Source organism: Filicampus tigris, chromosome 4 (genome assembly GCF_054856515.1).
Source record: "Filicampus tigris isolate MCC_2025a chromosome 4, RoL_Ftig_1.0, whole genome shotgun sequence".
Lineage (NCBI taxonomy): Eukaryota > Metazoa > Chordata > Actinopteri > Syngnathiformes > Syngnathidae > Filicampus > Filicampus tigris.
This window is the reverse complement of record NC_141220.1, coordinates 327,025-384,920: the sequence shown is the minus strand read 5'-3', so window position 1 is coordinate 384,920 and position 57,896 is coordinate 327,025. Positions and strand designations below refer to the sequence as shown.

The 57,896-nt window shown below is 43.6% G+C and overlaps 1 protein-coding gene across 2 annotated transcripts; it reads right to left on the bottom strand.

Moving 5' to 3' along the window:
• Nucleotides 1-2,064: 2,064 nt before the first annotated feature.
• Nucleotides 2,065-50,679, bottom strand: chst6 (carbohydrate sulfotransferase 6). 2 transcript variants are annotated; one of them, XM_086029585.1, is made up of 2 exons: nt 50,561-50,679; nt 2,065-4,819 (listed from the first exon to the last, which is right to left on the bottom strand). In XM_086029585.1, the coding sequence occupies exon 2, from the start codon at nt 4,746-4,748 to the stop codon at nt 3,552-3,554; it is 1,197 nt and encodes a 398-aa protein (XP_085885711.1). In that variant the 5' UTR covers nt 4,749-4,819; nt 50,561-50,679; the 3' UTR covers nt 2,065-3,551. The 2 variants fall into 2 exon arrangements, with proteins under 2 accessions (XP_085885711.1, XP_085885712.1); XM_086029586.1 differs by lacking the exon at nt 50,561-50,679 and adding an exon at nt 13,698-14,195.
• Between the last annotated feature and the right edge of the window lie 7,217 nt (nt 50,680-57,896).

Here is a 57,896-nt window from a genome sequence, read left to right as displayed (position 1 = left end):
TTCTCTAGGTCAGCGGTGTCAAAGTCAAACGGACAGAGGGCCAAATACAAATTTTTGGGACAAGCCGAGGGCCGGACTGATAGAATGTTCATTGAAATGTTTTTAAATGTCCAGATTGGATTGGGTCTTTCGCGCCCGCTGATGATGTCACGCTTTATATTTCTGTAATATATTTCTTTGCCTCTATGTTTGTCAACCCCCTGGCTGCTGTGTTTTTACGTTCGGAGTTACTAAATAAAAAATAAAATAAAGTACATTACTGCTACTTTTGCGAGGCAGCTCATACGTCACTTCCGCTTATGACCCGAGAAGAAGCCGCTGCCGTCTTGTGAAACAATATCAGTGGAACCTTTGCGTTTCTCCTGCCAAACTGGAAACAATTTTCTGGTTGACTCGGGCTGCAAGATTGTATGAACTGTACATAATGTGAAGTAAACGGATAGGATCATACGATTGGTATGATGTCTCCAGCTGACTCTGTTTTAGAGTGGCAAGGTTATGGCGTGCTCCTGTCAGAGAACACAGGCCCGTATTCCACTTGACACGTCTATTTACTGTGGTCTGCAACAGCACGGACAAAGAATAACCTAGCAACATCATCCAATGCATATCCATTAGTTAACAATATGCCTAAACATTAAAATTCTCTGTATTGAGCAATTATACAGCCAAACAATGCATACAATACACATTCACACGTTTCATCATTAGAATAGTAAGCATACTAACCGAAGTAACTAACTAGTAACTAGTGATCATCAACGTGACATCACTCACGAGAACATATCCAGGCTATTATGTTCAGCAGTTACCTGACACGAACCTAACTTATTAAACTTACCTTTTAATATTTACACACTACAACAAACGTGGTGAACCACGGGAAATCTGCAACTACTGAGTTTGCTGGCACGAACAAACTACTAGCTAGCTGTGTCGAAGGAGGAGAAAGAAAAGAAAGCACGTCTCTCGCTGTCAACACTTAGCGCTCGAGGAGCGTTCAATGCCTGCTCACAGTGTGGGACATCTCAGCCCTACATCGAAACTCAATGAATTTATCAAATGCCAACAATTACTAATAATAAAACAAGGTGAGATTTCTAACATAAAGTATTTCTTAATAAAGTGTTTTACTCCGAATAACTTTTCACCACAATCCGATTCTGAAAGCCATGAAAAGTGAGGTGAAGTCTTGAGTCGACATGTAGACGACCGAAGGACGATCCTCGCAAAAGTAGCAGTAATGTTTGTTATAACAACAGCCAGGGGGTGGCAAACATAGATGGAAAGAAATATGTTACAGAATACTGTAACGAATTGGGTTATCTGTGTTGTGGTCGAATTTGTGTCTTGCCAAGTTGTGTTGTTTCCGAGGTTAATGAATGCATCGTACGGCTTTGCTTGAGGGGAGGGCATGCGAGCGAGAGTAGTGGAGGAAGAAGAGGAGAGCTTGACTGAACGGTTGTCGTTCTGTATTGGCGTCGGCTGCGGCCCACAGTAGCCGGTTGGACTAATAAAATGTGATAATTAAACTACATCTGTGTTCTTGACAAAATATTTTAAAGCGTGACGTCTTCAGCAGGCCCGAAGGACCTGATCACTCCTGCTACCCACACCGGCTTGATGCGAGCTGCGGGCCGGATCTAATAATAAAGCAATATCATCCTAGGGCCCGTAGAAAACCTTCTCGCGGGCCGGGTGTGGCCCGCGGGCCTTGACTTTGACATTAGTGCGTCTAGGCCATGTTATTTTCTTCACTATGGGTTTATTCTCCTCTTCAACGTACTGGTTATGCTCGAATCAAAAGCATAGTTGCCATCTGCTGCGATTGAACCTCATTACAATCCTTACCAAGCTTAGTACTTTCATGAGGTGTTTTTGCATCCAATGCATAAAAAATGCAATTAACAATTCAACATGGATGGAGCTAAATGGTTGGATTATAAAAAACAAGTTAAAATGTGGATGGCAATGGATGACGTAAGCATTGAGCGGTCAAAAAATGTCAATGTAATCCCATCAAAATAGCCATCCATAGTTCTACATACAAAACAAACAGCCAAGTTTACTCCAAAGAACCACTGCCTTCACAATTTGAGACGGTCAAAAAATTATAAATATAACCAAAAGAAGAGTGCAGAAAACAAATATTTTAAATGACAGTATGACATCCTACTTTCAGTATGTCAAAATCCACCAATGAATTACATAGGAAACAGACCCTTGAATCGGAATGTCCCCATGTTATTAGGGAAGAAGACCTCCATTGGAGAGGCTTTAGTCCTCCTCCCCCTTTTACCCTCATTAGTTAAAGATAATACGCATTAAATATGTATCTTTTTAAGTGGTTTATTTCTTTATCATAGAGTGTATTCACATATATCACCTATTCACCTATTCATATGTGTATTCACATATATCACCTATATTGCAGTACATTTATTTTCAACCTCACACTGGTTAAAAAAAGAGCAGACGGTGGTTGACTGGTTAGCGTGTCCGCCTCACAGTGCAGAGGTTGTGGGTTAGACTCATCTTCTCCCTGTGCCTGCGTGTTTTTTTCCCCAGGTAGTCCGTTTTCCTCCCACATCCCAAAACCATGCATGGTAGGTTAATTGGACACTCTAAATTGCCCCTAGGTGTAATTGTGAGTGTGTATGTTTGTCTCTGTGTGCCCTGGGATTGGCTGGCAACCAGTTCAGGGTGTACCCTGCCTACTGCCCGAAGACAGCTAGGATAGGCTCCAGCACACCCGTGACCCTTGTGAGGATAAGTGTATTGGATAATGGATGGATGGATGAATGGTTTAAAAAAAGTAAGTTTAACTTACTTTTGGGTCTGAAACGGATTAACTGCATTTCCATTCATTTCAATAAGATTACCTTGATTTATGAATGTTTCAGGATACGAAAGGGCTCATTGAACCAATTAAGTGTGTAACTTCCACTGTTGGAAATCATATTACTTATCGCCTACATTTTTTACATGCTTCCTTTCTGTGGGTCATCACTGATCAATTTGATCGATGTCCACTGTTCAAGCGCTGGCACGATTACAGTGCAATTTTATTTCATTTCACTGTAGATCTCCGATAGACATCAAAAAACAAAAAAAAGTAACTCCAGTTTAGGGGTCACACTACAACACAAACTGTCCTTTTGGAATTAAATAATAGAGTTGCACCAACGAATGAAACCCCTTGGTTTCACATACGAATAAAAAAAATCGAATCATGACAGCTTTTATGCAGCTCGGAACATTAAGAAATCCAACCATTCTCCGAAACACTTATTCTCACTCTTTTGGAAATATTAAAAATAAATAAAATGTACAGTTGTAAAATGCAGTTAATCAGTATTTCTTATGATACAGTAATTATAATTTACAGTAATTATCTCACCACTGACAACCTGTGACCATGTCACAGGTGTCACAATTACTTTGCCCTTCGATCTCATAGCAGTGTTGCCTCACTCATATTAACACAACTTGTAAAGACTGCATGGAAAAATAACTTCAGTCTAGAAGAGTCTCTGTTACTATCCACTGTTTTAATCTTTACCGAGGCGCTCTGTTTTTTGTGGTAACCAGCTGAACTGGTATGGTTTACGTGGTACCAGTAAATCAATATCAAGTCTCTTCTGTTCTTTATCACTGTTTACGGTTGTGTACCCAAGCAGTGACATGGCCTCCTTACACACTTCCTGGATACGCTTGACCTTATTGTGTGGTAGCGTGGTGCGCCAAGCCTGGGAAACATCTGCAGCATTTCTTGAAGTGATTTCAAAGGCCTCTTTCAATGAACCTTTGCCTTTTCCATGAGTCAGCTTATAAATCCATTCCTCTAACTGATTTGACATGTCCAGATCTACAAAGTCATACATAGCACTTATTTCTTCTAGTGGATTGCGGGCCACATCCTCATAGCGGACCATTTTGTACCGGCCTTTTAGAAATGGTGGTGGCTCCTGTAGAGCCCTTTCGCTAATGCGCACATGGCTACGGCAGATCTCCTGCACGACTTGGTATTGTACCTCAGCTAGAGGTATGTTTTTCTGCTCCAACACAACAGCATTATCACCAACAAAAGCTTTGGCAGACTGTTCTCTTGACCGTACCACAGCCCGGGGATCCCGAACCAGATGAATGATCCGAATGTCAAGGCTAGGATCCTCAAAGAGTGGGTAGAGGGATTCCAGTTCAAAAATACGCACTGATTTTAATACTACATGACTATAAGTACCGCAGGCTTCCTGCACACCCTGTAGGCCCACTGCATCACACGTTTGTAAGCATTGCGTTTGATTGCTGAAATAGCCACGTGGTGTGAGAGAACAAGCCGGTGGTGAGCACAATGCTCGACTGTGACTCCACATGAACAAAGAGGACATGTTGTGTCGCTCTGGCAGGTAGGCATTTGTCACGGAGAAATCACAATGGAACAGACTACGCATTAGATCCCTTACGGCCATTCGTAGTGCCTGTGCACCAGAGTTCTCAAGTTTGGTCCAAACATGCCAGGCAGGCTCCATAAGATAAAAGACAGATGGGTGTTGACTGAACACCTGACCAACAAAGGATGATCCCGATCGCCATGATGACAGCAGCATAACATGGATTTTCCTATTGGAAGGGGTGCAGTCGCAAGGGTTTAGTCTGATGTACCAGCCGCAGAAGAGGACCACTGCTGCTCCCTGCAGGATCAACAGGAAAACCATAGTGCTGAGGTTCACTCTGTAACGGGGCATGATTGATTGTGGCTTAGTATCTTGAGCTTGACGTTGATGCTTTTCCTCTGTGGGGTTGCACACTGCCCGTGCTGCAAAAGAGGTGGCAGAAGAGGAATGACACATTTGAGGAAAGGGACAGACAAGAAAAATGAATATACAGTACTTAATTCTAACGTCTAGACCAGGGGTCACCAAGTCCGGTCCTCAAGGGCACCAATCCTGCATGTTTTCCATCTCTCCCTGCTGCAACACACCTGTTTCAAATGATCTGTATCGTTATCAGGCTTCTGAAAAGCTTGCTGATGAGCTGATCATTTCAATCAGGTGTGTTGCAGGATAGGTGCCCTTGAGGACCTTGGTGACCCCTGGTCTAGACAGTGTTATACAGTTTACATAATTACTCTCGTGGGATAAATAAATTATATCTATCTATTAGTTTCTGAACTTTCTGAGGAATGTTGTAGAAGTGATCATCTGAAAATGTAACAACTTGCAGAGATTTCTAGAAATTAAGTGTTACATACTGATATTTGTTCTGTTTGTTAAATCATTGTTGAGCATTAATGTGGGAAATCACCAAGATGATCAATGTCTTCATTTAGTTGAATATCATTAATTATTAATAATAACATATAATTAAAGATAAGATAAGATAAGATAAGAATGCCTTCATTGATCCCACAGTGGGGAAATTTTCATTGTTACAGCAGCAAAGATATAGGTCACACAGGGGCGGCGGCATAATGTGGCCATTAATGTATAACATTGACGGCAAACATTTAGGATCAAACCTATGTAAATATACGCAGTAACGTGTATATACACATGTATATGCACACCAACCTACATCTACATAAAAAATATGAGGAACACTCATTTCGGCTTGTACATAGTACAGAGGAAAAAATACTCTAAGTAAGTGACAGTGCTGCAGTGCTGTAGTGATATGTAAGGAACAGCATTGGATAAAAATAAAACTAGACCAACAGTAGTGGGGAATGTTGAGTATTGCACGGTATTACAGTAGTGGGGAATATTGGGTATTGCACGATATGAGCTCAGGTGCAGGACTGCACAATTGCACTAATGTCCGCCAGTTTGTAGAGACTACACAATGTTCTTGTTAAAGAGTCTGACAGCAGCAGGCAAGAAGGAACGGCGGAATCTCTCCTTTGCACAGCGAGGGTGTAACAGTCTGTCACTGAAGGTGCTGTGGAGTGCTGTTAGGGTGCCCTGGAGGGGGTGGTCCAGGTTGCCCAGCATTGATGACAGCTTGGCCAACAGCTTCCTGTCCCCCACCGAATCCACAGAGTCCAGGGAGCAGCCCAGGACAGAGCCGGCCCTCCTGACCAGTTTGTCCAGCCGCTTCTTGTCCCGGGCCGAGACGCCGCCTGCCCAGGTGACCACTCCCTGGAAGATGACCGATGCAACCACCGAGTCATAAAAGTTCCTGAGGAGTGTCCCCTGAACCCCAAAAGACCTCAGTCTCCTGAGTAGGAAGAGTCTGCTCTGACTCTTCCTATAGAGGGCGTCTGTGTTGTCGTTCCAGTCCAGTTTATTGTTCAGATGAACACCCAGGTACTTGTAAGTTGAGACTCTCTCAACATCTGTTCCCCGGATATTCACTGGTGCAGGTGAAGAGTGCTGGCGCCTACCGAAATCCATCACCATTTCTTTGGATTTCCCCGCATTGATCAGGAGGCGGTTCTGCTGGCACCAGTCCACAAAACCCTGAGTAAGTTCTCTGTACTCCTGATCATCTCCGCCTGTGATGAGGCGACAATCGCAGAGTCGTCAGAGAACTTCTGCAGGTGACAGGTAGGGGTGTTGTAGTTGAAGTCCGAGGTGTAGAGGGTGAACAGGAAGGGAGCCAAGACAGTTCCCTGTGGGGCCCCCGTGCTGCAGAGGAGCACATCAGACACACAGACCTGTGTCCTCACATACTGTGGCCGGTTTGTGAGGTAGTCCTGGATCCATGTGGTGAGGTGGTGGGCCACCCCCGCCCGCTCCAGCTTGTCTCCCAGTAGGGTGGGCTGGATGGTGTTGAAAGCACTGGAGAAATCAAAGAACATGATCCTCACAGTGCTCCCGCCTTCTCCAGGTGGGAGAGTGAAGTGTGGAGGAGGTAGATGATGGCATCATCCACACTGATGCCAGGCTGATATGCGAACTGGAGTGGGTCCATTGAGGAGCTCACCAGGGGGCGCAGGTGGACAAGGACCAGTCTCTCCAGGGTCTTCATCAGGTGAGACGTCAGCGCCACTGGTCTGAAGCTGTTGAGCTCCTTCGGGTGGGTGGTCTTTGGCACCGGGACCAGGCAGGATGTTTTCCATAGCTGGGGGACCCTGCCCAGCTTCAGGCTCAGGGGGAACATGTGCTGGACAATTCCACACAGCTGGTCCGCGCAGGATTTGAGGAGCTGGGGGCTGATGCCATCTGGACCCGCTGCCTTCCTCGCCTTCACCTTCTTCAGCTGGTTCCTCACCTGAGATGTTGTGAAGGCCAAGGCTGGGCAGGAGGGAGTGGTGGCTATCTGGTGAAGCTGGGAGCTGGAGGCTGTGGAGAAAAGGGGGGAGGGGGTGACACGCCCAGCAGGAGGAGTAGGTGGAGGCTGCAGCAGGAGAGACTGAGTGGAGGCAGGCATCTGATCGAACCTATTGAAAAAGAGATTCAGCTCATTTGCCCACTGCAGGTCCCCCCCAGTCCGGGTCTTGGGTTGTCCGTGGCCTGAGATGGTCTTCAGGCCCCTCCAGACTCCCCTGGCGTTATTCTGCAGCAGCTGCTCCTCCATCCTCTTCCTGTAGGACCTTTTCCCCTCTCTGATCCTCCTCCTCAGCTGGCGCTGCACAGTCCTCCGCTCCTCTATGTTGCCTGACGCAAAAGCCCTCCTCTTCTCCTTCAGGAGAGCTTTTATGTCTGGTGTGATACAGGGTTTGTTGTTGGAGAAACACCTTACTGTCCTGGTGGGTATGGTGTTCTCCATGCAGAAATTTATATAGTCTGTAACAGTGTCCGTTAGACTACTAATGTCTTCCCCGTGAGCATCGCTGAATACTTCCCACACAGTTGTGCTGAAGCAGTCCTTTAAGGCCTCCTCGGCCTCTCCAGCCCATATCTGAACCGTGCGGGTCACAGCTGGCTGCCTGCGGACCAGAGGTTTGGACACAGACTGGAGAGCCACCAGGTTGTGATCAGATTTGCCCAGCGGGGGGAAGGACAGTGATGTGTATGCCTCCTTGGTGTTGGCATAGAAAAGGTCCAGTGTTTTATTGTCTCTGGTGTGGCAGGTGACATACTGTGTGAATGAAGGCAGAGAGGAGGAAGGGGAGGCATGATTGAAGTCACCAGAGATGAGTACCAGGGCATTTGGGTGCTGTGTTTGTAGCCTGCTCACTGCTGCAGTCAAGACATCACAGGCTGTGTCGCTGCTGGCAGCTGGTGGGACGTAGACGGTCACCGCGATCACATGACTAAACTCTCGCGGGATGTAGAATGGCCTCATGCCAACAGCTAGCAGCTCAATATCCCTGCTGCAAAGCTGCTCCTTAATCGTGATGTGCCCAGGATTACACCATCTATCGTTCACAAACACAGCCAGCCCTCCTCCTTTCCTCTTTCCACTCTTCAGCGTCCTGTCCGCGCATATGATTTGGAAGCCGTCCAATTCTATGACCGCGTTCGGCGTTAGCGCTGTTAGCCACGACTCCGTGAATAGCATCAGGCTAGCCTCCCGGAAGTCCCTCTCGTGCCGGGTAAGCGGTGCTAGCTCGTCCATCTTGTTGGGGAGCGATCTAACATTCCCCATGATAACAGACGGGAGGACGGGATGGTATCGTCTCCTCCTTTCCCGGCGTTTAACCCCCGCACGAGATCCCCGTCTCTTCCTCCTCAGCTCACGGGGGATATCGGGTCTCGCCCCGGGAGCCGGCGCATGGTTAGCACGGAGTGCTAACAGCTGATTCCGGCTGTAAACAATGGGGGCTCGGCTCCGAGCCAAGTCGCTGGACACGATCGCGCAAAAAATAGCCATCAGCAGCAGCAAGAATACCGCAGTTTGGGTGTCCATTGCTACGCAAGTTACGACTATCAACTATATGAAAAAGGTATGAGGTAGAGTAATATTAAAGAACAAAAACACACGAAAAGGCTCACCGATGAGCCGGAGCTACTGTAGCGGGCTGCCACTCGCGCGGCGCCGGAAACGGTTAAAAAAAAGGTGTGTATCAATCTTGTTGCCCTTCCCATTAATCAGTCAATACGGAAAAAATAACAGTTTCAAACAGGCTGGTGACCCCTGCGATTAGACTATTAATCCATATTGAACTCAGGTACTGACAGATGAATTTGCATGAATTATACGACTCATGTCGGGTTCGACCGGGAAACTTAAAGAAAATGATGGCGCAGTCAAGAAACTTCAGTTGAGTGTTTTTTTTAATCACCCCAAAATTGCACCAACAGGTGAAAAAGATATTTACAGTGATGACTCAAATAAAAAAATAAAAATAAAACAAGCCAAAACAAAAAAAAATTTACAATGAAATTATCAGGAAAAAAAATGATTTCAAAACTTTGACACGTGCAACTTAACTTTCACTCCAGCAGCCAGTCACCTACGAGGATCCACTAGGATCAGCGCTCTCCACAAATGAATTTGGATCCCTTTAAATACCCTTAACCCCTCTTTCCGGGCAAACCATTTAACGGATAGTAGGGTAGTTATACATCAGTTACTCAAAAGTTGCTAATAACTAAAATAAATCCATGTTATCTGCACTATATACAATTACTCTTCTCTGTGACATATGTCCAACTGAGGCGGCAGCATGCAAAGTGCCACGATGGACGTAAAAATAGACAAAGCTAACCGTTAGCTTGAGTGTTATGTTCTCAAGTCGCAGCTTCGCCAAGCTTTTACTGTATTTGTTGGTGCAACCCGACATAAGCTCACTAGTAACCAGCCCCGCTAGATGTAAAAATAGACGGAGCTAATCGTTAGCTTCAGTGATATTTTCTCAAGTAGCGTTTAGTGCCAACATCGCCAAGCAGTTATTTGTTGGTGCAACCCGTCGCCAACGATGTTTTGGCGCATGACGGCCATACCCCCAACCAGCCAACACAAAAGCAGTTCAGCCGAGCTTCACACTTTCAACATCCTGGTCAAGACAGCCAACCAGCGGGACATATGTGGTTGTTGTCAGGTGTGGCATGCGTCGAACATGGCGAAGGCAACAAACAAAAAGGCCAGGCAGAGCTTCACCGCACTTTTAACATCCCAGACAAGGTAGCTGGCCTATCGGGTCTGATAGGTGGCAAAGGCGATGTAAATAAAAACAGGGCAGCTGTGCCGAGCTATATTGCTCATCTTAAATGCTCATAGTGAAGACAAGTGGTTCAGAAAATGAATGGATCGCAAACACTATGACACTGCACTGTACTGTACTTGCTGGAATACATACGGCCATGGCTCGATGTGCAGCTACGGAGAGTGTTATTTTTAATATATTTTTTTTTATTTTGGTTGCTGAAACATAGGCCTGTCATTATATTAACTTATCATTCGATGAGAAAAAATGGGCACAAGTAACAAATATATTTGTAGTATACAAAAAAAAATAATACTGGTTTACAAAAAACAATTGCTCTGCGGCAAAGATGTGAATGGGTGTGTTTTACTAATTTTGAAGTGGTGAATTCTAATTTTTGAACAGTTTTGCTCCATCACCTCTAGTTTTTTTTGCTTTCACATATCTTTTTTCAAGTATACCGCATATTAATTGTGTTTATTGCATCTGTTACCAAGGCATATTACAACAAAAAACAACAACATCATTGATGGAACTAAATGCAATATACAGAAATCATAGTAGTAGATGGTTAGACGTGGTTTTTTTTTGGATGATCCTATGTACCTTGCCTCCAGGATGTCACACAGGAGCATCCAGCAGAAGTCCCCCACTTGATTTGGCAATTGCTCTCCATTTTAGTAATATCTTGGTGGAACCTTTCTCCATGCTCGTCACTCACTGTCCCGAGGTTCGGAGGGAAGAAGTTGAGGTGGGAATGGAGAAAGTGAATTTTGAGTGGCATTCCCAATCCTCAGAAGATTGCTACAATTACTCAATATACTCTTGGTAATCTGGCACCCGTGTGTTACCAAGGAAGCCATTCCAGACTGTGTTAAAGGCTTCCCGATTCCCATGCGCTCAGTTCCTTTGAGGTAAGAAGCTCCACAAACTTCATATCTTTCATCACCTTTCAAATCTGAGGTGCGACAAAGATGCCCTCCTTGACCTTAACAGAACCCAGAGCTGCGGACAAAGTGCACAAGTGTTGGAAGGCAGTGCCATTTTTGTCCATGGCCTTCACAAAATTCTTCATTAAATCTAGCTTGACATAAAGAGGAGGAAGAAGCACGTTGTTCATGTCTACCAGAGAATTTTCTTTGACACCGTGTTCACCAGGCACGAAAATACTCCTAGATCCCCAGTCCTTCTGCGTGTAGTGCTTGGATACAGCCCAGTGACAGAGTAAGTAACAGTAGTTTGTAAATCCCCCTTTATACCCATAATGAGACCAATGACCTTCAGGTCACCACAGAGAGCCGAAAAGAGAGGCACTGGTGGTACTTAACAGCTTCTAAAAGGAGCTCCATATTATCATGTCTACTTCAGATGTACCGAGTGGGCAATAGGAATTCTGGGGTGTGCTGGAGCTGAGAGGAATTTCACTTTAGGGGTTTGGCGGATGCTGTATTGTTTGTACATTACACACCGAAGTCACTAGTCAATACGTCTTTTATTTCCTCATTCCTGAACTTTCACCTCCGGACACTCAACTCAATACCCTAGGCACTACTGACCTCTAGGGGTAGTCACAAGAACACAACATATCCTTTTATTTTTTTCCAAGTATAACTTCGTTGCTTAATCAATTGTTCACCATCAACTTAAAATCACTGCTTTGAAGGAAACATAGGCTGTATTCAACTCAAACATTTCTACTTATTTTAAACATAGTTTAACATTTCTTTCACACAACCAAAAATTGTTTTTACATCTCCTCTATCAATCTCCTTGGTTTTACAATTTGTCTTTTGGGTCTTTCTGTTTGTGTTACACATTCACCCATTTCTTTTGGTGTAACAAACAGGTCAGGTGTAACATTCATTTGCATTTCAGCAGCATGACTTGGAACACTGCTGTCCATCAATTTGATATTTTTGTCTTGATGTACTTTCAACAGGTGCCTTCTGTTGCGCCTCATGGTTCCATATTCTGTGATGACCTCATCTTACCTCGGCGTCGTCTCCTTGAGAACTCTGGCAAGAGGTCCCCACTGTCCATCACATCTTACCCTACTTCCTCGGGTGCGAGTGAACTTAAAGGTTTAGTCCCTCTGTCATATGTCTCTGTTCGCTTCACCTGCGAAACTGGTGGTAACTTCAGCTCCCTTTGATAAACCACCAATGGAAGTCTTGTCTGGAGCTTTCTTCCCATGAGAAGCTCTGCTGGTGCATTGTCCAGTTGTGTTGCCCTATAGTTGAGTATAGTCAAATAAGGGGGGTCCTCTTTTGCATCCATGGCTTTGGTCAGAATTTGCACTCCCTTTTCTGCCAACCCATTGGATTGAGGGTAGTGAGGGCTCGCAGTAATATGGTCAAATCCATAATTTACAGAAAAACTCTTGAAGCACTGACTGCTAAATTGTGGACCATTGTCACTTATAGCAGTCATGGGAATACGATGTCGTGCAAAAATTGATTTTGTGTGCCACAACATGCTCTGGCCGTCGTTCCTGTCAACAGTGCATACTCTGGGTAGTTGGAATGATAGTCAATAATCAGCAAATAGTCTTTGCACTTATGCTGAAATAAATCCATTCCCACTTTCCTCCATGGCTCCTGCGGTTTGCTGTGTGACATCATTGGCTCCTTCCTTTGGTTGTATTGGTAACGTTGGCAAATCTTACAGCGTTTCACCATGGCCTCAATGTCACTGTGCATACTTGGCCAATAGAGTGTCTCTCTTGCACGTATCTTGCACTTTTCAATACCTAAGTGTCCTTCATGTACTAGGTTCAACATTTCATATCTCATGGACTTGTACCTTTCAATAACACTCCATCGAACACTGAAAGTTCCCCTTTAAAGTGTTGATATGGCTTCTCCAACTTGACATCTCCTGTCAAGTGTATCTGAGTCATAACTCTGTTTAATTTAACATCTTTGAATGTTTCTCTGGTCATTTGCTCCCATTTTCCTTCTGACACAGGCTCTAATAGAGTCTATGTGAGTCTGCACTTCATTTTCTGTGGTACCTTTTGTATTTTGTAGACTGGCCCTGCTCAGTACATTAGCCACAACTAAATGTTTGCCTGGCTTTAACTCAAACTTCAGGTCATATTTCTGTAAATGCAGCATTAACCTCTGAATACGTGTTGGAGCATCACCTAAAGCTTTCTTTGATATAGCAATTAGTGGTTTGTGATCTGTCTCCAATATCACAGGCCTACCGTAGACATATTGAAAATTTCCCCACTGTGGGATCAATAAAGACATTCTTATCTTATTCATGAACTTTTTTTTTTTTTTTTTTTTTTTTTTTTCACGAAGTCAGTACGTCTTTTATTTCCTCATTCCTGAACCTTCACCTCCGGACACTCAACTCAATACCCTAGGCACTACTGGAATCTAGGGGTAGTAACAAGAACACAACATATCGATACAGATGCCTTAACTACTTAATTACTTGTAAACCAAATAAACCAAATTTAACTGAGGTGTAGAAAGAGCGAGAGGGAACCAAATGAACATTAGAATTTATTAACAATTGATTATTAATGACAAACAATTTAGATGGGCGCCCAAATTAATACTAATAATAAAATGTTCTGGCCAACGTTGTCGCGGTTACAGAAGGGCAGAGGCGGGGACACTTTTCTCCGCCGGCGAGTGAGCGAGTGCACCTGCTGCCAAACGTCGGGGAGGAGCTCCGCTGTCGAGGGCGGCCAGCCGCTCTGGCGACGGTGGACTCTGAAGACGCTTCCCAGTCCAGCTGATGCTCACAGCCTGCCCCTGCAGACTGTGATGCACCACCAACGGCTGTGGATGTCTTCTTGTGTCTGTGATGTGAGCTAGCTGCTTGCTAGCTCGCAATCGTATTTGGTGGCCGCCGGGCTGAGAACGTGCTTCGAACGGCGAATGTGCGTTCTCTCCGCTGTGGTAGACAGCTCAAGTCTTTCGCGAAAGGTGGAGACATTCGACAGCTAGTAACCTCGCTGACCGTTACTTCTCTTTGGTCTCACTCGGCTTCTCGAACGGAAGAAAAAATGTCCAACCTTTACCGCACTTTCGCCGCAGGCGTACTAATACTGTACACTGTTAACAGTCACAACACTGTAAACACAATCACGTAAACCACCGCTGAACAAACTAGAACCTAGTATTACAGGCAGAATTTAACAAACTAGAACCTATTTATATGAACAGAATATGAAATATGGGAAATTATAATAAATCCCACATAAATTGCAGACCCTTCAGTACATGGGGTATTTATTCTCATTGTGCAGAAGCACAGCCTAGAGACTGCTTGAAAGAGTCTATGAAACGAAGCCAGTCTGAGGGATTGTGTGGGGAACTAAGTAAGGTGATCAAGCCAGAGACGTTTGTGCAGTAGCACAACCTATTTTTTCCTTGTCGAACAATGAGGCAAATTCCTTGTTCCGTGTCCTGAAACTGGTGATCCTTATATCTGCCTTGAGGGGAAGTCAACCCAAACATATTTTTTTCAAGAATATGTTCTATGCAGGCCCACTAGTCGAAAGAAGGCATTCTGATTAATATTATGTTTGTGGAATAGGAGGTTAGCCGCAAAATCCACCCGTTTTTATCCATCTCAGGGGGCTGCCATTTTGTCACTTCTGTTGTCTGAAAATGACAGCACAAATGCTCAGGGCTCAGGTAGCGACCAATCACAGATCACCTGTTTTCTGAAGCTGAGCCATAATTGGTCGTTATCTGAGCCCTGAGCATTTGTGATGTAATTTTCAGTCGACAGAAGTGACAAAAGGGCTGCCCCCAGAGATTGCTAAAAACGGGTGGATTAACTCATATTCCACAGACGCAAAGTTTATCAGAAAGTCTTATTTCAACTAGTGGGCCTGGTAGAATTTATTGTTGAAAAAAATATGTTTGGGTTGACTTACACTTTAAGCCGAAATGCCAGGAACTTTGGCTGCTGCTTAGATAGATACAAATCACGGGTAAGGTCGTTCAGGTCTCTATGTGACTAGTTCATTGCTTCTTGCTCCTAAATGAACAGAAACATTGTCTTCAGAAGATATTGACTTGGCATATTCTTCCCCTGAAGGCATTTCTTAATCTGATGAGCAAAGATCTTTATTTGATGAAAGTGTAGGGACAGGGAGCTCATCTGGATCCAATTTGGATCCAATTCCCACACTTCTTTTTAAGACATTTTATGGATTTTTTGAGGAGCAAATTTTGAACATAGTCAATTGCTCTCTTCAGACGGGCGTCTTCCCTGCTGCCTTTAAAAAGGCGGTGGTGAAGCCCCTTCTGAAGAAGAGCAATTCTGACCCGAGCGTTTTTAATAATTACAGACCTGTATCCAATTTACCATTTTTAAGTAAGATTTTAGAAAAAATGGTTTTCATCCAGTTGAATCATTTTTTTTAAGTACAAATAATATTTTGGAGAAATATCAATCTGGTTTTAGGATGAACCACAGTACGGAGACTGTTCTTTTAAGGATTTTAAATGATATTAGGTGCACTGCAGCTGTGAGAAAACTCACAGTCTTGGTGCTACTGGATCTAAGCGCTGCTTTTGATACAGTAGATCACCAAATTTTATTAAATAGACTTAAAAATCTAGTGGGCATCTCCGGTATTGTTTTTAACTGGTTTTATTCCTATCTCACAGACCGATATTTCTTTGTAAGTATGGATACTTGTTCCTCCAAAACCCATGAAATTAAATGTGGGGTTCCCCAAGGTTCGATTTTAGGCCCCCTACTTTTTAATCTTTATATGCACATTACGCCAGTTTTGAAATTGCTGCATTGGCTCCCCGTGTGTTTCAGGATCGATTTTAAGGTACTTTTATTAGTTTATAAATGTATTAATGGTCTTGGGCCATCTTATTTATCTGATTTGCTTTTATCATACCAGCCCTCGCGGATCCTGAGGTCCTCTGGCGCCGGCCTTTTATTTATTCCAAGGGTGAGGACCAAAATGCATGGCGAGGCTGCATTCAGCCATTTTGGTCCTCACCTTTGGAATAGCCTGCCAGAGGACGTCAGCTCTGCAGAGACTGTTGATATTTTTAAGAGGAAGCTCAAGACACACCTTTTTAGTTTGGCTTTTAACAACTTTTAAATAATTTATCTTTTCTTTTGATTGAAGATTATTTTTATCTTATTCTACTGATTTTAGTTCTTTGACTATACTACTGTTCTGTCTTTTAGTTTTGTTGCTCTCTGCCGTTGTCAGCTTTTGGCTCCAGTGTTTCCTCATGGTAGGCCTCCGCGTTGAGGGAGGGGTGGCTGCCCTTACCGCGGGGGCTGTCATCGCAGGGACTCCTTGGGTCTGGGTGGTCGACGGCCTCGACACTTTGTGTGGGGTCCGCCTGTCTAATCCGGGCTGGGGTCTCTATGGTGGTGGCGCCCCTGTGGCCGTGGGCTGTCATTCCCCTCGGCGCGGAGAGCTCCCCTTGGGTACCCTTTCCTCACATGGTTTCTCTGTGCCTTGTCATGTCTTTTTAACACATTTTATCAGGTTGTGCACTTTGTGTGGGTGTGTGTGAATGAGTGCTGGTGTACTAATGGATATCTGTCTTGGGTTTGTTGGGAGGGAGGGCGTGAACGGATTTTTTTTTTTTTATGTTTTGCTTTGGATGTTTTACAGCACTTTGAGTTGCGTTTTTATGTATGAAAAGTGCTATATAAATAAAATGTGATTGATTGATGTGATTGATCTGCGTGAGGAACAGGTCTCAATGCTGAGGGAAGGTTGGGACATTTCATCTTTTTTCTAAACGAAGTATTGAAACCATTTGTATTTGTTAGACAAAAATAACAATTATCTGCATGGCTTTGTAGCTCTCTCCAGACCACCAGGACAGCAAATTTAAAGGCTGCCTTCTTGCTGTTAAACCATGCAGTTAGTCCATTGTAGCAGGGTTTACAACAGATGTGTGGGGCCCAGGATTTGTCCTCTCCAATTTTACAGTTTAAATAATGAATGCATGAATCTTACACATTCATGTACATGTATGTCTTAAAAAGTATAGGTGATGGTTGAAAATTGGCTTTGAAACTGAAATCAGCACCTCAAAATTAGGCTAGAACAACATTTTTTATGCATGTCTATCTGTAAACCTGTGAATCAGTTATCTGCATCGGCCATACAGAGTAGGAAATTATCGGTTATATTAGCGGTTGAAAATGTTCATATCGTGCATCACTAAATTATGGGTTTCATGTCCAAATATGAATAGCTTGGTCTGTTTTTTTTCCTTTTGAAAACAAAACAAAAAAAGATTAACGCAACAACTTTTGGGCATAATTTATGCTCATTAGGTCCTTTAAATTATGTTTGTAAGTTGTAAGTTTGTATGTAATAAGTTTCAAATGGAATTCAGCATCGCCATTTCAATAAATGTGTAAAGCTTTGTAGAAATATATTGAGAAATAATTAAATTGTACTGTATTACTCAAATTTGGAGGTTCTTTTTCGACCAGATTTTCAATAGGCAATATAACACAAACGCATTTCGCAAAAAACACCCCCCAACCCACCTCCCCACAAAATGACACATTTCTCTGGATCGCTTCATCTGATTTTCAAAATTCTTTAATTAAAATTAATTTAATTAAGAATTAATAAAATTACAAAGCTCAAGTTGTTTTGTCATATTATTAGCAGATTATTACTTCTGTCACTTTGTGCATTCCTTTTGTGTGCCTTATATTGGAGAGTATGCTGTTCCTGCTGTGCACATCCAGAAGTGGGTAGAGTAGCCAAAAATTGTACTCAAGTAAAAGTAGTCATCCAAATAATTACTTGAGTAAAAGTAAAAAAGTATTGGTGAAAAAAATACTCAAGTACTAAGTAACTGTGGCATCTCATTTATTATTATTATTTTTTTTTAAAAACAACCAATTAGACGAAAATACAAAATAATAATCTTCAGGCATCCATCCATCCATTATCGATACCGCTTATCCTCACAAGGGTCGCGGGGCGTGCTGGAGCCTATCCCAGCTGTCTTTGGGCAGTAGGCGGGGGACACCCTGAATTGGTTGCCAGCCAATCGCAGGGCACACGGAGACAAACATCCGCACTCACAATCACACCTAGGGGCAATTTAGAGAGACCAATCAACTTACCATGCATGTTTTTGGAATGTGGGAGGAAACCGCAGTACCCGGAGAAAACCCACGCAGGCACGGGGAGAACATGCAAACTCCACACAGGGAGGCCGGAGCTGGGATCGAAACCAACAACCTCTGAACTGTGAGGCGGACGTGCTAACCAGTCGACCACCGTGCCGCCCATCTTCAGGCAATTTAAAGTCAATCCAATCAATACAATGAATTACCTTTAAGAATAACTTAAAATAATTAAATTCAAGTACTTTAACAAACAAAATAATAATAGTATAAATAAAAGAATTAAATTAAGCACAAAGTAGCACAAAAGTTCAGGCCCTGTACTTTTTTAAAAATTGTTTTTTAAACAGGCTCCACAGGCGGGCGGCACGGTGGTCGACTGGTTAGCAGGTCTGCCTCACAGTTCAGAGGTTGGGGGTTCGATCCCAGCTCTGGCCTCCCTGTGTGGAGTTTGCATGTTCTCCCCGTGCCTGCGTGGGTTTTCTCTGGGTACTCCAGTTTCCTCCCACATTCCAAAAACATGCATGGCAGGTTAATTGATGGCTCTAAATTGCCCCTAGGTGTGATTGTGAGTGCGTATGTTTGTTTGTTTGTTTGTCAATTGGTTGGTAACCGATTCGGGGTGTCCCCCGCCTACTGCCTGAAGACGGCTGGGATAGGCTTCAGCACGGCCGCGACCTTTGTGAGGATAAGCGGTATGGATAATGGAGGCATTGCAGGCAGAACAACATAGTAGCCCATGAACTCGTATAAACTGTGTGTGTGTGTGTCTCTGTGTCTGTGTCTGCATAGTCGGCATTGCTGCATGACATTTCCGTTTCTCCCGAAAACAACTTTCCCGCAGCTGAAGTTGAATATGATCAAGTGACGAGACTGCAGGGCTATAGGCCATGCGGCTACGTTTGATTGGTGAAACACAGTCACATGGTAGAGCCTGGCGCAGGTCTCTGACAAAGTAAGAGTGTAAGAGAGAGAGAGAGTGTCCCTCCAGAACATCTATGGGTGCATCAAGTGGGATGTAAAATTCCTGCCCCTTGGATAGACCCCGGAGAGCGACCAAGAGAAGCAAGAAAACCTGAGGCGGATGTCCCAGCAAACCAAAGCAGATCCTAGGAGATCAAACAATTAATGATGTCGACATACTACACACAGTGTAAAGAAGTAAACCAGGGGAAAGATACCACCTGGAAGGCTGCCCTCTTGGTTCACTGAACTTGGTTGGCCTGGGTGTCCGTTTCGAGGAGCTAACAGGAATAGCGCTTAAAGGGGAAACGGCTCCTGAACTACATGTGAACAGTGTGTTTTAAATTTATTTTTCTAATTGTGGACCTAGATTACTTTGTAATGTGCTGTCCATGTTTTAAGAAAGGTGCCTTAAATTGCACTTCAAGTCTTTTTCATTATGAAAAAAAATAATATAAAAATAAAACGTCTTTTTTTTTTAAATTTGTAATAACACGTTTGCCTAATAATTGTAAGAAAACATTCAGCTTAAAATGTCTGGCAGGATACTTTGAAATGTATACACTGTACCACTTACAAAATTGCGTTAAATTGTGTTCTTACATCCTAAACGGCCATATTAGACATTAGGAGTTGTTTGTTTTATGGGCAAAAGCGTTTTATAAAATAAATGAAGACAAAGTTCTATTTAGCTTTTTTTTTTTGGCTCATATAAAAAAAGCAACCAATCCGTGACTCAAATTCCATGACAGATCCAAACCGTATGTACCGCATGAAAAACATTATGTGCACCCCTGTACATGGTAGAGTCTGGTGCAGGTCTCTGACAAAATAAGTGCACCTTTCTCAGAGAGAGGATGAAAGAGAGAGAGAGAGAGAGGATGAGAGAGAGAGAGGCGATGAAAGAGAGAGAGAGAGAGAGAGAGAGAGAGAGAGAGAGAGAGAGAGAGAGAGCGGTACGTATGCGGAGGGGATTTAAGTAACGGGTTCAATGTAGCCTAATGTAGCGAAGTAAGAGTACAGTTACTTCTTCACAAATCTACTCAAATAAAAGTAAAAAGTATAGTCAAGCAGGGGTGTCCAGCTCCGGTCCTCAAGGGCCGCTTTCCTGCCTGTTTTCCAGCTCTCCTTGCTGCAAAGAAGCTTGATAACGATCATCAGGTGCGTTACAGCAGGGATAGATGGAAAACAGGCAGGAGACCGGCCCTTGAGGACCGAGTTTGAACACCCCTGGATAGTGATTTAAAACTACTCCTAGAAGTACAAAATTTCCCAAAACGTACTCAAGTAAATGTAACGGAGTAGATGTAACTCGTTACTACTCACCACTGTGCACATCTCAGCCTCTAAGGAGTGGTGGAATGGTGCCTATGTAACCCATATGGCAAGAACTCTTAGTATTAAAGAACTATTTTTTTCCCTCTTAGTATAATATCTCCAGTGATTTTGTTGTGCGGTATGCGGTCATGTGACAAGCATGTCCAAGCAGATGTCCGCTGGCCGGGGCGAGAGTGACGTATGTGGGGGATTCTTTGCTGCACATGGGTTGTTGTGTATTATCGCTTAAAAACAATACCAAAGAATCAAAATCACAAATCACTACCGTTGAACTGCAGGAGCCGACGATTAGAACCGCCAAGTGAGGGAAATGGAGCGAAGTACATGATTAACTGACGGAATTGGTGAGTGTGCCAACATACAGGTAGCTTTGCCTCTGATTGATTGAATATCAGCCGAGTCTAGCCAGTAACATAGACTAGCCTTCCCATACATTGAAATGTCAGCCTAGCCTAGCCGCTAACATAGACTAACCTTCCCATGCATTTGAATGTCTGCCTAGCCTAGCCGCTTGCCTTGAAGCAGACGCTGCTCGGTCCCTAATAATAATAATTTCTACAAAAACAATAGGGACCTCCCATCGGTCGCTGCTTAGGCCCTAACTACACTGTAAAAAATTACTGTGGAATTAACATTAATATGCCGTAAAATCATGACATAAAAAATCTATAATAAGAATAAAAATGAATCAGTGTATATTATAAAGCAATATATTGTAAAAAACAGAATTAAGAATTGTTAATTTTACAGTTAGTATCCGTGGAAAGGATCATATTAGCTTGTAGAATTGATATATTACTATATTAAAAACATCGAAAATTGTTATAATTGACCAATGCAATACAGTTAAAATTACAATATAGTTTTAAAGAACGGAAATAAATTGCATACCATTTTACAAATTTGTATGTTGTGAATTCCAGTTAAATTCTGTAATTATGATAAGAAAAAGTTGAGAATCAATATAAACATGTTGAGAACTGAGACCTATATGCTAGTACAAGTGTTGTCATGGTCAAAAATAGCCTAAATTGACAGCTCATATTTGTTAATCAGTTCCCTATTTTACACGCTCACAAAGCCATGTACTGTCAATGAGGGGCCCAAGCTTTCTGGCCAAGCCATCCAGAACTGGAACTTTTTGAGGTTGTTGCCTGTTTTAATTGGCGATAAAGTAGAAAGTCCTGATGATGAGGTCTGGCAGTTAACTTTCCAATTTAAAGATATTGCTCATCTGGTTTGTGCACAAACGATTTCTCTGGCACGGGTAACATCTTTGCAATCAAGGAAGTGTTTGTTCCCGGAGTGTAAATTAAAACCAAAGGATCACTATTCGCGGCACTATCCAGCACCGATTTTGAAGTTTGGCCTCCTGATACGACTGTGGAACATGCGTTTTTAAAGTAAGCACAGCTACTTTGATATATGCCAGGCATCTGAAAAACCTTTACAATGTCTAGCTTACTTTGTCTGAGACATCAGATGTTTCAGGCTTTATGTTTCAGTGGGGTCTGGAAGCAGTCAGCCTCTACAAGTCAAAGACAGCTGTACATTTTACCCCAACCTTTACAGTGACATACAGCACAAAGGAACAGCACATAAAAGAGGGCATTTCCTTGTGTTAAAAAGTGACCAGACTGTGGAGTTTGGAGAGCTCATTATTCTAATTAAAAATGATGCAGCGGTGTTTTTTGAGTTAGACACACAAAGCTGACTATCGTTCTGAGTATCATCTGTACTCTGCGAGAAAAGACTGCTATGATGCAGTGTCGTAAAAATCAGGGACTTGGTGGATTTTTATCCTTTAACATCCAACACATTAGACTTCCGGCGCCGCGCGAGTGGCAGCCCGCTACAGTAGCTCCGGCTCATCGGTGAGCCTTTTCGTGTGTTTTTGTTCTTTAATATTACTCTACCTCATACCTTTTTCGTATAATTGATAGTCGTAACTTGCGTAGCAATGGACACCCAAACTGCGGTATTCTTGCTGCTGCTGATTGCTATTTTTTGCGCGATCGTGTCCGGCGACTTGGCTCGGAGCCGAGCCCCCATTGTTTACAGCCGGAATCAGCTGTTAGCACTCCGTGCTAACCATGCGCCGGCTCCCGGGGCGAGACCCGATATCCCCCGTGAGCTGAGGAGGAAGAGACGGGGATCTCGTGCGGGGGTTAAACGCCGGGAAAGGAGGAGACGATACCATCCCGTCCTCCCGTCTGTTATCATGGGGAATGTTAGATCGCTCCCCAACAAGATGGACGAGCTAGCGGCGCTTACCCGGCACGAGAGGGACTTCCGGGAGGCTAGCCTGATGCTATTCACGGAGTCGTGGCTAACAACGCTAACGCCGAACGCGGTCGTAGAATTGGACGGCTTCCAAATCATACGCGCGGACAGGACGCTGGAGAGTGGAAAGAGGAAAGGAGGAGGGCTGGCTGTGTTTGTGAACGATAGATGGTGTAATCCTGGGCACATCACGATTAAGGAGCAGCTTTGCAGCAGGGATATTGAGCTGCTAGCTGTTGGCATGAGGCCATTCTACATCCCGCGAGAGTTTAGTCACGTGATCGCGGTGACCGTCTACGTCCCACCAGCTGCCAGCTGCGACACAGCCTGTGATGTCTTGACTGCAGCAGTGAGCAGGCTACAAACACAGCACCCAAATGCCCTGGTACTCATCTCTGGTGACTTCAATCATGCCTCCCCTTCCTCCTCTCTGCCTTCATTCACACAGTATGTCACCTGCCACACCAGAGACAATAAAACACTGGACCTTTTCTATGCCAACACCAAGGAGGCATACACATCACTGCCCCTCCCCCCGCTGGGCAAAGCTGATCACAACCTGGTGGCTCTCCAGTCTGTGTACAAACCTCTGGTCCGCAGGCAGCCAGCTGTGACCCGCACGGTTCAGAGATGGTCTGGAGAGGCCGAGGAGGCCTTAAAGGACTGCTTCAGCACAACTGTGTGGGAAGTATTCAGCGATGCTCATGGGGAAGACATTAGTAGTCTAACGGACACTGTTACAGACTATATAAATTTCTGCATGGAGAACACCACACCCACCAGGACAGTAAGGTGTTTCTCCAACAACAAACCCTGGATCACACCAGACATAAAAGCTCTCCTGAAGGAGAAGAGGAGGGCTTTTGCGTCAGGCAACATAGAGGAGCGGAGGACTGTGCAGCGCCAGCTGAGGAGGAGGATCAGAGAGGGGAAAAGGTCCTACAGGAAGAGGATGGAGGAGCAGCTGCTGCAGAATAACGCCAGGGGAGTCTGGAGGGGCCTGAAGACCATCTCAGGCCACGGACAACCCAAGACCCGGACTGAGGGGGACCTGCAGTGGGCAAATGAGCTGAATCTCTTTTTCAATAGGTTCGATCAGATGCCTGCCTCCACTCAGTCTCTCCTGCTGCAGTCTCCACCTACTCCTCCTGCTGGGCGTGTCACCCCCTCCCCTCTTTTCTCCACAGACTCCAGCTCCCAGCTACACCAGATAGCCACCACTCCTTCCTGTCCAGCCTTGGCCTTCACAACATCTCAGGTGAGGAACCAGCTGAAGAAGATGAAGGCGAGGAAGGCAGCGGGTCCAGATGGCATCAGCCCCCAGCTCCTCAAATCCTGCGCAGACCAGCTGTGTGGAATTGTCCAGCACATGTTCAACCTGAGCCTGAAGCTGGGCAGGGTCCCCCAGCTATGGAAAACATCCTGCCTGGTCCCGGTGCCAAAGACCCCCCACCCGAAGGAGCTCAACAGCTTCAGACCGGTGGCGCTGACGTCTCACCTGATGAAGACCCTGGAGAGACTGGTCCTTGTCCACCTGCGCCCCCTGGTGAGCTCCTCAATGGACCCACTCCAGTTCGCATACCAGCCTGGCATCAGTGTGGATGATGCCATCATCTACCTCCTCCACACTTCACTCTCCCACCTGGAGAAGGCGGGGAGCACTGTGAGGATCATGTTCTTTGATTTCTCCAGTGCTTTCAACACCATCCAGCCCACCCTACTGGGAGACAAGCTGGAGCGGGCGGGGGTGGCGCACCACCTCACCACATGGATCCAGGACTACCTCACAAACCGGCCACAGTATGTGAGAACACAGGACTGTGTGTCTGACGTGCTCCTCTGCAGCACGGGGGCCCCACAGGGAACTGTCTTGGCTCCCTTCCTGTTCACCCTCTACACCTCGGACTTCAACTACAACACCCCTACCTGTCACCTGCAGAAGTTCTCTGACGACTCTGCGATTGTCGGCCTCATCACAGGCGGAGATGATCGGGAGTACAGAGAACTTACTCAGGGTTTTGTGGATTGGTGCCAGCAGAACCGCCTCCTGATCAATGCGGGGAAATCCAAAGAAATGGTGGTGGATTTCGGTAGGCGCCAGCACTCTTCACCTGCACCAGTGAATATCCGGGGAACAGATGTTGAGAGAGTCTCAACTTACAAGTACCTGGGTGTTCATCTGAACAATAAACTGGACTGGTGCGACAACACAGACGCCCTCTATAGGAAGAGTCAGAGCAGACTCTTCCTACTCAGGAGACTGAGGTCTTTTGGGGTTCAGGGGACACTCCTCAGGAACTTTTATGACTCGGTGGTTGCATCGGTCATCTTCCAGGGAGTGGTCACCTGGGCAGGCGGCGTCTCGGCCCGGGACAAGAAGCGGCTGGACAAACTGGTCAAGAGGGCCGGCTCTGTCCTGGGCTGCTCCCTGGACTCTGTGGACTCGGTGGGGGACAGGAGGATGTTGGCCAAGCTGTCATCAATGCTGGGCAACCCGGACCACCCCCTCCAGGGCACCCTAACAGCACTCCATAGCACCTTCAGTGACAGACTGTTACACCCTCGCTGTGCAAAGGAGAGATTCCGCCGTTCCTTCTTGCCTGCTGCTGTCAGACTCTTTAACAAGAACATTGTGTAGTCTCTACAAACTGGCGGTCATTAGTGCAATTGTGCAGTCCTGCACCTGAGCTCGTATCGTGCAATACCCAATATTCCCCACTACTGTAATACCGTGCAATACTCAACATTCCCCACTACTGTTAGTCTAGTTTTATTTTTATCCAATGCTGTTCCTTACATTTCACTACAGCACTGCAGCACTGTCACTTAGAGTATTTTTTCCTCTGTACTATGTACAGGCCGAAATGAGTGTTCCTCATATTTTTTATGTAGATGTAGGTTGGTGTGTATACACATGTGTATATACACATGTTACTGCGTATATCTACATAGGTTTGATTCTAAATGTTTGCCGTCAATGTTATACATTAATGGCCACATTATGCCGCCGCCCCTGTGTGACCTATATCTTTGCTACTGTAACAACGAAAATTTCCCCACTGTGGGATCAATAAAGGCATTCTTATCTTATCTTATCTTATCTTACATTGTTAATGGGCACCAAACGATTCCGCTGAAGCACAACATCTTCTACAGATAAATATGATATTGTGTACTGGTTTGGGGTAAAAAACAAAACAAAACATGAATTATGACACATGAATGGTTAAACAAAATAAATATTTCATGCTATTTTTCTCATTTTACCAGAAATGACAAACTTGGAACCATCAACGAGGTCTCGCCTGGCCTGGCTGAGGCATGAAAATAGACCTTGCAGTCCCTTGGCATCGTGACGAGTGATGATTTTCAGTTTCTCGAGGAAAGTGATTTGTTGACGGTTTTGAGGCCTATTCAGGCTTCTCGCATGGAAGCTGAGATGTAAGTATTCCACCATAGGATGCAGTTAATGCCCATAGAAAGACAAAAATATTCTCATAATGTGTCTGTCTGTTTGTTTTTTCTCTGCAGGCCAAACTCCTGAAAGTGTCATGTGCATCTGGATGTCCATGACAAGCAGCTCAACCAACCCTGGAGTCCGGATGTCACTAGGCAGTTCATCTTCAGCGTCTACCAGCAGCATCCGAACCCCTGATGCTGACTGGCTGGATGAATACCTGGTTCAACGGGGCAAGTTCCCAGAAGAACTCATTCAGACTCTAGAGAGAGAAAACGTCTGAATCCTCATCTAAGAAGGGAGATGGTCAACATTGTTGTTTCCTGTATTATGAGAAGAGATTTTTCAGTGAGAAAGAGGACCTCAACAGATATTGCCAAAGATATGGTGGCAAAGTATCCAAACTCTTTGCAAGACATTATAGAGGGAAATGTTATCGGGCCAGGATACCATTCTCTTGTGAAACAACTGCAAAATAGAATACAAAATGTGAAGACATCTACAACTCCAAAATTAAGAAAAAGAAAGAGTCACGCAGAGGATTCTGACACAGATGTCCCTCCAGAACAAAGAGCAATGATCCAGAACATCTATGGGTGCATTAAGTGGGATGTAAAATTCCTGCCCCTTGGAGAGACCACGGAGAGCAACCAAGAAAACCTCAGGCGGATGTCCCAGCAAACCAAAGCGGATCCTAAGGAGATCAAACAATAAAACAAGTAAACCAGGGGAAAGATATAAAATACCTCCTGGAAGCTGGCCCTCTTGGTTCAATGAACTTGGTTAGCCTGGGTGTGCGTTTCGATGAGCTAACGGGAATATCGCTTACAAGGGGAAATGGCTCCTGAACTTCACTTGTGTGAAAATGTTGAGAGGTGCTGAGCGGAGTGGCTGCTCCCAAGCGCTACAAGAAATGGTGCTGCTGCTGATGGCCTACTGTGAAGACGGAGAAGAGATTATGCTTTCTAATGTGGAGGACACAGGAAGTCCAGATGGACAAGCTCCTCTTAACTCCTCCCATCATTGTCTGTGGCAAGTCGACTGGTTAGCACGTCCGCCTCACAGTTCAGAGGTCGTGGGTTCAATCCTGGCTCCGGCCTCCCTGTGTGGAGTTTGCATGTTCTCCCCGTGCCTGCGTGGGTTTCCTCCGGGTACTCCAGTTTCCTCCCAAATTCCAAAAACATGCATGGTAAGTTGATTGGACTGTCTAAATTGCCCCTAGGTGTGATTGTGAGTGCGGATGTTTGTCTCTGTGTGCCCTGCGATTGGCTGGCAACCAATTCAGGGTGTCCCCCGCCTACTGCCCGAAGACAGCTGGGATAGGCTCCAGCACGCCCGCGACCCTTGTGAGGATAAGCGGTATGGATAATCAATCAATCAATCAATCACATTTTATTTATATAGCACTTTTCATACATAAAAATGCAACTCAAAGTGCTTTAAAACATTCAAAGCAAAACATAGAATTATCTTCAATCAAAAGAAAAGATAAATTATTTAAAAGTTGTTGAAAGCCAAACTAAAAAGGTGTGTCTTGAGCTTCCTCTTAAAAATATCAACAGTCTCTGCAGACCTGACGTCCTCTGGCAGGCTATTCCAAAGGTGAGGACCAAAACGGCTGAATGCAGCCTCGCCATGCATTTTGGTCCTCACCCTTGGAATAAATAAAAGGCCGGCGCCAGAGGACCTCAGGATCCGCGAGGGCTGGTATGATAAAAGCAAATCAGATAAATAAGATGGCCCAAGACCATTAACACATTTATAAACTAATAAAAGTACTTTAAAATCGATCCTGAAACACACAGGGAGCCAATGCAGCAATTTCAAAACTGGCGTAATGTGCTCCCGCCCTCTGGTTCTCGTCAGCACCCGAGCGGCTGAATTCTGCAGTAGTTGCAGTGGTGAAATGCTCTTTTTCGGGAGGCCAGAGAGCAGGGCATTACAGTAATCTAAACGACAGGAAATAAAGGCATGCATCAGCACTTCCGTGTTAGCCTGAGAGAGAAACGGGCGGACTCTGGCGATATTCTTAAGGTGATAAAAACCAATCTTGGTTACATTTTTAATATGAGGAATAAAACTGAGCTCAGAGTCAAAAATGACGCCAAGGTTCTTCACACCATGTGAGGGATTAAAAATGTGTAGTTTTGGTAAAAGCTTCTCTCTCTGACCTTCGGGACCGATAACTAAAACCTCAGTCTTGTCCTGATTGAGCTGTAGGAAATTATCTGCCATCCATGACTTGATATCTAAAATGCAATTTAAAAGGGTATCAATGGGTCCTGTGTCATCAGGAGACACGGCAATATACAGCTGCGTGTCATCAGCATAGCTGTGAAAGCTGATGCCGTGTCCCCTGATGACATCCCCGAGGGGAAGCATATAAAGATTAAAAAGTAGGGGGCCTAAAATCGAACCTTGAGGAACCCCACATTTAATTTCATGAGTTTTGGAGGAACAAGTATCCATACTTACAAAGAAATATCGGTCTGTGAGATAGGAATAAAACCAGTCATAAACAGTACCAGAGATGCCCACTAGATTTTTAAGTCTATTTAATAAAATTTGGTGATCTACTGTATCAAAAGCAGCGCTTAGATCCAGTAGCACCAAGACTGTGAGTTTTCTCACATCTGCAGTGCACCTAATATCATTTAAAATCCTTAAAAGAGCAGTCTCCGTACTGTGGTTCATCCTAAAACCAGATTGATATTTCTCCAAAATATTATTTGTATTTAAAAAATGATTCAACTGGATGAAAACCAGTTTTTCTAAAATCTTACTTAAAAACGGTAAGTTGGATACGGGTCTGTAATTATTAAAAACGCTCGGGTCAGAACTGCTCTTCTTCAGAAGGGGCTTCACCACCGCCGTTTTAAAGGCAGCGGGGAAGACGCCTGTCTGAAGAGAGCAATTGACTATATTTAAAATTTGTTCTTCAAAAAATCCATAAAATGTCTTAAAAAGAAATGTGGGAATTGGATCCAAAAGGCAGGTTGTTGGGTTTACCTGGGAGAAAACTCGAACAAGTGTCCTTGCATCAACCAGGGCAAAACTTTCCAGTGTTTCCTCATGTAAATATGATTGTCCGGGTTTATTAAAACTTGTGTTTTGACGGGCTAAAAGACTGGATCTTATGTCATCGATTTTACTTCTGAAGTGGTCTGCAAAGTCCTCACAGAGAGCATCTGTTGGTCTCTGTGGGGACTTATTAAAATCAGAACTAGTTAAAAGTTCAAAGGTGGAGAAGAGAACCCTGGGGTTGTTTTTATTGACTGTAATGAGGTTTGAGAAATAGGAAGATCTTGCCAGTTTTACTGTTTTATTGTAGGATTTCAGTTGTTCGCATAAAATTTCATAGTGTACTGTAAGTTTACTTTTTCTCCACCTCCTCTCTGCACTCCTGCATTTTCTCTTTGATATTTTGATAATATAAGATCACAGGGTGCTGGTAAAATGTCAGCAGGAGTGCTTTTTAAGATCTCGATAAAATTTGCAGCCACCTCAGAAGATAGGTAGCGTTTCTTCACTGTTCTGACTGCTAGATGGTTAAAACTGGCGATGTTAAAATAGACACAGTAGTGGTCTGACACTGCCAAGTCAACAACAGAGGACACACCAGCAGACAAGCCATAGGTTATAACCAAATCCAGGGTGTGTCCTCTGTTGTGAGTTGGCTGCAAGACGTGCTGTTTAAAATCCAAGCAGTTTAAAAGGTTTGAAAAATCTCTGGATAGTGGGTCCGAGATGTAGTCCATGTGTATATTAAAATCGCCAGTTATTAATATCCTGTTATAACTGGAATATAAAATGGATAAGAATTCTGAAAATTCTGTAATAAAAGAAGTGGAATGATGGGGAGGTCTATAGACGGTAATGCAGAGAATAGGGGGACTGCTAAAAACAAAGGCATGGTGTTCAAACGATAAATAGCTGCTAAAAATGATCTCCTTTGATAAAAGAGTATTAATAAAAATTGATGCAGTCCCGCCTCCTCTTTTGCCATCCCTTGTAGAAAATAAAAAGTTAAAATTCGGTGGGCAAGCCTCGTTGAGAGCAACTGGAGCATCTGTACCAAGCCATGTCTCAGACAAAAGTATACCATGTAAATTATTGTCTAAAATCAGGTCGTTTATGATAAAAGTTTTGTTTAAAAGGGAGCGCACGTTCAGCACGGCCAGATTAATTATTGTGCTGGACGTGCGCTCATGGTGGTACGAATGAGCAGTATTAACATATACTAGATTACCACTGTTAAAACCACGTTGTTTGTGTGTGCAAGGGAAGCGTCTGCCGGTGATGGTTTCAATGGGAAAGTTGTCCAATAGTGGTAATGATAATGAGGGCCTGCAGGGGGAGCTAGTGAGGGTGGTGGTACTGTGAGCAGCTGGTATTGGCCTGTAAGTGATGGTAGTGACATTGTCATTGCAGCGTTTATGAGTAGAAGAAGAAATATGATTGGTAAACAAGAGTCAGCTGGGAGTGGAATTGGTTACGACATGGTGGATGTTAGCGGCTAAAATCTTGCTACCAAGAGAGTTCGGATGAACACCATCCGGCTGGTAAAAAGACGGGCGATTCCAGAATAGGTTAAAATTGTCAATAAAAGCAAAGTCAAGGTGGCCAAGTGCGTAGGAGCCACGTGTTCAGGCTTAAAAGGCGGCTGAAGCGCTCGACTCCGCGAGACAATGCCGGCAAAATGCCACTCACCCAGACCGACAGACCGCAGGTTCTTAACAAGGCAAAGAGGGCGTGACAGTCTCTCTTCGTCTGCTCAGACTGTCGGCGTATTGTCTCGTTTGTCCCAACGTGAACGATGAGCCGGGTAATGGAAGATGGCAGAGAGTCAAGAACACCCGGCAGGATGTTAACTATGTCCATGACTTTCGCTCCGGGAAAACAGCGGGTGATGCAGCCGGGATAGTGAGTACGTCTAATGGTGCTGTCGCCAATTATAACGGTGGTCGGTGGGTGACGTGAGGAGGGAACGCCAAGGGACTCACCACCGGCGGGAGATTCACGACCCCACTGTCCAGGATGGCTCCGCCGAGGCCGAGTGAAGACGGTGGATGACACCGATGAGTGTCGCCGATGATGCTGGTGATGACGACCACCCTTGTACCGGGACACCGCGTCCCGGAGCAGCCCGACGCGTGAGTGGACGGCCGTGTCACCGGCGGACCCGCCCAACATGGGGTTCCCGGCCGAGGTCGTCGCCGTGGGTGGCGGGGAATCCGAGGGAGCCCCTGGGAGCACAGCCCCAGCGTCGGACGCAGCAGTCGGTTACTCCGACTGCTGTAGTGCAGTGATGGGAACAGGAGACTCACTCGCCAGGGCGGCGAACCGATTCCCCAGGACCAGTTGGGGGTGGTGGGGTGGCTCCCCGGCCCTCCGGCCGCGGGACACCACCTTGACCCAGGTGTCACTCTGCAGCGGTGTCGAGCAGGATGGCCCCGGGCAGGCAATTGGATCCCACCTCGCCGTGTCCGAGAGGCCAGCCGCCTCAGCCGTCATTGTCGCCGACAGGATTTCACGAGCGTGCCTCCTCATGACCACCGCGGAGAGTTCGGGGAAACGGGTCGCGAAGCAAGAGATGACCGATTCCTTCTCATGGAGCTCCTCTGAGAGACGACGAATATCCCTTCTTAGGTCAGAGATTGTTTTATTTGCCTTCTCCAGCAGGCCATTGTGTTCGTCGCTGTCGTCTGAAGGCATTTTAATACACTAGCTCCAAGCTAGCCCCAAGCTAGCCCGTTTCCGTCTCAAGCTAGCTGTATGCTAGTCCGCGAGATCAAGCGACCCAGAGATTAACAAAAATTTAAATAAATAAATAATAATAAAAAATAAGATAAAAATAGTCTCCAAAAATTAAAAAGAGTAAAAACGCAACGCGCAGGTGAGGTAGATTCGAAGGCGAAAGTGCAGAAGTGCAATCGATACCATCCACGTCCAAACTCTGACGGATAATGAATGAATGAATGAATGAATGAATGAATGTGTGTCTGAGCCCAGAAAATTTTCAGGCACATAAGCTAAGTTTGATTTGTGTGTGATTCCCTCATTTTTAGGGCAATCCAACTTCACTTCCACATGGTTTATGCTCAGTGTTGACAGAACCATTCTTCAAGAGAACATGTCTTTTGTTTTGTCAATGTGTATGATGTTTGGAAGCTACTACAGCTTCAACATCCCTTATCCATCCAAGCTGGCATCCAACCTAGAGTTCCTGCAGAGGTTGGTCATTTGCAATTGGTCAGCCAACATTTTCTCTGTATTGAACAGTAACAACAACCAAACAAGTAAAAGGTAGCTTGAGGTGATATATTTTATCGTTGTTGTTTTGGAAGTGACTTTATCATGAATACATTTAATCTGTTCTTTTGCTTCCCCAAGGTGCTTTTTCTCCATAAATCCTGAGAAGGGCAGGTTAGTAGAGAAGAGCAGGACCTCCTATCTACACTTGAAGCTCAGAGTCGTTACCTTGATCCTAGACCTATCTGACCATGAATGGCAGGACATCCGAATATAGGCTCAAGTAAGTCATGCATGATATGGGGTGATGTCCCAGTCACAAAACTTTTCTTTGGATAGGGTCCTTCTTCAAACTTTACCTACAAACATAATAGATGAACATCTTCGAAGTGCATCTATGAGTCAGTCTGTCAGTGTTGTGTGAATTCGTGTTTGTGAGTTTCAGTGTCTGTCTTTGTGTGTGTGTCTGTAAGTCTGTATTTTATTATTAATTTATTTGTTTATTTTTGCTTCTGTTTTCCAAGATACTTGTTCTACAGTAGAGGTAAGATCTTAAGCCCAAGCCCGAGTCTGAAATGTAAATCAATACGTTCGGGTCGGGTCGGGCCGGGTAGGGAGGGCTTCTCTCTCGCTGACTTTTTTTTTTTGATAAAAGTATGTTTATAAAAATGTATACTAAAATGAGGTGTGGATACTAAACTAAGGAATACTTGTTATAAATAAATAATTTTGATAAAACAGAGAAGGCGCTGTAAGGTAATTGCTATTTAACTACTAAATAGGAGCCGCAGAGCCAGAGCACACTTTGCGCACGTGACAGAGCCAGTCCGCAAGTCCGCATCTATTTTGACCTGGTATCCCTGATATGGAGCAGCAAGAAGTCAATGATAAACTAAGGACAGGGGAACTGAAAAGGCAAACACGCACCGGGAAGAGTGAGGTGTGGAAAAGCTTCAAATTGATTGTTGAAAATGCTCCAGAAACTTGATTTGGCTTCACTGAAAGTAGTCATTGTGGTGCTTTACTTTCATACGAGAGCAAAAAGACTGGCACCTCGACGCTGAACAGGCATTTAAACAGCTGTACAGTGGTACCGCTACTTACGAACATCTCTTCATACGAAATTTTCAAGTTACGAAACGCCTCAACGGGAAAATATTGCCTCTTGTTATGGAAGAAATTTCAAGATACGAAAGGTAAAAATACAGTATGGGCTGCCACTCGCAGCTCCGTAGTTTCCTGAACGCAACATACTCATAGGTGCTCTGCCATTGGCTAGCCTAGCATCTTCCTGGCATCCCATTGGCTAAGAGGGACCTCTACAGTATGTGTATATGTGTGCAGATAGACAGATAGATAGATAGATAGATATGTGATAGATATGTCTATGCAGCCTCCTCGTCATTCGCCCCTCGGGCCATGGGGTGTTCGAATAGTTTTAAGAGAATTAGAAACGAGGAAAAGAAAAAAAGGTGAAAATCGTTTTTTTTTTGTCCATACAAACAAAGCAAGAGATAATAGAAAACTATGAAAAGGGGATAGATAGACAGGACAGGTAGATAGATAGATATGTGATAGATATGGCTATGCAGCGTCCTTGTCATTCGCCCCTCGGTCCATGAGGTGTTCTGATAGTTTTATGTGAATTAGAAACGAGGAAAAGAAAAAAGAAGAAAATCGTTTTTTTTTGTCCATACAGACAAAGCAAGAGATGAGAGAAAAGTATGAAAGGGGAATGCGTTTGGTTGATCTCGCCAAAGAATATGACCGTAATGTATCGACAGTCGCCACGTTATTAAATCAGTTCTTTACAAAACGCCAGGCAAAAACCACTTCTGAGACAGAACATGAACCAAAGAGGGCAAAAAGCGATGAGGACAGCAATTAAAAGGTAAACGACCATCATTTTTATTCCTTACTCTATTCTTTGTTTTTTTACATTATGCACAACTCTCATTTATTGTGCAATAATCTAATTGTAACATGTATTTGTTACATGTTTTCATGCATTTTTATGCTTTATAAAACATTTATGTCTGAATATTAGGGGGCTTGGAACGGATTAGGGCATTTACATGGAAAATGCGTCTCTACTTACAAAATGTTCCACTTAAGAAATTTCTTCCAGAACCAATTAATTTCGTAAGTAGAGGTACCACTGTATGTGACAAGTGGACCTCAGCATGTAGGGTGCTCATTTCTTGTTCTTTTTGGCCAGACATGGAAAGGCTAATCGTTTTGTGATGTTTTCAGAGGTTGAAGGGGGCCTAAGTAGAAATGTCCACATGTATTGGGGCCGATTGATCCCCGTTATTTTGAAAATATTAGCAACATTATTTACAATGACTTTGAATGACAAAATGTAATCGGTCCCTATCGTGATGTCACACAAGGCATGGAGGGAAGGGAGGGGGTGTGGTCAAATTGCTCATTAATTGTAGGCGTTCCTGAACGCGTTAGTTTTGTACTGATTTCTCCAAAACAAATTGCTAAAAGTTAAAATGCAAGCTAATATCATTTTCCTGATTAAAAAATCCATAAATTGAGCTTGTTATTGAAAAATAGACCATGATCCCTTTAAGAGGGTGATTCTATAGTCGCCAATAGGTTTTGGGGAGATGTTGAGCCAGGCGCTTTAGGCCTTCATGGGTTAAGATTGCATTGCTATGTTACAGATGAAAATATCTTATTCCAAATGTTTGTGTTTTTTTCCAAGAGGAAAAGGAAAGGAATACTTTAAAATAAAAAAATAAAAAAAACTGATGAAAGTCAGTCAGTTTTCTTTAGGTGGTTTAGTTTTAACAGTAAACGTTACAGATGAAAATATTCGTTAGACGATGTGTCAGAGTTTGTGTCTGAGTACATATATGTATATATTTATCCGTAATCCTCATTAAATGAAGACATTCATCAAATAATTAAGTGATTGTAAGTAGTAGGGATGTAATGATTCGATTCGATTTCCAGTTCCCGATTTTCGCTTTCTTTTTTTTTTTTTTTTTTTTAATCGCTTCCATACTTGTCCCTGTGCGCTAGTGTGCTGCAGCCATTCGCAAATGCAATATGCGATGATGTTTGGCGCAAGCGTGTCAAGTAGTGCTGCCACAAATGATTATTTTGCGAGTCGACTAATCACCAACAGTAGTGCTAAGTGGCACTAACACTATAAAACTACCTATAATTACAAAAAAATAATTTAGTTTGGGCACCAACCTTTTTTTAAATGTAGAGGAGTGTGAAATCAAATGAGTAAAATCAGGGAAAACCACGGTGCTAAATAAAACTAAACACTTTTATTGGTTTGTATTTAACCTTAATCCAAAACGTTTTGTTTTGCTTTTCTAATATGCCTAATTTAATCTACACATTCAAAATGTGGTATGTACCTGGAATGGAAAAAAATATCAATCTATAGCAAATAGCAAACCATGGTTCGATTTGATAAGGCCCTGATACACCACAACGACGTTCACCAACAGTGACAGACGCTTACGCCCTGTGGCGTCCGGCCGGCTGTCGGCACGTCACGCTGGAGGACTACACCGCAACGACAGACAGCGACGCTGACCATTAAAGTACCTTCTGCACATGCATAAGATGTAAAACCCTTCCATACCTAACATATATTTGAAGGAACGTGTCAGAACTGCAAATGTGCCATTTCCTTCACGATTCGATACATATCTCAATATATTTCAAAGTGGAACAATTCAGTTTGGTTCAATTTCATACATTCGCATCTTTCAAATCAAAAAATGATTTTTCGTTTCAAATCAGCTTTTGTTGCACACCTACCATTAACCAAATGTTTTGTGCGGATATGAATATATTTTGGTGTGCACGTGCACGTATGTGTGACGAAACAAAGGTCTGCCCATAAAATCAAAAACTGCACTTGTTGTTTGAATCTCAACCCCTATTGGTTTTGGCAACTGTTCATGTGCAGATATGCTTGTGCGCACGTGTGTAAGGGGTTGTTGATTTTTCAATATTCATTATTTTAAAAAAACACTATTAATTTCAATAATGTGCAAAAATAGATGTACCATCATGTCATGTTTTTTAATGTAATTGTAGGCGAAGTAATCGCTTATTATATTACATAGGGTATACCCCCCCGACAGGAGGCCGCCATGTTGCGCCGCCATCTTTCTGCTACGGATACTCGAAGTAGACAAACTTAGCAAACGGAATTCGCAAAGCATTTTGATCATCGTCTTTCTTGCTGTGTGCTGAAGAATTCCCGCTTTGTTTGCCAACCGCCAATAAAACAAGTAGAAGAAACCAAAGAAGAAGAAGCAAAAGTGTTTCCGGTTCATGCACAGATCATTGTTAATTCACACCGTTTAGCACGACGATCACGTTGAGAATTTATTTTTATTTTTTTTACCTGAAAGCACAAAATTGAAATGGATGACCATACCTATTCCACTCATGTGAAGTCACCCACCGCACATAAACGAAAACGTCCTGACCGAAGAAATCGCGACAAAGGCAGAGTTTACATCGGCGCTGCTAAAGCCAGATGGAGATACTTGAGGAGCAAATGAGGTCTGGAAAGTGATGTTGCCCTCACGGCAACTCGGCAGGCACCCTTTGCATGTTCGCTGAAGTCATGTAACCTTTTTGTCAGGGTTCCAGGCAAAGCAGACTCTAAAAGCATGGACTCGGATGGTGTTTTGAACAAAAAGGGTTTACTAGACAAAAATACGCAAGACCGACAAAGTGCAACTAAAGGCGCTGGTATGACAAAACCAGGAAAACGAGAACAACCCAAAACACTTGCAAAAGGCAAGGAAAGAAATAACGAAAATTGCTTGTCGTAAAAAGAAAAGATCACACCAATTCCAAAAAGTTCAACCGAGGATAGCTTTAAAAACACAAGATACAATACTTACTATGGCTTGAGGCAACAAAGGGAGCAAAATACATGGCGAAAACATGAGGACATCTAGAAAATTCAATACTTGGTGCTATGGTCACGAGCAAGCAGAGGAATAATCTGACAAGCAGTTGTCTGCTTGGCAGTCCTTAAATAGTCCATTGATTAAGATTACAAACAGGTGCGCTGCAGAGGATCCACCTACTGCCCTTACTGGAGCAACAGGGAACAGCAAAAACAAAGAATGACCACAACAAGAACAGACAATGGATGCCTCCTGGCGGACCACCCGGTTTAGAAGGGAAGGACGAGTGGAAGACACAGAGAAGGGACAGGTCCACGACCAGTCGACCAAGTACTGGACACCCCGACCCCTGCGCCTAGAGTCCAAAATCTCCCTCACCGTGTACACAGGTCCTCCGTCGATCACCCGCGGAGGAGGAGGCGGAGTGGGGGGGGGGGGGGGGCCTGGGGGCTGGATGCCACGGGTTTGAGCAGGGACACGTGGAAGACAGGATGGACCTTCATGGTCGGTGGTAACCGGAGCCGGACAGACACCTGGTTGATGATTGCTTCCACCTTGAACGGACCTGCGAACCTCATTCCCAACTTGCGATGAGCCAGCAAGATGCAAGTCCTTGGTAGAGAGCCACACCTTCTGCCCAACTTGGTACGCTGGCGCTGGACGCCACCGGCGATCCGCAATCGCCCGATTGCGAGCTGGAGTACGTGACAGGGCGGCCCTGGTCTCCCTCCAAACCTGACAGGCCCGCCGCAAGTGGTGCTCAACGGACGGAACCACAACCAGCCTCTCCTGTGACGGGAACAACGGAGGCTGGTACCCGTAGGCGGCCATGAAAGGTGAACGCCCCGTGGCTGACGAGACCAGCGTGTTGTGCGCATATTACCCAAGGCAGATGGGTGGCCCATGACGTGGGCCGACTCAGGCATACACACCTGAGTGCAGACTCTAGGTCCTGATTCGCCCTTTCGGATTGACCATTTGATTGAGGGTGGTATCCAGAAGACAAACTGGCGGTGGCTCCCATGGCACGGCAGAAACGTCTCCACACCTGGGAGACAAATTGGGGACCCCGGTCCTATACTATGTCAACTGGGATCCCGTGCAAGCGGAAGACATGGCTGACTAGCAGGTCGGCGGTCTCAAGAGCAGATGGTAACTTAGGCAGAGCAACAAAGTGAGCAGACTTGGAAAAACGGTCAACAATGGTGAGAATGACAGACTTGCCTTGGGATGAAGGAAGGCCAGTGACAAAATCCATAGGGATGTGGGACCAAGGTCGCGGTGGAACCGGTAAAGGCTGCAGTAACCCCGCCGGTGGTTGGCAGGAAGATTTGCTGCAGGCGCAGGCAGAGCAGGCCTTGACGAAATCCAAGACATCCCTCTTAAGCTTCGGCCACCAAAATCGCTTTGAGATGAGACGACATGTGCGGTCCACCCCGGGATGGCACCCCGCCTTTGACGTATGCCTTCACCGTAAAAAAACTCCAGTCGGAGTTGCGGGGCACAAACAGTCTACCAAAGGGACATTCAGTTGGTAATTGCGTCCCTCCTTGCGCCTCTTGGATCCTCCGCTCCATCTCCCATCTCAACGCCCCCACAATAATGTTTTCGGGCCCAGGGCGCTCAACCGCAGGATCATGGATATGGGACAGGGCATCCGGCTTCCCATTCTTGGACCCACTGCGGTAAGTGAGGGTGAAGTTGGAACGAGTCAACTGGCAGTTCACTGGCGTGAATTGAGCCTCTTTGTAGATCGGATGTAGGAGAGGTTTTTATGGTCAGTGTACACGGTGAAGGGCTCCTCGGTTCCTTCAAGCCAGTGCCTACATTCTTGAAGGGCCAGCACAATGGCCAGCAGTTCACGGTTACCCAAATTGTAATTGGCTTCCAGAAAAAAGGGTTTATTCAACAAAAATACGCAAGAGCGACAAAGTACAACCAAAGGTGCTGGTACGACAACACCAGGAATACGAGAACAACCAAAAACAAAGGAAAGAAATATGAAAATTGCTTGTCGTAAAAAGACAAGATCACACCAATTCCAAAAGGTTCAACCGAAGGTAGCTTTAATAACACAAGATACAATACTTACTATGGTGAAAAACTTGAGGCAACAAAGGGAGCAAGCATTTCCAGTGAAACAGACAGATAGGCTTATTCACCACACACAAATGTTTCTAATACTTTTATGCATTTATCTTGTGAAGTTGTTTCAAACCGTTACATTTGGGGGAGAAAAATGTCTCATCTTCCCTATTTCATACTGTGTTTTACTTTTCAGAAATGTACGTCTAGGTGCTGGTGCAAATCCCGAAATTGAACTCCTTGAACAAAGGATATCCATTAAGATTGATTTCACATTTGTACCACTGCATTTTGTATTTCTTTGTAAATGACATACATTATTTATTTTCACTTCATAAGCCTTCATAAGATAAGTATTACTGAGGGCAAGTTGGATGAGGAGAAATACAATGACCTCATGAATAGTATGCAAGTATTTGCCAGAGCTGGGCAGTCCGTCCCTGGGCCAGATGCCCATTTTGGGGGCGGGGGGTGGGGGCTGACAAATTTTAAATGGCTGGACAAACATGGCCGGAAGTGGATTTTAGTCCGGCCCACTAATCGGCCCTCATACGCGTGACGGAGTCGGCTGAGATGAAATTTGGCCGCCTCGGTGAAAGGCTCTTTTTAGGCTCCTTTCTACTCCTGCAACGGCAAGCGCGACAACTGCCGCATTGATTCACATGACCGACGCATTGTGCTGTTGGCGACAGGTCGGCAACACATGCCACGCACACATCAGGAATTGTTTTTGAGCAGTATTTTTAGCCAAAACCAAAGTACACAGCTCTGTTCTTCGTTCTCCGGTGCTTCTCTCGCTAGCCGTATGATGCATTCATGAACCTTGGAAACATCACAACTCAGCAAAACACAAATCCGACTACAACACAGATAACCCAATTCGTTACAATATGCTGTGAACATTCAAAGATTTCAATGCCTAAAATGTGTAAATAATTTCATAAAGACTTAAAAGTTACGGTATTTCATTATAAAAAGAGTTTTAATACAGTTCGCAATAATTTTAACTGTTATTTTATTTTTTTTCATCACAAAAAGCGTATATGTAATGTAATGACAACTTGTCTTTAACTTAAATACTTAGATGTGTCATGGGCTGTTGCTGCTGAGTGTTTAAAGATTTCAGTGTCTTCATAATTTACAAAATTAAGAGATCTTTATTGTTAGTGTATTTTTTATTCTGGTGTAATTTCTTAGAATGTCACCCAAATGGTTTGCTTTTATTTAAAAAAAATTTGGACCGCAAATATACCGAACCGAAGTTTCCAAGAAACAGAACCGAACTGAAATGTGATTTAGCGTACCATTACACCCCTACATACATACATACACATACATATATTGTATATATATATATATATATGTATATATATATATATATATATATATATATATATATATATATATATAAAACTTGACAAACATGCAACTGTATGTTGTCGCTGACCACTTTTTTTTATATTTTCCTTCAACCCACGCAACATTAAGAAGGGGAAAGGAAACATTTCATTCTTCTTTCAAGCTGCAACAGCAAATATATTTGTAGTATACCAAAAAATATATATTATTGGTTGTCAGTATCTGTATTGGCCATACAATGCGGGAAATTATTGGTTATCGGTTGAAATTTTTCATATCGTACATCACTATAAACTAGAGAATGTAGGCGAAGGAAGCTGAATGAAAACTGCGGAATGCGTTGGAATGAAGTTGAATGATATTGAATAAAGTTGAATGATATTGAATTAAGTGGAATGAAGTTGAATGAAATTGAATGAAAAGGAATGAATTGATATGAAGTTGAATGATACTGAATGAAGTTGAATGATACTGAATGAAGTTGAATGTTACTGAATGAAGTTGAATGATACTGAATGAAGTTGAATGATACTGATTGAAGTTGAATGACCTCTATGAAAAACTTTGGAATGCGTTGAAATGATACTGAATGTAGTTGAATGAAGTTGAATGACCTCAAATGATATAGAATAGCTTGGAATGAGGAATACATAAAAATATCAGAAGAGAAGAAAGAAAAGAGGAAGTAAGGAAAAAAGAAGGAAAACAAGGATGGAATGGCTGGGGATCGAACTCACAACCTCTGGTTGGGAAACGACCACTCTACCACTGAGCCATGTCACTTCCAGTGTGAGAATGTGAGTTGAATGAGCTGAATGTTGTCAATTTGAAATTGGAATGGTGTAAATCGTCACTGTCATGTGAAAAACACTTTAAATTTTTTTATTTTTACATGAATCATGTTTCCGCGTTACGGATGTCGCATTAAAGCAAAAATTAAAAGTTTCCAAAATTGGAGATAAGTGTTTTTCACAGGACAGCGGCGAAATGTTGAATGTGCCATTACTGAATGTGACTTGGGGGTCACTTTTGGGTCACTTCCGGTTCATTTCTGGGTCATTTGGGTCACTTACTGGGTCATTTCTGGGTCATTTGGGTCAATTCTGGGTAATTTTGGGGTCATTCGGGTCACTTCCGGTTCATTTCCGGGTCATTTCGGTAACTTTTGGTCCATTTCCGGGTCATTTTGGTCACTTTCTGTTCATTTCCGTGTCATTTGGGTCACTTCTGGTTCATTTCCGGGTCATTCGGATCACTTCCGGTTCATTTCCGGGTCATTTCGGTCACTTTAGGTCCATTTTCGGGTCATTTGGGTCACTTCCTGTCTATTTCCAGGTCAATTGTGTTACTTCCGGTTCATTTCCGGGTCATTTGGGTCCCTTCCGGTTCATTTCCGGGTCATTTGGGTCACTTCCGGTTCATTTTCGGGTCATTTGGGTCACTTCTGGGTCACTAGGGGTCACTGCCCAAGATGGCGGCCGCACTGGGGAGACCTCGGGGTGAGTATCCCCAGTCTGGCTAATGTCATGTCCAAGATGGCCGCCGCACTTGGGAGACCTCGGAGCGAGTATCCCCGGTCTGGCTAATGTCCCTGTCCAAGATGGCCGCCGCACTGGGGAGACCTCGGGGTGAGTATCCCCAGTCTAGCTAATGTCCCTTCCCAAGATGGCCGCCGCACTGGGGAGACCTCGGGGTGAGTATCCCCAGTCTGGTTAATGTCCCTGTCCAAGATGGCTGCCGCACTGGGCAGACCTCGGGATAAGTATCCCCAGTCAGGCTAATGTCCCTGTCCAAGATGGCCGCCGCACTGGGGTGACCTCGGGGTGAGTATCCCCTTGTCTGGCTAATATCCCTGTCCAAGATGGCCGCCGCACTGGGGAGACCTCAGGGTGAGTATCCCCAGTCTAGCTAATGTCCCTTCCCAAGATGGACGCCGTACTGGGGAGACCTCCGGGTGAGTATACCCAGTCGAGCTCATGTCCCTGCCCAAGATGGATGCGCACTGGGGAGACCTTGGGGTCAGTATGCCCAGTCTAGCTAATGTCCCTGTCCAAGATGGCCGCCGCACTTGGGAGACCTCGGGGTGAGTATCCCCAATCTGGCGAATGTCCGTGCCCAAGATGGCCGCCACACTGGGGAGACCTTGGGGTGAGTATCCCCAGTCTAGCTAATGTCCCTGTCCAAGATGGCCGCCGCACCCAGTCGAGCTAATGTCCGTTCCTAAGATGGCCGCCGCACTGGGGAGACCTCAGGGTGAGTATCCCCAGTCTAGATCATGTCCCTGCCCAAGATGGCTGCGCACTGGGGAGACCTCGGGGTCAGTAACCCCAGTCTTGCTAATGTCCCTGTCCAAGATGGCCGCCGCACTTGGGAGACCTCAGGGTGAGTATCCCCAGTCTGGCTAATGTCCCTGCCCAAGAAGGCCGCCGCACTGGGGAGACCTCGGGGTGAGTATCCCCAGTCTAGCTAAAGTCCCTGCCCAAGATGGCCGCCGCACTGGGGGAGACCTCGGGGTGAGTATCCCAGTATTTTTTCAAATTGGAATGATGTAAAAGTGGAATGTTGAATCTGCAATTGGAATGAATGGTGAATTTTTTGTGTTTTTTTTAAGGGTGAATAAGTTTAATTTTTGGGAAGTAGGAATGAATTGTGGGTGTGTTGAAAAGCTTTACCAATGTAAGTTGAAGCTTGTGAATTTGAAATTGGAATGGTGGAAATGGGACATGTTGAAAGTTCCATTGGAAATGAATGGGTTTTTTGGGGAGAAAAATGGGAAATAATGGGGAAACGGTAAATTCAGGTAACAAAAAAAAATACTACCCTGGAAGGCATGAATTTTCGGAATGTTTTGAAACTTGAATGAAGTGAATCGGGTGAAAAATGAGGAAGGAGTTGCACGGCAAAATAAGTGTGAAAAAGTGGAATAATAAACTGTAGGAATAACGTGCATATTCAATATAATATGCAAGAAGGTTCCAAGCCACATTGATTTGACATCAGCGAGTGCATGGAAAGCGATCACTTATTCCTACAAGGTCAAAGATGATGGTCTTAAAACTCAATATGACTGTGTAAATTGACAATGTAAGAGCAAATATTTAACTAAGGTGTTGAATGAATGTTGCTTTGTTTAAACTTAAGGACAAAGCAGGAAATCCTTCTCTGATGATTTTTCACCCATGGGGTGTGTCGATTTGTTGGGTGTAAGCATGGGTGCAGATGACATGGAAGACGGAGGTGGGTGGGGCATATTCAGAAAGATGACACATTAGACATTTTACACTTGCCAGCTTGTTTGGGTTCCCAACCACTGCTTCGTTCAAGTTGTATAATACCTTATATTGCTATGGCACACTCACGTCCACATAACACTACCTACAAAATACATCAAATCGGTAATTTGATGCTTGAATTGATTAAAAGAGTACAAAAACAAAGCTGGCGACATCCAAGTATTTCAAAGCTCATCATGCCCCAGCCTTTGAAACGTCACACCAGCAAACACACCTGCCCAATACAATACATCTTCATTTTGGCTCCAAGGCCTTCACAAAACGCCTTCTTTCAGGTTTAAAGCCAGGAGTGATGCAGTAATTAAAACAATGATCCAACTAACTGTGTTTAAGGTGCATATTAAAATGAAACGGAGACTTACCTCACGACACACGTGAGGGGGTCTTTTTGCAACAAAGCATCTCATCGATCCATTTTACACAAACCAACGTAATCCAGCGAACGTTACTATATTCACTTGTTATTGGTTAAAAAAAAAAAAAAGCTGCAATCAGCAGATGGCCGTGAAATCGCGCTTTGAGTATTTGCTATTTTCACAGCTAGAATTGGATAAAAATTACAGACGAAGTAGGGACAGACCATGTCATGTCATGTCATCTTCCAAACCGCTTATCCTATACAGGGTCGCGGGGAGTTGCTGGAGCCTATCCCAGCCGTCAATGGGCGAAGGCTGACTACACCCCGAACTGGTCGCCAGCCAGTCGCAGGGCACACATAGACACTGTCACTGAGCGGGAATCGATCCCACGCTGCCCACACACAACTCAGGCGTGTGTACCACTACGCTATCAGCGGACCCTGTAGGGACAGACCATTAGAATCAATTTGTGATTAAAAAATAACTAATTTGACCATAATTGGACGTCCAGGATTTTCGGCCGACAGTGACTATATAATTCCATTTTAATATTTCGAGGTCAGAATAATCTTACAATTTACAACTACAATTAAACAAACACAAACAAAAAATGAAATACTATGTTCAGATATCGTGCAGTTTTAGTGTCGCTGGCAGCAGACGTGTCAGAAGGCAGCAGACGTGTCAGAAGGCAGCCAAGCATGTTTCCTGTGCAGTCAAACGTCTCTGAAGAAGGCGAATGCTGATCACCGAAATTGCACAAGGTCTGAAGAAGTTAAAAACTTTGACTTAATAAGAAGACATGATTACAAGTTTTTGAGACAAATAACATACTGTAATGAATTGGGTTATCTATGTTGTGGTGACATTTGTGTCTTGCTAAATTCTGTCTTATCCGAGGTTCCTGAATGCATCACGCAACTCGCTGGATTGGAGGGATGTGCGAGTGAGAGGAGTGAGCACTGAGCAGACGGCGAAGTACCAGAGATCCGTGTGTACTGTTGTTGCACTGTAATTGGTAATGTCGGCTACGGCCCACATTAGCCGTGTTGGAATAATAAAAAGGGAGATAACTAAGATACGTCGGACGTCCTGTATTTGGAAGACGTTACAATACACTTCAATGGGACACTTGTAATTTATTTTAATAAGCAAGTTTCATTGATTGATTAAAGTTCCAATTTCAAATTACACTATTAGATGGCACTAAAATCTATAAAACAGCACTGGTTTACCTGTCTTTTGACTTAGTTATAATGAGTAATTATTATTATTGGTAGTAGTAGTAGTAGTTCTAGTAGTAGTAGGAGTAAATATAATGATTTTAGTTTGTTTGTACACATACATAGACATGCATTATCACAATACTGTGGGGAGGTTGGCAATATATAAAAAGCTCACGATAGTGTATAAAAGCTCACAATATTGCAAACCCAAAAAAAGATGTAATATAAAAAATAAAAATAAAAAACAATATTCTGTTTTTGCACATAATAACAGCATTCATGCGCTCCTATTGGCTCAGCAGTGCAAAGGCACTTACTTGCTATATATATATATATATATATATATATATATATATATATATATATATATATATATATATATACACCGTTCCAAACCAAAGCACAAAGGAATAAATACTGAAGCACAATATACATAAATAAATACATACCCACAAAACAATATTGCAGCATTTTAGAAAAATAATACATACAAAATAATATGCCGTTTGCTCCAAAGTAGCTGTATTTTATAACAGCAGCGCGATCGAGAGCCGCACGGGACAATCTCGGCGGTACACCACCTGTCCATCCATCCATCCATTATCCATACCGCTTGTCCTGACAAGGGTCGCGGGGAGTGCTGGAGCCTATCCCAGCTGTCTTCGGGCAGTAGGCGGGAGACACCCTGAATTGGTTGCCAGCCAATCGCAGGGCACACAGAGACAAACAAACATCCACACTCACAGTCACACCTAGGGGCAATTTAGAGTGTCCAATTAACCTACCAAGCATGTTTTTGGAATGTGGGAGGAAACCGGAGTACCCGGAGAAAACGGAGAACATGCAAATTCCACACATTGAGGCCGGAGCCGGGATCGAACCCACAACCTCTGAACTGTGAGGCGGGCATGCTAACCAGTCGATCACCGCGCGCTACACCACCTGTTTCTCGTGCATTTATTTGACACAATTTACATTAAAATATACCCACAACAGAATTTTAATAAACGAAATACCTTTGTAAGACACTCAAGCAGCGAATAATAATCTTTTTAGTCGATAAAGTCATTGCCAGAGTGCAATAAAAAGTGACGTGCGTACAAATGACTGCTCTCGTATAGTTCTAAATCCAAGCGGCGCTTGAACAACAAGTCGCTCTCAAGACGAAATAAACATATCTGTCAGAACAACACTAATGTAAATGATTGTGTGTGTGGGTGTGTGCATGCGTGTGCGCATGTAGGTGTGTGTGTTTGAAAGGGCTGAGGGGCTGTTTGTGTGATTTGAATCCAATGCTTATTTTTCAATTGAAGAGGGAGGTCAACACAAACATTTTTTTTTCCAAGAATATGTTCTATGTAGGCCCCCTAGTTGAAACAAGGCATTCTGATTAAAATTGTGTTTGTGGAATATGAGTCAAACAGCAAAATCCAGCCATCTCACGGGTCGGCCATTTTATCACTTCTGTCAACTGAAAATTACATCACAGATGCCCTGAGGGCTCAAATAACGACCAATCATGGTTCAGTTTAAGAAAACAGGTGAGTTGTTATTGGTTGTTACCTGAGTAAGTGTGATGTTATTTTCAGTTGACAGATGTGACAAAATGGCCGCCCCCAGTGATGGCTAAAAACAGGTGGATTAACTCTTATTCCACAAACGCAATAATATCAGAATGCCTTGTTTCAACTAGTGGGCCTGCATGAAACATATTCTTGAAAAAAAAATGTTTGGGTTGACTTTTATCTTTAAATTGTTTGCATAAGAAAATCAATCCTCTTATTCATGTTAAGGGTATTGAAATTCAAGAAAATAATGGGACAGAAAAATCATGGGAATAAATAAAATATGCGATTAACTATGAGTTAACTATGAAAAAATGTGATTAACTGCGATTAAATATTTTAATCGATTGACAGCACTAATATATATATATATATATATATATATATATATATATATATATATATATATATATATGTATATATTTGGCCTGTCAAACGATTAAAACATTTTATCGAGTTAATCACAGCTTAAAATATAATCGATCCTAATTAATCGCAATTCGAACATCTCCAAAATATGCCATATATTTCTGTAAATAGTTGTTGGAATAGAAAGATAAAAGACACAAGACGGATATATACATTCAACATACTGTATGTATACGTACATTAGGGGTGTAACGGTACGCTAAATCACATTTCGGTTTGGTTCGGTTTCTTGGAAACTTCGGTTCGGTATATTTACGGCACAAAAAAAAGATTTTTTTTTAATATGTTTTTGAAAAGATGACAAATGGTCCGGTGACATTCTAAGAAATTACACCAGACTAAAAAATACACTAACAATTCTGTCCAACACAAACAATATTTTTAATATATATATATATATATATATATATATATATATATATATATATATATATATGTCCTTGTCTGGGACATCTCTAGACTGCCATTTTAAATTCAGACTGGAAGTTAACATACCACCTTACACTGAACACAAAAGTGCTAAATGAATAGAGTACCAACTGTGGTATGAAAATAAAAAACAAGATACAAGTATTTGAGGTGTAAACATGATATAGTATGCATTTGATTCAATTTAATGTTTCTGAGAATGCAGTGACTTTAAAACATGCAATGCTCAGCTGTCTGCTTGAATCAAAATAACTAACTTGTTAGGGTTGTTTTCTGATTTTACATCGCTGCATGGAGTAGTCATGAATGTTTGTATAAAGGGTCTGTATTTAAAGGATAAATAAATAGGCCAGGCTGTCTTCATCAACAGCTGCTCTATGTGTCAGACAAGGCCACTGAATTGATTCAGCCCAAACATTGTAATTAAATTAAATATTGAACTGTTTTATCATCCCTATTATTATTGGGGCTGAATTTCAACTAATGTCTGTTCAAACATGTACAGATAGCACCTGTTGAACAGTAAACAGTAAACTGACGTCACTCGCCAGTGTGCTGGCTCTGACGCTGCTCGCGCTACTGGGTCTCATCACTTGTCGTACTAGTAGAACTCGCGCTGTATCCGCTGTTGAAAAATCTCCTGTGCAGTTGAACTAGTGGCGCGTTTCAAGTGTTCTGAGGCAATTTTTGTTGTTTGCCCATTTCGCAGAGTAAGTTGAGATGAACTTTGGCTCACAACCACATCACACGCATGAGGGCCGATTATTAGTGGGCCAGGCTAAAATCTACCTCCACCTTTTTTTAAAAACGTGTCTTCCCCCACATCCTCCGTCCCAAAATGGCCATCCATCCGGGACGGGGGGACGGACCATTCCACCCCTGGGACGAACTGCCCAACTCAGGCAATTAACATCATTTGGGCTGTGAGTGTTGTATTTATTTGTTTATTTGTTTGTTTGTTTGTAGAGTATCTATGAAAGAAAAGTGTGTTCTTAAAAGCGTTTTTTTTATGCATTGGTGTATCCTTGAGCTCCAAATACTTAAAAAAAAATGAAGAGACAACAGTATTATGAATATTGGCCATCACACCCTAACTTAAAATTGAAACTTTAGTTCAGGGGTCACCAACGTGGTGCCCACGGGCATCAGGTAGCCCCCAAGGACTAGGTGAGTAGCCCATGGGCCTGTTCCTAAAGTTGCTCACCAGTGATGGGACATTGTGATTGTCCAGGAATGTTGTAGAAGTGATTATATGAAAATATATATAAGTGGCAGGTATTTACAGAGGTAATGTTGCATATTGATATTTAAGTTTCCTAATTATTATGAGAAATAATTAACATGCTCAGTGTATTCATGTAAATGAAAATTCTGAAGTGTGTATCTAACTGGTAGCCCTTCCCATAATCGGTATCCAAGAAGTAGCTCTCAGTTTCAGAAAGGTTGTTGACCCCTGCTTTAGTTGGTTTCCTCTTTCCAGCTATATTTATTTTAAAGAAAAAAGTCTCCACTCTTCTGAGAAGGCTTTCCAAGACCTTGGAGTGGAGAATTTTTGTCCACTTATTCTTGAGAAGTAAGATTCAAAGTCGCTGATGGGTAGTGGGTTCGAATCCGGCCCCGGACTATCTGTGTGGAGTTTGCATGTTCTCCGCGTGCTTGCGTGGGTTTTCTCCGGGTGCGCCGGTTTCCTCCCACATTCCAAAAACATGCATGGTAGGTTGATTGGTCGCTCTAAATTGCCCCTAGGTGTGATTGTGAGTGTGGATGTTTGTTTGTCTCTGTGTGCCCTGCGATTGGCTGGCAACCAGTTAAGGGTGTCTCCCACCAACTGTCCAAAGATAGCTGGGATAGGCTCCGGCACGCCCGCGACCCTTATGAGGATAAGCGGATTGGATAATGAATGGATGGATGGATGGATGGATGGATGGATTTGTGATCTGAGATGCAGTAATGTTGAAATAGAAAAGGCCCTCATCTTACTGCCCCCCACCCTCCGCACCGCGCAAAAAAAGGTATAACATAATGTCTAAAAAAAAAAGATTCATACAAAAGTGGTCCAGGCGTGATTTTGAGGTGTTTCTCTTATTGACGCAAATTGTTTTCCGCTATAACTTCACTTCAGAGAATGCCAATTTTTTTAGACATTGGTGTTTTTTCTTTGATTTTTCACCTAAAACATAAGTATAAAATACGGTATAGAACACCGCTTTGATTCCTTCATTATTAAACATTTAATGGGCAAACGGCAACATAAAAAAAATGTTCCCGTATCGTTTCGGTCGGTTGAAACTAGTTTAACAAGTACGAGTCGTCAGAGTGAAGAGACTAAATGATTCCAGGAGAAACCCCGTCCGTACTGTTGTTCCTGTTATTGTTTTCAATCAATTACGTAGTTTGCAAGTTCTGTAAAGGGGAGGGGGCATGGAGCAGAAGTGGAAAATGCCGTGACTACAAGTGTTAAGCTTACCTTTCTGGTGCTGCTGCTCGCCAACCTCTCCACTTTGTATCCGTCTGGCTGTGTGCAATGGGAAATTTGAGACGTGGCCAGATACTGCTGGCAGGCCACCAATGGGCTGGGCGGGGGCTTGAGTCACAGGGTATGGTGTTGGGTGGATGTAGAGGGGCAGAAGGGACAGAGCGAGTGAGGTTCTCCTGCAGAAGGACAGCGGTGTCGTGTGCGCGTCTGCTGAGACTCTTTTAAAAGACACCCCCACCCTAAAAAAAAAAGAAAGAAAGAAGGAACAACAGATTCTGCTTTGTTAAGACAGTGATTCTTAACCTGGGTTCAATCGGACCCCAGGGGTACGGTGATTCCGAGGTCGACATTTTGTGTGCGGCTGTGCGCGTGTGTGTCCTTTCTGTTCACCCGTGACGTTCCACTCCGCTTGGCCATTGTAGGCTGCATACCATTTGTTAAAACACAATTATTTGTCAGCAGTTCCTTTTCGAGAATGACAGACATGAAAAAACGAACATACTTTTTGGAAAAAAGATATATAGTTTATTTGAAATAAAACATTCCATCCATCCATTATCTATACCGCTTATCCTCACAAGGGTCGCGGGCGTGCTAGAGCCTATCCCAGCTGTCAAATCAACAACCTCTGAGGCGGATGTGCTAACCAGTCGACCACCGTGCTGCAGAAATAAAAAAATTGAAATTAAAAATCTTATTTACAATAGTGCCCTGGTGAGAAACCTTAGGGCCACCTTTACCTACACGTTGGCCCCGGGGGCTAACCATCAAAATAGCCCGCCCAACTCTTTTTTCAACATTGATGTCGCGATTGGAGTGTTAGTCAATTTCACCAAATGATAAGCAAGGTTTATTCATGTTTTGGGCAATTGAGAATATGAATCAGACAACGCCACCTTCCAACATAGCAAACACAATTTGGGCCAGATCTGGCATGAAGCTGAAGCTTCAGTCGGCACTGGCATACGGCATGTGAACTGAACATGGCCCAGGACTGACAAAGGACGCATTGTCTTGACTCTGGCAACCAAGATGTGGGCCAGTTATTGAGTGAAGTATCTGGCCCAGAAATCAATTTAGAAATCTGGACCACATACTGTATATAGACAGTCTTCTCCCACTCTTAAATGTAGTTTCTTTTTTTTTCTACACACAGTATTATTTTACGTCACAGACATAAGAATTGTATTACAGCATCATACACACACGCACACACACTATTACGGCGTTTCATGTTTGGTTACATTAAAGGTCGACTGACATCCGGGGGAAGAAGCCCAGATATCAAAATAAATAGGACAACCCACCTGCATTTGGCCCACATACCTCAATGACTTACGGCAGTAGCAGAGCCAGAAAGTGGCAAATGGGTGGGCCTGGAAAAATCAGGGTGGGCCTGAATATTTATCTCTCTGAGTACAATCCCCCTGTCCCAACACATCGTAAATTCATATAAAATGACAAACTGAATAATATGAAGTTCCAATCTTCCTTAGACAACCACAATTATGCCATTCTTAATATTCAATAAAGGAAAAAAAACACATTAAAAATGGAAATAAAAAAATAATTTAATAATTAAAAAAATATATATATATTCATGAATTTCACTGGGTGAGCTGTCAGTCAATCTGGACCACCCAGGCCCACCCATGGGTCCGCCCCTGAATTACAGTCCTTTAGTGGTCCACAATGTCAGCCACATAAAGCCCATAGCTCAGCCAAATCATATAACCAAAGCTGGCCCCACTATGTTACCTAGGTAACTGTACAAGTATTTATTTTAACAAGTATAGTAAAAAAAAGTATTTATTTATTTATTTATTTATTTATTTATTTAAATGCTTTACTCAACAAGAATACAGATCAACACATCAAAATAGCAGCGAGGGGGAGAAAAACAAACAGGAAAAGAAATGTATTCTAGAAAAATATTATAAAATATTATAAAAATCCGCACCTCCAAATCTGAGACCATGGTCCTCAGTCGGAAAAGGGTGGCGTGCCCTCTCCAGGTCGGGGATGGGATTCTGCCCCAAGTGGAGGAGTTCAAGTATCTTGGGGTCTTGTTCACGAGTGAGGGTAAGATGGAACAGGAGATCGACAGGCGGATTGGTGCAGCGTCTGCTGTGATGCGGACCCTGTATCAGTCTGTCGTGGTGAAGAAGGAGCTCAGCCGAAAGATCTACGTTCCTACTCTCACCTATGGTCGTGAGCTGTGGGTCATGAAAGAACAAGAAAGAACACCGAAAGAACAAGATCTTGGATACAAGCGGCCGAAATGGGTTTCCTTCGCAGGGTGTCCGGGCTCTCCCTTAGAGAAAGGGTGAGAAGTTCGGCCATCCGGGAGGGACTCAGAGTCGAGCCGCTGCTCCTCCGCGTTGAGAGGAGCCAGTTGAGGTGGCTCGGGCATCTGATTAGGATGCCTCCTGGACGCCTCCCTGGTGAGGTGTACATGCCAGGGGGCATGTCCCGCCGGCAGGAGACCCCGAGGACGACCCAGAACACGCTGGAGAGACTATGTCTCCAGGCTTGCCTGGGAACGCCTTGGGATCCCTCCTTAATAGCTGGAAGATGTTGCTGGGGAGAGGGAAGTCTGGGCTTCCCTGCTGAAGCTGCTGCCTCTGCGACCCGACTTCGGATAAGCGGGAGATAATGGATGGATGGATGGAAAAATATTATAACGCTCTCATGAATACAAAGTCTTGAGTGCTTTCCTATTGGTGGAGTGTATTTTATTTTATTTTTTTATTTATTAATTATTTGTATTTGAGCAAGCCAACAAAAGAAGTTCATCGACAAAACAAAACAAGAGGTCACCAAGACAAAAGGTCACCATGTCACCATTTGCAACCGTTCTACACATGCTGCTCAAAAAAGGAGTGGGAAGAAGAAAAGTTATTAAATCCCACCCCCATCTCACATTTATATTTCAAGCTATACAATCTGACTTTCACTTCCCTAATGATTAAGTTACACCTAAACAAGTCCTACTAATATAGATAACACATTAGAAAAATTGATGTACAATATATTACATATACAGTAATTACTATCGAAATGATGGTTTGCGTAGTTTAAAAATACAGTATATTTCAACAATAATTTCATACCAACAATAGTAATAGAAATAATATATACCAACATGATAAGCAACAACAAGTACATACCAACAATGATAAGAAAGAGCCAGTGACTGAGCAGTTAATGCTAAGCCCCAGGCTCCTTGTACTGTGTCCAGACCGTACGTTTGTAAGACACTTCAAAGTTATGGATGCTTTGGCATTGCTTGTAGTGTAGGTCCAACCTGTTCCTCAGTTTTACCCCACATACAGACACACAAAAACTCTTCCTGATAGTATGAAACTTTGGTAGTACAAAATTTCCAAAGCCTCGCATGTCATAAGTACTTTCTCTAAGTCGAAAAAAACGTTTTATACAGATTGGTATCGATTTACTAAAGGCTTTAAATAAGATTAAAGTGACATTTGGATGAGCGAAACATTGGCACTTATATAATAGGTTTGCATGTAAAAATGACATCAGTACTAAAATGCCCACCTCAAAAGACTCTGTAGTGATTTAAGGGCTTTTTTGTGATTGGGTTTACTGCTCTCTGCCTCCTAGGGATGGCCAAATGAAGCTCCATGATGGCCAAATGAAGCTCCCTTTTTGGGGCGTGGCTTATGTTATGTTTTTGGTCTCAGCTGTCACGTCACGGGAGGGAGCCAAGTGTGGTAATATTGCTCGCTTTGTCAGTTTTGTTGTCTAAAACAGCGACCGATCGTCACCAAAATGCAAATGCACATTACTACTGTTGTCCACTTCAACCTGTGAAAGTATAAAAGTGTTCTGAACAATAGTTTGGATTTATTGACATAAAATGTGATCTCATCATGATCACTTCCACAAAATCAAAAATACCGTGGCGATCGCATCCCCACTTACACAGGCTGAAGCGGACAAGAGCATCAATACGCACGCGAACCCGACTTGTTTACATTTCTGACATTTAGCGACGCTAAACTCGTGTCAACTCCCAGGAGGGAAACGGCGGCTTGCAGCGAGCAGCAGCGTAGGCAGATTGGAGCTTTATACCCCACCCCCTTCCCTCCCCAGCTAAAGGTAGGATAACAGGACGGCTAATAGCAACAACTAGCTTCAGGCCGTTAAAACAAAAGGTTCTTAGCTCCTTACTATCGGTGCAGCGTGTGGAGGTGATCTTGAGCTTGTGTCTTCATTTCATGGGGTTGCCTCCCAAGCAGTCACGTGCGTTGTCAAACACCGCTTGCAGCCGCAAGCAAACGTCAATGTTCAGCAAACAAAAAGTTCCAGCGAGGAGGCTGACTGCACAGCCGAGTGTGGCCGCATTGGAACGTATTGTTTCGGCTGTTTTGTTCCATGGCGTGTTGTCAGTCGAAAAACTGTGGCCATTCCTCACCCAAATAAATGTGCACGTCCACTCATTTCCACTTCAGTCTCTGTAAATATTCTGACTGGGGTTTAATGCCTCACCCGTCCTAACCGTGATCAGCAAAGAAGCATTGTTTTGTTTAGTTTTTTTAAGCAAAGAAGCCGTGTGCGCTGGTCCCAGACTAAATCTATGTAGCTCTGCTCACTTCCACATTTCCTCCTTCTCATATAAATCAGCCATGGAGAGGTTATTCCTTTTGATATGTTGAAGTGGTCATTAGTAAGGATGTCCACATAAATTTTGGTGTGAATTGATAGCCGGTTTTGGACGTTATAAGCAATGAAAGTACAATGATTTCCAATGGAGAGTTTGGAATCGGTTACTCCCGTGACTCCGGCCGAACAAGGATAGAACGGTAGGGGGCGCGGCCATTGGCCTAATTAACGAGAGGCGTTAGTCATGGAGTCACTTATTTCCTAATTTCTCCAAAATGAATGGATAAAATAGAAAATGTTCCTGATCAAAAAATGTATAAAATGAACTTGTTAGTGAAAACATGGCCATCCCGGCCCCCCCGTCACTTTAATAAGGTATAATATTTCAAAAGGTCATGAATCTTCAGTAAGTTTGATTGAGTAAACAGACTATTGGTGTGTACTAAAAATTGAGCCTTATGTATAATCCTTACAGCTCGTTTTTGCAATATAAATAAAGATGTATGGAACATTGATAGTTGTTTCCCCATACTTCAACACAATAAGTGAGATATGGGAGTACTAAGGAACAACATAATGTTCCGAGAGCATCATGATCTAGGAATTGGTTTGCTTTATTCACGATTGAGAGACTTTTGGAAACGTTTGCTCTTATGTGTCTGATGTGGGCATTCGATGACAACTTGTTATCAATTATTACTCCCAAGAATTTATATTCCTTAACATTTTCTAGTTGTACACTATCTATTTGTATTGTCAATTCTGGTTTACTTTTATAGTTACCAAATATCAAAACTTCTGTTTTTTTGCATTTAGAATTAATTTATTATGATCCATGTATTTACTGTCCTCACGAGGTCATTATAATTATCACTGCTATAAAATATATTTGTGTCATCTGTATGATCGTTTATGTAAATTGTTTATGTACAATCGCTGTGTTGTCTTGTAGGTCAAAAGTGACCCATTGCCATGTTTAGTTGTAGAAAAAATACCTTAAACAATATTTTCCCAACTTGAAATTGTATTACTTTTCCTAAATGGACTCCATAATTATGTCTGCTGATAGTGTAGTGGTACACACGCCTGAGTTGTGTGCGGGCAGCGTGGGATCGATTCCCGCTCAGTGACAGTGTCTATGTGTGCCCTGCGACTGGCTGGCAACCAGTTCGGGGTGTAGTCTGCCTTCGCCCATTGACGGCTGGGATAGGCTCCAGCAACTCCCCGCGACCCTGTATAGGATAAGCGGTTTGGAAGATGACATGATGACATGACTCCATAATTAGGAAACGTGATACTTTATTTTTGTTTATGTTTCCATGTGGGCTGTACACCATTAGGGTACACAGATTGTCTTATGAGTCATTTTTGACCCATGAATTATAAAAGAATTTAAAGACCAGAAAAAAGTTTAAAGGGCACACAAACTGTCTCTACTACACAAACATAGCTGGGCAGCTGTTAAGCAATTACAAGGCCAGGACCCAGGAGGCAAGTAGTGATGGGACGAAATGGGCCGAGGCTCCGAAGCTTGTGTCGAGTAATGGGAGGGGCGTTTCCACGAAGCTTGTATCGAGGCGCGCGTCTTTTCGGAAAAACACGGAAATGATGACGTGTGAAGCCTCGCCGCCCGGCTGAATCGCGTGGACGCTTCGGGAGTGGTCCGACATTTGGCGTGTGTGTGTGGGGGGGGGGGGGGGGGGGGGGTCTGGTGTGACTGTCTGCGTGCGAGACTGTGAGAGGCAGGGGTATGCTGTCAATCAAACAGCCGGGCACACATGCAGGCAATAGTTGTTTTTAAAGATATGCCTACCAAAAACAAGCATTTTAGCGACGCGTTCCATACATTTGTGATGAATTAATGAAAATGGAGGACTCGAAGGAAAGTAAGAAGACTGCAAAGAAAATGAAATGCAGTTACAACAAGGTCTGGGAACTCATTGTCCGTGGGTGAAGCCAGTGAAAGACGAGTCAGATAAAGCTTTCTGTGAACTTTGTGGCTGCTGTTGCTCTGAAAACTGAAAGACTTGAGTTGTGATGGACCGAACGTGTTTCATCAGCGCTTTCCTCGGATCTGGAAGTGCATAGTGCTGCTATGGGGGACACGTTTGTTTACAACTGAATTTATTGTAGTTACAGTATTGTTATCTCCTGACTATTTTTAGGCCTAGATAGACCAAAAAGACGCTGGCCAACAGTGACAGATGCTTACCCCCTGTGGTGTCCTGCCGGCTGTCGGCATGTCACGCTGGAGGAATACACCGCAACGACAGACAGCGACGCTGACCATTAAAGTACCTTCTGCGCATGCATAAAATGTAATACCCTTCCATACCATCGGCGGCGATAGTCACTATTTCTCATTGTTAGAAAAATCCAACCGGAAAGCTGTTGGCCGGGGGCAGATTATAACAACATAAACAATGCATTCAGCTATATTCTTCGCTCACGATGAACTCCCACGCGAAGTAAACCATCACATTCTTGACACGGTATTGTCAAATACTTACATTGTCAACCCTTGCTCTTGTACTTGTAAGAAGATAAAGGCAGTGGAGGCGAGCTCACTGTTTTTCCGCATTTGTCAGTTCCCGTTGGTGCTCCGAGCGCTGATTTGCTAGCTAACAGCCAATCACAGTGACCAATTGTTACGACTGGTAACGCCGATTTATTTCCTCATGTGGCAGTTTCAAGTCCT

Coding starts and splice junctions, on each gene's coding strand:
- chst6 (XM_086029585.1), bottom strand. CDS start 4,748: ATGCCCCGTTACAGAGTGAACCTCAGCACTATGGTTTTCCTGTTGATC.